Here is a 60948-nt window from a genome sequence, read left to right as displayed (position 1 = left end):
TAAAAATCTCTAAAAAGAAACGTTGTTTATTGTTTGTAATCATTTAAAAAGTTTAAAAGTAATGTTTGGATGTCTAGTTATTTACACTGATACATGATACAAATTCAAATTCAAAATGGTACAGTATGCAATGACTGCACTTGTTGCTCTGAAAAAAAAAAAAAAAGTACTAAATGTTAATAAATTTTTAGTTTCGCTTTCCGGGTCTGACTGATAGGCTGTCGTTATTGTGGCTGTTGTACTGAAAAGAAGTCTTGAATTGAACTTTCAGTCAATCAATATTTTTGGTGTTGTGAAAGCATGATTTATACATTCAACTTTATTTAACAAAATGAAAATCAACTTCCAAGGTGACATTTAAATAAAATTAGATATCTGGTATCCGATTGGTTGTAAATAAAACAAAAAATAAAAAATAAACATTTTTGCGCAGAAATTCACAGTATTAATACCCAAGAAAATAATTATTCTGTGACAACATCTCCCTTCAAAGTTTGTCAAACGTGTACATCAGAAACAATGCTGAAGGTTTTTGAATGGTAAAAATAAATATAAAAGTATAGCTATAAATGAAATTAAAATAGATGTTTTGATCCAACTTGAAGAGATCAATTGCTCGTCACAGCTGAAAAGAAGTGCCTCTGATGAATATATACTCCAAGACCTCTTGTGTTGCATCCTGATTGTCATCACCATTCTGTCTGTGGATTGGCCTTGAACTTTTCATAGTCTGCCATTTTGAAGAAGGCAAGTTCTGTCTCATTGGCTGTGAGGAGAGGAAAGGTGTTGAAATACAGAGATTTCAGCAGGTACAGGTTCAGTTTTGGTTAAATTTGCACACGGGCAAAATTAATTACATATAAAAAAAAATAAAATATTTATTTTATCATTCTATGAAAATGTACAAATTTAATCTGCATTGAATCTCAAAGATCTAAATATTGCTTTTACTTACCAACACCACATGCTCTTAACCTGCAGCCATCACGAAGAATCAATGTTTCATCGTCCTCTAAACTCATTACCAGCTCATTCGTCTGAAATCATCAAAAACAAACCTCATTATTAATATTAATTATAATAGATTTACTCATTTTGTTAAACAAACACAAATAAAAAACTATTCATCATGAAATTTGATTGTTTATAACCATCAAGTGGACATTTCTAAACTTTCGTGGAATAAAAATGAACATGAAAGGAGTACAGCTGAAAAACATTTTTTAAACATGTCAATATTAGAAGGTTTACGCCACAAGTTGTTGATCTGAGTTAAAGTTACCTTTGCTCCATGTGGCTGGTGTATGATTTTCATTGTATCTGCAACAGCACATCGACATCACAGGATATTAATGTAATAACTGTTAATCTTATTTATTTGTTTGTTTGAAAAATAAGTGTATAGTTACCATAGTCAAACTTCTTAAAGGGTGGAGGCAATCCAGCTCTTGTTGAAACATCTAAAAGTATTTTAGTTTAGATACCATTGTTTATTGTTCAGCAAATATCTGATTTACACGATAAACATGAATCATGTGAACTGTGGTGACAATGTATCTGTCGTCATCGTGTCTTACCTTGCGTAACAAATGTAATAAACTCCTCCACCGTCTGATCTAAATTAACGTCTTTGTAAACCACCGGTTTAAAGTTGCGATGCTCAAAAGACCGAACCAGACGCACTGTCAGAACCGCCAGATCACACATCTCGAGCCCGGTCACATTACAAACTACACGCGTTACAGAGATAAAAGTAAGCCTTGAAGTAACAGGCCTAAGAAAAATTAATGATAGCAAAGCAGACGCGACCACTTCACTTTTTTAGCGTAGGCTACTTCTGTAATTATAGCAACGTACTGATTTCGAAGCGTTTCTTCTTCTGTGGGTTTATTTCGAAGCGTTTACTTCCAGCATGTTCTGAGAAAGAATGCAATTCTAGACCGAAATAGCCGCTGTGTCGATCAGGTAACGTCAACAGCATCGGGCAAAAGCAATGGAGCTGCAGAACAACAGATATTCAGCACGTGACTCATTCAACGCGGAAACAAAGTGGTAAAGAAAAATAAATCCACAAAGTCTCCACACTTCAGAACAAACCGTTATGTTTATATTCTATGGCTTGACTTGCCTATGTTTTCCGACTTTGTAAGCACTATATTAGTGTTAATGTATAGCCTGTATCTATTTATCCGTGTCAAAATTGGAATGCAAATGAAATATATATTATCATTTGGACACTATCCAATGGGATAAATTACAATACTCTAAGAATGAAATACAGTTGAAAATTCATGATCTTTTGCAAGAGTGGAAGTTGATAAATGTCCCAGTGGACTAACAGAAAGTTGCATGGTAGCAAACAAATCAGATTGGATCTATTTCAGCTATTTCAATGCCCTTGCAATGGACACATTGGTGGCATGACACAGACTGTTAGTAAGTAGTTAACTATGCAAAAAAAAAAAAAAAAAAAAAAAAAACCTGTTAAATCTGATTATAACTGTGTGTGTGCGTAAACATAAGGCTCTTTATAAGGGATCAGGGCCAGCATGCACAACATGCTCACTTTTTAAGGCTGCTGCTGAACCATGAAAATTCAATTCAAGTCAATTCAAGTTTATTTGTATAGCACTTTTTACGATACAAATCATTGCAAAGCAACTTTACAGAAATTAAGTTTCTACAATGTTTAGGAGTAGCTTATCAGTGATGACTCAGTTTATGTGCATATGGCAGAAATGTTCAGAAAAATCAATAAAAGATGTAAACAAACAGACGATTAACACTATTAACAGCAATTATGCAATCAAACTTATAGCAAAATGTGGGTAGTTCTGTATGTTGTCTCTGGGTTAGCATCATCTGAGGTCCTCTGAGGGGTTGGCATCATCTCTTCTCAGGTGTTCTGGATCCAGACTGGAGCTTGTGTACATCCTAGTTACCCAGGATGTAAATCAATATCTTATTGATTCAACATATTGAATCACAAGACAGCGCCATGTGAAAATGTCATTTATGACTGAGACATCATATAGTAAAGTTTATAAACAGAATATCTGAAGGTCATTTGCATATGTAGATCAGTGTACTGTAGTTAATTACTGAAAAGCTTTATATATAAAAATTTTTGCGTTTCCAAACATGTCTAAATTGAATAGGCACAAATGCTTCAGGTTCCACAAGCCTGTATTTTAGTGTGTTTATTTTTTATATACGTTAACAGTAGATCACCTTAGCTAAGGATCAGCTGTTTTGTCCAAACACCTAAATGCAAAATCACTGTTAAAAATCATGCAGGTCAGTGTAAAGCACTTCTGTTGCAATGAGTGTCTTTTGTTTGACTAACTTAGGACATCTCTATATTTGCACAATACTCTCAATCTGGCATCCCTGAAGTGACCCTGTGGCCCAGTTACAAGAAGCTACAGTTTCGTGAATTTGATTGGACATATTGCTCAGTACATGCTCCGGCAGCCAATGGGGTGCGAGGGGGCGTGGCAGCCGAAGCTACAGTAATCTTCTGAGAGTCGCGCTGCCATCACAACGGGCTTCAAGCACTTCGTTATACAGTAACAGACTGAAACATCTACAACCATGTCTGAGGTCAGTATGAACAGACAACACGCCTTTGTTTGATATGAGAGTATCTGAGGATTGCAGTGTATGATTAATGTGCTGTAATTAGAATTACTGGTAAAGAAAACTACATGGTGCCCTTTGTATGAGCACACGTGATGTTTAATATTTCCTAAGTCTTGATAATTAATAACGGTTTAGTTACCTCGATCGAGAGAGGTAATAAAAAAGGCCAACTTTACATGCAGTAAATAGCACTGGATGGCATAACATACATTTAGAGCTCAAGAGAGCGTCTGTGTGGGTGCGCGTGAGTGTAAAGTGCATTTATAATATAGCGCTACTGAGCGAGCCTTTGTGTTAGTTTGAGCTGTTTCTTAAACGTTTTGCACGCGCTACAGACTATTTTGATCGCTGCGCCGCGTTTTTACGATACCTTATATGAATGGTTACCTTCATAAATCGTGTCGTAAGATAATTGAATTACTTTCTTTCGCGAAACACAAAACAAGATGTTGATAGCCTTACTGTTCATTTTTAATTTATGCAAAGCGGTAAAAAAAATGAAAGGTGATATTTGCTTACCGCCTCCTGTGTTGTTTGCACTGACGAATGTCATATATACTTTAGAGTGACATGAAGGTCAGTAAATTATGACAGATTATACAGTTTGAAGTGAAAGATTTAGATGAAAAACCGCCGCGTTCTGTTCAGTTCCGTTACCGTCTATTCTTATACTATTGCTCAATAACAGGACGTTTTGGGAAGTTATTGAATCAACTGAAATGATCTTTAATATTTAATGTTCTTAGATCGTTACAAGAGCTTTGTAACGTTGTAAGTACATTTATTTTAGTATTACAGCATGCGGAACTGACTGCAACACGTTAAAAAAATTATAATAACGCGAAAAATATTAGTTGACGTTAACAGTTCTTCTCCAAAAATACGTGTCAGTTAAAGGTGTGAGAAGTGGGTCTGTATTTAGTCTTTATGCACTGAAATCTGATAACATGTTGCCATGATAAGACAGAGGTTTTCTCGAGCACGTTGTGTGGTTGCTGTAACAGGAAGATGGATAACAGAAGCTGGTCGATGATGAGGAGCCTTAGTGCGCATGTCACGTAATTAGGTCAAAGAATCACAGGCATAGTAAAGTGTGTGTGTGAGAGAGAGAGAGAGAGGGATGGAGTTTGACCCCCGTGATTAGAGATCCGCTAAAACCCTTTTTATTGAGTGCTGTCCATTGTGCATGGTTACGTAATCAGTTCATGTCATCTGCCAGCATCATGGAGCAAGACCAAGAATGTAAAATAGCCACGACTAAAATCTTTTCAGTCCTTTTTGTTAGAAATAAGAATGAGACATGAATGCATATGGATGGAGAGGGGTTTACCCTTTTTTGGGGGGGGGGGGGGGGGGTGGGTGTCACTAAAAGTGATTAATATTCTGTTCTGGTTTAAAGCTGTTTCACACCAAGGAAATTACCTAAATAAAAGTAATTGCAAAGTAAATGCATTCATGCCACTTCTGAGCAGATCTATACCGCTGAATCCATAGCAGCACAGCAAAATAGTTGTGAGTTGTGAATTTGGTGAGATGAACGGCTCACCCTAGATGCAGTTATTTTAATGAATCGTTTAAAACTCTCACACACTCCTGAGTTACAGGATTGAATCAGTCTGATGAACTCACTCACTGAACTGCAAATTTGTCCATCACTGCATGTATTTGTAGAGTGTTCTGTAAACTCATGTTGTTGGTTTTTTCACAGGCTGAGTTTCAGAAAGCAGCAGAGGAGGTCAAACAGCTGAAAGCGAAACCAACGGACGCTGAGATGCTGGAAATTTACAGTCTGTACAAACAGGCCACCGTAGGAGATGTTAACACAGGTGAGCGTTTCCTTATCAAAATGAAAGTGACTAATAAATGTGGCCTACGTTTATCTCTAAATCAAAATTGCAGCTCTTTAAAACAAATGTGTGTTTTTCCAGCTCGACCGGGCATGTTAGATTTCACTGGCAAGGCCAAATGGGATGCTTGGGAGGGCAAGAAAGGTCAGTTTCTCCTCCCTACCAGCAGAGGGCAGTGAAATATCATTTTAAGTTTGTGTTTTTTCAGCATCTTAACTTGCAACACTGTAAATGAACTCCAAAAGCAGCTCACTCTGTGTGTGTTTTTCTTCTCCTGCACTTTTCAGGTATGAGTAAGGATGATGCTATGAAAGCATACATCGCTAAGGTGGAAGAGCTGAAGGGAAAATACGGAATCTAATAGACGGAACCTATCATGGCCAGCCTGTCTTTACCTGTACTGTTCTCCAATAAAGTGCCTTCAGGCCTCAAGTGTGGCCCCTAACAAGGGTGTTACAGTTATGCTGAAGCATGCAGACTCCGTTCCTGAAGGAGAGAATAGGCACATTCCTTGCAGGCCAAAAGAAATTGTCCACCACTAACCACATGTAGTGAAAGCCCTAATGAATTCAGATCTATGCAATGCCATAAAATCACTTTTTTCAAAAACCATGTTTGCTTTGTGTTTTCTTACAAACACTGACTAAGAAAAACATGTTGGATTTCCCTTAAAAAGTTTGATATGCTTTTTTTTTGAGACCCTGTGAATGATTTTATGATTAAAAAAATGATCAAACGCATTTACTGTATGAGTGTTGAATTTATTTGTTTCAAGATGTAGTAGTGCATTTCTGTAAAATAGCAATATTCTATACTATAATTGAGTTGTTTTCCTTAGACGGACTTGATAATGTGTCTGGCTGTAACTAATATCAAGTTGAATGATTTTACTTGTCCATTATTCCTAATACATAAGATCTACCTTAATTGTTACATAGCCAGTACTTGATATTATCAACTTCCTATCAGTCATTTGATTGCAGTTAAGAGGTATAGGCTGACGTCACCTGAACAGACATTTACAAACACACAAGGGCTTTTAAATATTTCACTCTAGTTCATTGGGTTTATGTGGTGGATGAGTGAGTAAACATCAACATAAGGTTTTAATTGACCTATGTCCCCATTTTCAAAGTTTTCCTCGATTTCTATTCCACCTAATGTCTTCACCTCAGTCTGGAAAGGGCTCAAAGTCTTTTCGAGACTATAAATTGCATAATTATGTTTTGGGTCACAGTCACCCAAAAGGGACTTTGGTCCGTCAATAGTTATGATAATCAGCAGTTTACTAAAAATGTGACAATGGGATACTATACTGTTAAGAATATTTATACATATTTTTGATTTTGTTTTTGCATACATGCATGAAATTTGACTCAAGTTTAGGCTTCATACAGTATTTTTGTTTTTTCATATATTTATTTATTTAACCCCTTACCTTTATAGCAAACATAAAGAAAATTAGTTGTCAAAAAAAAAAAAAAAAAAAAAACCTAGGACAAAATGCCCAAATTTGAAGAAACTCCTTACAGATGCTGTTTCCAGCATAAAATCTGATTCCTAGTTACTGAAAACCCAGCACCCGTGATCTGCGTATCTAAGGAACAAGACAAGATGGGCGGGTTTGAAGACTGAACTACTTTTGCTGATCGACGTCAGTTAATGTTATACTAAAATTATACTGTACTTTCGACTGGAGTTGACTTGGCTTCTTCGTCTCGCTTCTCCTGGTCTGTGGGCTTTAAGGCACATTGAAATCAATATGACGGCAATAAAAATCAGGGTAATGACTTTTAAATGTATTTTTAATGTTTATTTGACATTACTGTTATTCTTTAGAGTGGAATCTTTCATTACAGGAAATAAAAAGGCAAGATAAGCTTCTTAATATTTAATAACGCAAGTTCGACAGTGCCAAGACTTGGACAAGAAAATATACAACAAAATGAGGCGTTGTTTACATGGTTGTGAGAAGAGAAAAGTTTGTTATTTACAGAAATGCTTTTCTTATAATAGGCTATTCTTATTAAACTGCATACTTTAAAGTTAAATAGATTTTAAACACTTGAATTTTCCAGCAGTCTGGCAGTTTTCAGTCTTCAGAAATGGCAAACCATAGGTGCCTGCAGCAGAATCGCACTTTGATACAGCTATGGATCAGATTTCTTCTGATACCTCTGTTTCTCTCTAGGTTGGGGCTGATCCACGTGGGAAGTCCACTCCTCTTTTTTTAGACTTATTTTGCCGCAGTCTTATTATCCTGTGTACATTTCTGTCTGTCATCCTCTCCTCAATTGCAGTGTGTGATGGTCACTGGCTGCTCACTGGCCGCCGTATGTTTGGCCTGTGGTATTTCTGCTCACTGGAGGAGCAGCAGGGCTCTGTGTTGGGGTCCCAGAGTTTTAAAGCATCCTCTAACTGCACTAGACATCTGGAGGAGGCAGGGGTGGATGGTCTGGGTTTGGGCTTGGCGGCGTGTCGTTCTGTGATTACTCTGGCTGTGGTCAGTGCCATATTTGGACTGGAGTTGCTTGTGATGTCACAGGCCAGCGAAGGGAGGGACTCCAGTCGACGCTGGACCTTCGGGGCATGGCTGGTGCTGCTGGCAGGGGTAATGGCTGCTGGAGGAATTGCAACTTTTGTACTCCTGTTAGGGGCATTTGCAACGCTCCTTGGGTTTACTCTCACCTTCTGGTGTCAGTTCACTGCCACCTTCCTGTTCTTCCTCAATGGAATGGCAGCACGGCACATCCAGCATATTGAACCACTGTTGCCCTTTAGTGGACCTCCTGACAAACTGTAGAAATAAGGCCAGCACTAACAATAAACTCTCTAAAACTTGGAGAAGCTACATTAGAAGCTGCTGTTGGTTCATCTGGAGCAGTTCTGTATCTGCATTCTTTTGCATCAAGTGATTTTGAAGATTTATAAATAATGATTTAGAAATAATGATTTATAAATAGTGGACTTTCTTAAAAGGTCCCAAAATGGCCCAATGTATCAATGTTAATATGAAGGAATTATCCATTTTCTTTTATCACAGGTGTTATTTTAAATAGCGCTTTGCATTGTGTTGTGTTTTAGGGTTGAAGGAAATGTTTGAAAACTTAATAGAAAATATCCTGGCATAAAATTACTGCAGGCCTGGTGTGCAAATAAATGTTTTTACTAGTTTGTTTGGTTGTATTTTATTTATTTTTCGATCATAATGCCTTTACAGCAGATTGTTTCATTCTATCATTTTTATTTTTGTCATTCATTTTTAATTTTAATTAATATTATTGATGACCAGCAGCTGACAACTGACTCCAGTTTCATCTGTGAACAATGCATCTTTACAGTTCATTTAATAAAGAATAACAGTTTATTTAATAAAGAATTCTCACTTTTACATCATTAAACAGACTTTCACAGTATTTTAAAACTTTCTTAACTATACACGGGGATCAGTTATTTTTATAACAAGATTTTTCTTTTCTTTACATTTTTGTGTTTTACAATTTAAGGCATCATCATCAATATTTACAGATATACCACGGTATGAAAAAATATAAAGGGGTCAAGATGTCTTTTAAAATATGTTTCACTTATGAAGGTAATTTATTTTTATTTTTTAAATTAGTAATTTATTTTTTATTTTTGCAAAACATGATATTTCTCACCTCCCAAAATGCTTGATTTTGATGCTCAGTTTCCTTTAAGGGTGTGTTTACACTTGGCAGGTTTGGTTTTATTAAAACAAACTCTGTTAGTGCAGTTCATTTGTATAAGTGTGAACACTGCCATCAAAACCTGGGTGCGCATCAAGTTTCCACATTTCCAGGGCCCTTGTTCCACTTCGAAACAAAGGAAACTTACAAATACCCACACTTGTGGTCTTGGCCACTTGAGGGCACATGCACACAACAGAAAGTTAATGCTCAAGGCTGTCCCAGACACATGGTGCATCCCAAACGGGATATATCACCCTCCAAAGGGCACTTTGAAGTGAAAACAATCATGGCTGCCATATTGGAGGTTCGTTCCAAACCAAAGTGCTCAAAACTGGCCACTTCAAAATGGGCCTTCAGAATGAAGGATTTCGAAGGGTACAATTGATGGACACTTCGGGCTCCCATGATCCTTTGCGCTGATTCTTTTCATAATGACGGCGCCTCCGTGTGGGCACGGGATTATGAAGGGCACTTCAAGAAACAGTTGTTTGGTCCCCTACACCCTTCAACCCTTGGACGCTCTCACTCTGGAGGGTAAACCCTTTGAATGGATTAGGGCACAGAGATAAGCCCTTCCAAATGGAAAGCAGGGACAGATATGACTAGATGCCCTATTAGCGGCTGTTTCTATGGGACGCTTATTTTAAGCTGTCTGCCATATTGGAATAGTCAAAGCAGGTCCATCAACACTTGAGATCAAATTTCCTGTGTGTCTGCAAATGCAAAGTTCTGTCATGAAACTCTAGTTGGAGCAGGCTGGTGGGTCGTTAACCCAAATGCATTCACAGCGTTAAACTACTTGGCACAAGCTGATTGGTTTATGTTGCATACACAGCCAGTGAGCTTGCTGCTTTACATTTAAATGGCTGGTTAGCATCCACTAGAGCATTTCACAGTGTGCTTTCAGAGTTCCTCTAAAAGCCTCCAACTTCCCCAGCACCACCTGTATAGATCTGCTATGGGTTATTACCTATATATTATATTTGTGCAGCAGCAGTATGTCTTAAATACTCACAGCACCATATCTGCGTATTTAATGGCAGTAGCAAGTTCCTGTACTTGTTTTGCAGCAGCAGCAGCAATAACCAACAGCAGCAGCACAGCAGATCTATTCTGCCAAGACCAAATACATTAACACATATCCATTACCATGCTAAAATCTTCTGAGAAGTGTCATTGACAGAACTGTAGTTATACCCATGCATGTATATGTTTATCTGCAGTAGACTTCAGCAGATGCTTTTTCTAAACTAACACAATTACTAAATTGTTCCATCTGTTATAGAGACTGAACAGACATTTAGAAGTTTATTTTAAAATGCTAAATATTGAAAATCAAAATAAGGCAATGTAGACACTTGCATTTTTACTGCATCTGAAACCACATATTACCGTACTATATTGTAGGCAAAAAGCAGTATGTGACAAAAGAATTATGTCTGAATTCACAGTACTCATAAAAGAGTAAGCAAAAAGTACCCAGATGACCTACTACTTCTGGTGTGATTCTGAAGTGTGCATCCGATGGACACTTTACTATCCCATGAGGCCACGGGAGAGGATTTATGAATTGCAGTGAAACGATGCAACTGGCACTGGTAGGTCACTTTTTGCAGTCACAAAGTAGTTACTTTCTCAAAAAAGGTAGCCACTCAACAGAGTTTAGGCGATTTCAGATCCAGTCAAAAATTCTACACATGCTTGTGATCTTCACACCCATTTAAACACTTTGGTCAAATACAGGAAATATGTCATGTAAGTAGACAAGTGGTCAAGTGAAAAGACTGCAAGTGTGGGAACACAAACAAACGAACTAAAAACAGGATGAGATGTCATGAGATGTGACAAGGTACAGTAACTGGTTCTTTTTATAATATGAGCAATGTTGCCTTTTGTTCCACAGTAACTGGTTCCATAGCTCTTTGTCCAGGTTACCACCATACGTACACATAATATGAGCAATTTGCCAGTAAACCTTTTATAGTTTTCTTTTATAGTCCAAAAGAACATGAAACAGCTGAAACAGCCAGGTCCTTATTAGCAGATCATTACTCCATGTGTTCAGTTCTTAGGAAGTGATCACGCCACTAGCTTGTGCCGCGTCACCTCTTTACACATTCCATAAGCTCTTTGTGAGTGTGGATGCAAATGTCTATAACCAGGTAAAAATAACCAACCATACGTACACATGTAAAATGAGCACATTTTATGCCAAAAGATAAAAGCAGCTGTTTTAGATGTTCAGTAAGTTCATTTTGTTTCACTAGTCTGGACCAAAGAACCAAACTACAAGTGTATACACACCATAAGACTTTTCAGACAAATCAGCCATTTAAATTTTGATTAGCCAACGTCATTTTTTTTCTTGCTGACATCTCTATTCCTCGGGTGCTTCTCATTTCTTAAACCTAGTGCGCAGGAAACGATTTGACCCGTGACAATGATATACATTTTTAGATTACCTGATAAAACTTACTGAATATATATTTCACAAATAATACTGAAATATTATTGAGATTGCCTTTTCAGCATCGTCACCTCCTTCAGAAATCATTCTAATATGCTGATTTATTCTCACCGCTTCTGGGGGGGTGACATGTGATGGCTATGTTAAAAGAAAATAGAAATTTGGTAAATTCGGTGTCAGTAATTTTTTTTCTTTTTTAAAGAAATTAATACTGTTATTCAGCAAGAATGTACTATAAGGGAGGAGGAATTTTTGCGGTCTGAAAAGTATTTTACATAAGCTCTTATGACAAAAGATCAAAGAAAATGTCATTCTTCAAGTCATGACCTCTTTAAATAGTACTATATAAATTCAGCAGGGAGGAGAAATTGCAATAATGTTTTCACATATTACTGTTTTTTCTTCTGTATTTTTGATGCTGTCTTAAAAAAAACAAGTATTTTACATATAGCTCTTATGACAAAACAAACTCATTAAGAAAATAGAATAGACATTCTAGAATCAAGTCATGACCTCTTTAATAGTTTAAACTATATATTGTGCTGAAGCAATTTAAAACTGATAAATCACTAGAAATGAAGTATTTCTAAGAATATTGAAACTGTTTAAAACTGATAGAATAGAATACAATAGAAATATATATATATAAGAAAAACTGTTTAAACTGACTTTCAGTGCAAAAAAAAAAAAGTATTTGTTTAAACTAATGTGTGTGACTGTAAATATAACACCATCAAGAACTTAATCAGGCAGATACAAGACCTTTTCTAAATCCACCGCCGTCTAGATTTATCATAAAACTCTTTTATCCGTTTGTTTCGCATATCTTTAAGATTGTTTTAGTTAATCTGAGGGATTGTGTAGTTTTAATGGACTGTGCATGATTTAAGATGTTGGATTGTGGTGGCGTTGGGTGCTTGTGGTCAGGTGATCTGTGTGCTGGGACGTGTCAGAAGTGAGACCTGTGTCAGCGGCAGGCCACTGTTACTCAGGGAGCCGTGATGCACCCTGGGGTCACCATGGAAACGCTGCTTCAGGCGCCACCGTCTCCATCGTCTTTGGACTTCATATTGTACCTGTGGAAAGTTTAAGGTCAATAGTTGTTAAGATTGACCCGTGAAACATAAAACAGAACCGTCCTGCTTCTTATGCCTCGAGCAGGATCCAATAATGACAAGTGAGTCTAAAATGTGCAGGAAATGTGTGATGTATTAAACTCAGAATGTCCCTGGAAAGCATAATCTAAGATAATTTGATTCGAATTTCTATTTTTTTTGACTCACTCACCTCTCCATTCAAAAAACAGTACAGCAGTGCCACAATAAAGCCCTGTAATATCAAACGCAACATGAAACAGAAGCAAAAGGCAAAGTGGATAATTTTATAAAGCCAGAGAGAGTATAAATAACAAAAACAATGTCCAATAAATGTAATATACAATGTTAAGACTTCAGTATTGTATATTTTTTTCCTGTTCAATCTGCTGTACCTGCAAACATACAGTACACCCACATAAAGCTGTATATATATATATATAGCAAACCTCGGCTGCCTGATTGTTTATCATTGCAAAAATGTAAACTGTATTATCACATAGATTTATAAAGTAGGGTATATATTAAATCTAAATTCATTCACATACATAAAGGGATATACATTAAATAACAAAACTCTGTTTTTTATTATTTTGTTGCAAAAAACAGAAAACATCAACAGAAAATATCAACAGCCAGATTTTTTTTACCCAAAATGTATATACCTAAAGTATAAATGAATATGTGTATAAAATTTTTATCCACATACACAGTATATGCACGTAGGACAATGTAAATACTACATACTATAGCATATCTCAACTACTCGATTGCTTGTGTCATCGCAAAATGTAAATTGTACTATTGGTCAGATCTAATCTGCTAAATATGTGCCATTAGGCATGAAGATATTATAAACATTAACATCATTAACTTCTGTAAAGCTACTTTGAAACAATGTGTGTTGTGAGAAGTGCTATACAAATAAATTTGCTGTGACTGCTCCTGTGCGTATGTGTTTGTATAAAGAAGAGATGTTGAATTGTATATCATCACCTGTGTGGATGCTAATGCTAGCTCAATGACATTCCAGATTTTGAAGGTTAGCATGCTCACTCTATCAGGGAAAAAGGCGAAGAGCACATAGTGCAGGCCAAACAGCGACACTAAGAGAAATGTAGATTTCGCCAGCTTCCTACACCATAAAAAAAGAGGATGATGAGTAAGAGTTCTGCATCTGTTTTATGCACTCATAGATTTTTCAATCATACAAAGCTGTGTTTGTTCAACTGGAGTATGTCACTTCTGTGACCCAAGCCGTAGGCTACCCGACAAAAGAGCAAAAAATGATTTTCCATTAAAATTGCATATTATTTTTGTCACAGTCATTATTTTTGCAATTCTGCTAGTGTGACCTCAAATGTGTTATTGCCTCTCACCTGTGATGATTGATTTCATTTCCATGCATGTCAGGAGCTTTCAGTTTTGCCACTAATGTCCGAATAATACTCAGAAAAAACAGCATGTTTACCTGAAAAACAGTTCCCTTGAGATAATTAAAAAGACTGTTCATTGTTCCATAAACTGTTGGATATTATAAACATGGAACGACAGTGTTATTAATAATTCTTAAAAAAAAAAACATTGTAAGCAGAGCCATTTGAAAGTAAAAACAATGTTTAAATGTGAGAGAATAGGCCAGAAGCTGGCCGAATCAAACCTGAACTGGAAAGTTTGCTTACTGTGATAAAAATGATGACTGGAACTCGCAGTATCCACCATATCCAGCCATGATCTCTCGTCTCCCAGCATCTGAGAGCACACACACAACATACTGTGTGTTCTCATGCACAGCCATGCTGGTTTAAAATAGCCTCTCTTACATAATACAAATGTAATAAATAATCTTTTGTTGTTGTCCAAAGGAGGTTGGTATAAACAAAGAAAGTCCCTCGAGAGATCAGACTGAGCTTAAAAGAGTCCGACTCTCAACTTTAACCCACTCTGAAACTGATTTTTCATTGTTTGTCAACGTACCCTTCATCCTGATGCAGGTATTTGGCCAAACTCCAGCTAAAAATAATGAGCATCGGGATCCCTGTGGGAACAAAACTAAGCTTTAATTGTATATCTGGAATACTCCCTTCACTTCAATTCATGCTCATGCAAATTCTTTTGTTTTTTACTGTTCAAGTTTGGATCTAACCAAAAAAAAGAAATTCATGTTTTGGTAATTCAGTAGAAGTTTAGAAGAACATAAACTTAAATTGTTTCTGCTTATGTGTTGTTTATAATTTACTTGTTTTTAAATAATCAAAACAGACCCCTTGGACTATGACATCATAACCTGTTGCTCATCTTTATGCTCTGAATTAAATAATTACACATAGACCAACCAAAAATAAAATTTCTGTCCCTCTCATGTCTCATTTCTTCAGCAGAACACAAAATAAGATATTTTGAAGAACGTTGATAATGAACAGTTCCTGTTCCCATTGGCATCAGTTTTTTATTTTTGTCTCCATATGCAAATGTTATTTATGTACATATATTAAAATTCCATTTATGAAATACTTTCACACACACACAAAAAAAAAACAAAAAACATTGATATATATAAAAAATATATAAAAAATAAAAAACAAAAAACAATCAATTAATAAAATACAGTAAATTTTTTTTTACACAACATATAAATATAAAAATGTTTATGAAGATTTATTTTATATACATGTTGTTTTAATAAAGTTTTATATATAAATAAAATATATATGGTTGACAATTCTTTTCAATTTCGAAATTCTTTACAATTAATCTAGAACGCGGCAGCAACCGCCCAGCAACATTACCCCTTATCATTACCTTTATTTTCTTTTGTGGAACATAACAGAAAGAATTTTAAAGACTGTTGGACTGTTGGTAACCAAGCTGTTTAAATTAACAATAACTTTTACATAAACAAAAATACTGAGTTTCTCAAATCATCTTCTTTCATGTTCCATAGTTTATGTTAGGCTGTTGTAGTCTAAATGTTTGTATGTAATACATTTTTCGTTGAATCAAATAAAAACATTTCTTTCTAAAGTTACTTATTGTTTTGATACTTTTCTTATTTAATGCAATAATGGTTTTAAATTGTATTTTGTGGATAGTTTCACTGCCCGACTGATTTAGCAATTAATTAGATTAATTAATCGCCACATCATATAATTAATTCAAATTAAATTTTTGAATTGACAGCCATAATTTACATATACAAATTTTACTATGTTTATCTATCCAGAGAATGTACGTGTGTGGAAATTATATATCACTTTATACCAGTAACATATATGTCAATATCACTCTTTGATATAGGGCAATATATGTCATATATTACATTTCTGAATGGGGCCATACAGTGGAAATCAATGGGATCCTAAAGTAAACACTAGAATATTCAACCAAATAATCTACTTCATTCATCATTTTGGGAGCTCCTTGTTTAGCAAACAAAAATAAGGATTTTAAGTCACCTCAGTAAGTACTGGATCACTTAAACCCCAATAAAAAATGTCCTAATGTCACTGAATTACATGGCAAGTGTCATTTGTTCTAAACGGTACTAGAGCTTTTCTCAGAACTAAGTCAATGGCTTTTAATCTGGTGTTTTGGAGTTTTTTTATTGTATGTATGAAATCAGTTCTCCTTAAAGTGGTCATGAACAGCCTTTGTTTTTTATGTTGTACTGTTCTCTGAGGTCCACTTACAATGTCATCAAGATTTTTACATCAAAAAACATAATTCATAAGTAAAGGGCCATTTTCTGTCCTGTTTTTGACCCCCCTCATCAGAACGCTGTGTTTGAATAGGCATGGTGGTGGATTGTTGTAGACACAGACGTTAACAAAGTTGTACCATTTGTATAACTACAGTTTTACTACAAATACCATGGTTAAACTATGGCTAGTGTAGCAAGACCATGTTTAATTTGTGGTTACCATGGTATAGTAACCATGTTTTTTTTTAGTTTTATTTGTAGTAAAACCATGATTCATTTTGTTGTCTTCAGAGCCATCTTTATGGCGTTCGCCTCTTTATTAAACACTACATGCACAAATCAGTGGGCGGTGCTAAACACGCAGCGATGTAGAAGCAGGTGTTGACCTTCTTCTGTGGAGGCAGAGTTTAGCCACACTATTACATCATAGAGTAAAGCAATCCACAAGCTGTCGTTTTGGCAGACTGGATTCAATTTAAGCTGTTTTTAGACTAACGACAAAGTTTTGAGTTCTGAAACTAACAGGATGTTTTAACAGTATAATAACCTCTTATATGTCAAAAGATCAAGGGAATTTTGGTTTCATGACCTCTTTAAGTTCATACAGGTATTCTAGCAGAGGAACCACACACTCAAAAATAAAAGTTCCAAAAGGGGGTTTTGCTTTGAAGATGACACAGAATAAAAAATTTTGGTTCCCCAAAGAACCTTTCATTGAACAGTTCTTCAAAGAACCATTTTATTCTTAGCAAAAATAACATTTTATTTATCCAAAGAACCTTTTGTGCAATACAAAGGTTAAAGACAATTTAAAGGTTCTTCATGAAACCATAGATGCCAATAAAGAACCTTTATATTTAAAAGTGCAGGTGCAGAGAATGACATTAACAATCAAAATGATCAACCAACATTTGACAACCACAAAGTGTCACACTACTTTCAGAAGAAAGGACCCTACCCCAGCCAAGCAGGATGTACCAGTGCAGGCGTTTCTTCTGTGAACGCAGTGAGAGGTTAATGAGGCTGTGCAGATAATGTCCTTCCACCAGCAGCCAGCTGTAATTTGCCAGGATGCAGTAATTAGACAGGAACAGTGCCACTTTGCAGCCAGGCTAAGGGAAACCCCGGAAACACAACAACTCAGAGAGCTTATCTGTACATATCTTTATGATGTATATGTAGAATATAATGCATTTATGTGTGTGTGTTGTGTGGTTGTTTATGTGTACCGGATGAGAGTTGCAGTGGTAGTACTCCTGTGAGTAATACAGCGCAGCATCTCTGATGAAGATGAAGACGGCTCTCAGGATGAAGGACAAAAAAAGCTGCATGTGAATAAAATTACGAGTGCAGTGCAGCTTCCTGGAGGAGGGATGGGGGTTGGGATGGAGAGAAATTTAGAGAGAGGATAAGGCTTTTTAAACGGATAAAACACAATGTGTGTCAATTAAATGTGGCATGTGTTTTTTTTTTTTTTTTTTAACTAGACATTTTCTAAACTTATCTGAATGTAAACATCAAAATGTCAAACATCTTTATCATCATAAAGCCAGCCTGTACAAAGTAACTGCAGCGTGGAACTTGGAACACAAAAGGCAGAATTCTTTGGCTGATGTCACAGAGTTTAGCAGAGCGACGCTTTAGGCTTAGACAAATTCGCTACAATGTTGGGATACTTTCCATCTTCCATGTTCTTGCTCAGAATGACAGCTATTCTAATTCTAACTTCTTTTTAGATGATTTACAATAGTTGTCACTAACAGAACAAGCACTGGTGGACAGTTTCTCTGTGCTTCAGGACTTCTGTGAGAGCTGCAGAGTGTTGCTTTTTTTCCTATATTTTGTTGATGTGAAAGTTTGTGTAAGTGTAATATTCCTATTTGTTGTTTTTGTTCTTTATTAGTGGTGTTTCCTAAGGCGAGAATCCTTAGTATTGTACATATTTAAAGGTTCTCCACTATCCCAAAATGCATAACTCAACTCACACATCTATTAGCATGTATGATATCTCAAATCATGTAGCTTGTTACTTTTCTAAGAGACTATACTTATTTTTGTTCAGTAGCATAAAAACCAGGCAAAATAAGATATAAACTCAGAATTAGGACTTTTTTTCTCACAATTCTGGATTTACATCTCATAAATCTAAATATTTTCTCAGAATCTCAGAATTTGCATGTAGGCTTAAACTGTCATTGAGTGAAGTCGTTATTTTTTTTTCTTTGCACACAAAAAGTTTGTAGCTTGAACCACTGATGTCACATGGACTATTTTTATATTGTCCTTATTAGCTGAGTTGCTGTCTATGGAAGGTCAGAAAGCTATCGGATTTCATCAAAAATATCTTAATTTGTGTTCCAAGGATGAATGAAGGTCTTGACATGAACGACATGAGGGTGAGTAGGCTAATTAATGACAGAGTTTTTATTTTTGAGTGAACTATCCCTTTAAAATACTTTTTTATTTATTTATTCTTTTATTATCTTTGTTTTTTTTCTGTCGCTGTCATTCTGCTGCACTGTGGAAGCTTCTGTCATGAAAACAAATTGTGTAAACATAACTGTCAATAAAGCTCATTCTGATTCTGATTCTGAAGGAGGAACTTAAGCGAAATTTAAAGAAACGAATATCATAAGCTATGTTTCCATCCAAAGGTATGAATTTAACTTTGAATATCGGATAAAGCATTCGCAAATAAAACACCATTTTCATCAATTTAAAGGTGCAATGTGTAATATTTACAACTTTGACGAAATCTTTACCTGTGTCACCCATCGTAGCTTCTCTAAAGGGAGGGTTGAGCGGGGAACTGAGCCGTTGGTTGCAATTCGCTAGAATTTACACACCTATATTTCTCTCATTCTTCTTTCAAATATTTCCCACAAGAGGCTCCGGCATGATCGCTTAGACATGTCGCACAGATTTTTATTTGGTTTTGTTAATACAGTATGTTAATTATTTAAGTAAAATATATTTAGTTGAATACTATTTATTTTATTCCTTTAAATGTTTTTTTTTTTTCAGTTTTTCTCTCCTTTGTGCTGCTGTTTGCACCCCCCGCACTGTGTGCCCGTCCGCTACGCCAGTATGTTTTCATCCAAAGTTATGAAATAAAACTTAAAACATAAAGCATAAAACATTTGCAAACAAAGCACAGTTTCCATAGTGAGTTGAAGAGAACAAAATAGTCACTTCCTGATTAATTTGCACTAAATATCACAAAGAAAAAGAACATTTGCTGCAGTAGGAGAAGGCCAATATGATAATTTTTGTATAAAATAAATTACAAGCTTCAGAGTGCGTAAACGAAACACGTCATGTTATCTTATTTTCAGAGCCAGCTGTTTGGGAACACAAATCTGGGAGTTAATTATAATGAAGCACTTTGACGAGACATTGCTCAAGCACTTTACAATGATAAAACTAGCATTTTAGATGCTTTGAAATGAGAACAGTCCGTTGGTTGGTCCAGTTATGCTGTCCCATTAATGCGCATTAAGGAATTTATTTGGTAAAAGTGTTTCCATCATAGGTTATGCACATGTTTTCTTACCAGATAAGAATTTTAACCTGTAAGTTTTTTATGCGCATTTTTAGAATTTATGCGCATCTTGGCGTTTCCATCCAGCATTTTTTATGCAATATACCAAAATGTGCATAAAAATAGGTGCATGGAAACACTGAGTTATTAGCTTCCTGTTAATTTACCGTTGTAGATATGGTCCTTTGAGCTAAATTAAATTATTTGTTTGACAATATTTAACTCTAGATCAGTAGATTTTTTCATTCTCAATAGTAAGTTTGCCCGTGATCATGTGCAGGGGTGCCCGTCGAGTCATTTGGGGGGGCACTAACCCCCAATGCCCCCCCACCCTTGGCGATGGGCCTGTTTCGGAGGCAGATGCCTGCTTTTTGGGAACACAGTCATGAAAGACGGTTCTGGGAGGTTATTACACCAAAAAACTTTGATGATAGACTTTGGTTCAGGCATTTCAGAATTACCAAAACAACATTTCAGATGCTGTGCGATGAGATCGGTCTACATAATTTTTTTTTTTTTTTTGATGTGCATCGGTAAATGTGTTTCCATCATAGTTTATGTGCATGTTTTCAGTTGTGCACTTTTAGAATTTATGTGCATCTTGGTATTTCCATTCAGCGTTTTTTATGCAATGTCCCAAAATGCACAAAAATAGGTGGATGGAAACATAGCTTTTAAAACTTAGAGGCAGACACTCTTTTTACTTGGGCCCAGTAAGCAACCAACCTAGCAACCACCTAGAACACCTTAGCAACGTCATAGCAAGTTTTTTAGTTTGCTGCTCGGTGTTATTATTATACTTTATATGCTCATAATGTGAATAATCAAACATACACACACACACACACACACACACACAGAGTCTGTTACCTGAACACACACAACACTGTGAGGGCAATGCTGAGTGAGACAAGAGAGACGGCATATCCCGCAGAATACATAATCTTCACATAAAAGAAATACTCATGTGAGACCTCCTAAGAGAAGAGACAGATCAATTAACATTATTTAGCATTCACATTTTTCATATATTTATTATGTTTCTGTGTTATTGGTTCAGTGAAATGAAGATAGGAAGCTATTGTTGCGCTGTTGTCCCTTGTACATGCATGTACACTTTTTCTTGTAATCTGTCCTAACCGAAATTTCATGTTTGTTAGTTTTTCTGAAAGAAAACGAATATAGAAATAAAACATAATATGAGTTTTGATAGTACCAAGTCAATGGGAATTTGAAAGCTGTCATTGAGCCCATGGCCACAGGCGAGTTCGTACGGGGGAAAGACTTCAGACCAGCCATTCTCAGTGCAGCTTTTCATCACCGCTCCTGTGGAAAACAGACATGAGACAAACAACAGACAGCACAATTACAGCTCCGTCCAACAGTTTATCCCTGAGAACCACCCAGTGTACTCTTCACTTTTAAATACTTAATATATAAAATATAAGTCCACAATCATATACGGCTCCAATAATCAGTCATCTTGTTGTTCATTAACTCTATAAATAAAGCTGCTTTATCATATTTGACACATGAATATCTAATTATCAAAACTTTACTTGAAACGCCTGTTGCTCACAATCTACTCATGCCTTCTGTCATCAGATTGCTAGTTCAGAAAAGGACTTTTAGTATAATTGAAAAAACATTCCCCTTTAGGTTTTGGTTCATTTGCTGGGAAATCTTTACTGATTTTTATAAAGTAAACTTAAGGTTAACGTTCATATTATTTGTAATATTTCAAGATCAGCACTGAAGCAACTAAGGTTTACTTGATTATTCATGCATATGTTTTTATATCAAGATCCAAAAGCTTTTGAGGAATATTTATTTGTTCATCTCTAAATCGTCATTGTATTTTATTGCATTATTTTACCCCCACAAACACTATAGCATTTTGATAATAAAACTAGGCATTGAAATTTCATCTTACTAAGACATACTTTTGGAAGATATAGCATGACAGCTGATATTTAAATGCATTTTATGTAAGTAGTTTGTTATACTGTTAGAGATCTCATTGATTTACATTACAAGCTATCAGAATTTCATCTTACTTTTTGGGCATATAAATATCAGCAACTCCCCTAAATTACATACTTCTGTTCTTTATTTGCCATCAGATTTTTTTCCTTCCTTGAGTATGAGCTCAGTATTCTCACTTTATTACTATAGGAATCATAAAAGTCATTACACAAAACATAGAAGACACATGCAAATTTTTGTTTAGTTTTGAATTTTGTCTTAAAGGTTAAAAAAACTCTTCCATTTCAAAACAATTTATTCTTTAAAAGTTTTTTTTTTTTTACAGGTTTAATAATACTGAATTCAGGAATGCTTGTGAAAACCCAGGATGCACCTGACCTTTGACCCGAAGGAAACCAGGGCATGGCCGTGACACAGTCTCTCCCATTTCAGCATGAGGCCAGCAGTTCAGATCATCCCATAAAGCACTGCAACCTGGAGGGGGAGTACAGCAGAATTCAGAGCGAATCTGAACAGTGTGATAACTACAAGCATATCTAATTATTGATCTACTAAAGGACTTAAATGCAAAAAATCCTGAATATTTTGTGTGCACACTTGTGTATATGTGTGAGTAGAGTTTTGCATTTGTATTTTGTGAATTTAATTTCGTCATGCATTTGCAAATCATATTTTGTAAATATGAATTGGGTTATGAATGTATCAATTGCTTTTTGAGAATATATAAACTTTTTTGTGAAATGTGCATTATCTTACACATTTATGAATAGTATTTTGTAAATGCAATTATTTTAAAACTTTTCTGGTTCACTATTGGAAGAAGATTTACAGGCTACAATAGCAATGTGATAAAACAATGACTTTTTGGATGACTATTAACTTGGAATGTTAAATTGGATATTCCTTAAGGGGATACTCCATCCCAAAATGAAAATTTTGTCATTAATCACTTACCCCCATGTCGTTCCAAAACCGTAAATGCTTCATTCGTCTTCAGAACACAATTTAAGATATTTTGGATGAAAACCTGGAGGCTTGAGACTGTCCCATAGACTGCCAAATAAATAACAGTGTCAAGGTCCATAAAAGGTATGAAAGTCGTTGTCAGAATACTCCATCTGCCATCAAATGTGCAATCTGGGTTATATGAAGTGACGGGAACAATTTTTGTAAGCAAAAATTCCTTTGTCAACAGTCTCCTCTGTGTCTCTCCATGTCACCGTATGCTGTGTATGCTCTTCTGTATCATCCACGCGCCACAAGGATGTGCTGTTTTTACATGTATTTAGCTTTGATTTTAAATAAAACACCGCATCCTTGTGGCGCGGATGATACGGAAGAGCATACGGTGATATGGAGAGACACAGAGGAGACTGTTGACAAAGTAGTTGAATAAAGTAGTTATTTGTTTTCTTCGCTTACAAAAAGTGTTCCCGTTGCTTCATATAACCCAGATTGCACGTTTGATGGCAGATGGAGTATTCTGAAGACGACTTTCACACCTTTTATGGACCTTGACACTGCTATTTACTTGGCAGTTTATGGGACAGTCACGGGCCTCCAGGTTTTCATCCAAAATATCTTAAAGTGTGTTACGAAGATGAACGAAGCTTTTACAGGTTTGGAACGACATGGGGGTAAGTGATTAATGACAAAATTTTCATTTCGGGGTGGAGTATCCCTTTAACATTAACTTGTGCAGGCCAGTGTTGTTGTTTTTTCAGAGGGTACCATTTTACAAATTCCTAAGTTATACAATCATGTTTTTAATGCTTGCAATAAAACATTGTAACAGACACATTATGTACTATTCCAGCTTATCAAACCATACAGAGGCCTCTACCAAGTAGTTGTACTGGCAGTTGGTTGAACAAATGTCTAGTTGGTAATTAATAACACCACCTTCTAATTACATGCAAGTTTGGCTAGACCCCTGCATTTCTGTGATGACAAATCCTAATGCAACGACATACAACTCTAGAGAACTGTGCTGCCAACTTGTTCTATTCCAGCATAGCAATGACTCCATGCACAAAGCAAGGCCCATTAAAATGAGTTAAAACAACTTAAAATCAAATTATTTACATATGAAAACATGGATGAACGAGATGAGGTAGCATATATTTAAAACTGCTTAAAGTTTCTAGACCTGGAAAAGCCATGTAAATTTTTCATATTTATAATAAATACATATTTTTCCAGCTATGCCAACACTGAGAAAAAAATGAGGTTGTAAATAAAACAAAGATTATTGGAGTATGTTTTAAAATAAATCTTTCTACATTAAAATGTCATGTTCAGTTCAATGTGTTACATCCCGTTTCTTTGTTATTTGCAGAGGTGTCAAGTAACGAAGTACAAATACTTCGTTACATTACTTAAGTAGAAATTTTGGGTATCTATACTTTACTTGAGTAATTATTTTTCAGCCGACTTTTTACTTCTACTCCTTACATTTTCATCGCAATTATCTGTACTTTCTACTCCTTACATTTTAAAAATAGGTTCGTTACTCATTTCGGCTTGTTTTCATTCCGGCTTGTCATCATTCCAATAAAAAAAAAAAAACACCTATCCAGATAAATCGCGCCATCCGGATGAAGTGAAGTTGATTGTGGTTGGATGAGAAGTATAAACATATACCATTCCGACACCCTATTGGTTTGTACGCGATCCATCGCACCTGCACATGACACAAATCACATCACACTCCAGTAAGGGCATAGCCAGTGTTGGGTTTGTATATCAAAAAAATATATTTCTTAAAAGTAGGGTTGGGGTATGGAACCGGTATGCACCGAACCGAATAAGGACACAGATTTCGGTGCCTCTTAAATGCCTGAGCGATCGATTGAAATGTTTGTCCTGGTTTCTCCGAAATGTAGGCCTACACAAGAAGCATGGGCGTCGCTAGGCTTTTTTTATAGGGGCTATAGCATTTAGCTCCATAAACTGTACTCAAATTCGCGATCGCCTCAGAGTCAGTCCCCTTAAATTTCATATGAAAAAGGCGTCAGACCGGTGTTGTGCCGAATTCTTCACCCCTGCCAGATTCTGCCATCCCCTCGTTGAAGTCACTACCTGATTGCCTAATCCCAACCCCACCCCTAATCCTAACCCCTCCCCCACACCTACTCCTAAACCTACCAATACCAGGGGGTGCATAATCTGGCAGGGTGCAAATTTCGGCACTACACCGGTCTACTCTCCGTCTTTCAGCGCGCTCTTCAATCCACAGACGGCGGAGCAGCGCGAGCGCACTTAAACAGAAACAGAGGACAAAAGGTTTGTGTTTATCGATAGATTGTTAGAATATCTGTATCTGTGCAGTTCTTTGTCATAAATACAGTTTACAAAAGGTCATGAGGGAGCAGTCGGTTTCTGTAAAGTTTTCGCTTGTCACCGCTCATCACACCACAGCTGTTTCCTCCAGCGACAATCTAGCCCTTAACACATATAAACGAACGCATACTTCAATTGTACTTATTTAAATATACTCAATTAAATCATACGTACTACATAAATAAAAAACACACTAGAATACTTAGGCACGTTAGTGTTTTCACCCCAAAGAATGGTGTTCGGACAGTTATTTATATATTTTGCTGTAGTTGTGTCAGTAGAAAATCAGTTTACATTTCCAAACATTCATTTTGCCGTTGTCAGACTGCTTGTGCATTCAAAATCACACGAGATTATTATTAAAATTAATGGCAAACTGATATTTCCTACTGACACACTACAGCAAAAGATATAAATAAATGGCTTAAACCCCTTTTTGGGGTGAAAATACTAATGTGCCTAAGACTTTTGCAAACTTTACAAACGACATTGTTGCTACTTTATAAAGAATGACCATACAGTCATTCGCAGAACTGCTTAAAGACAGTGACAGACACCACTCATTTTAACTAAATATCAGAGTGATTGACAGAGATACAGTAGAAACATTATGTGTGCTTTTGTATTAAATAATGACCCAGATTGTGAAATACATTTATTAGCCTTAGAGTAAGGGAAGCACAACTTGGCAAATGAGAGCATCCAAGGTGAAAGCTATGGATTTATTTTAAATATTTGTAATGTTCTTTTTTGTTAATCCAGTTTTTTTTTTGTGGCTCTTTTTTTAAGTATCGTTTCAGGCACCGTTTAGGCACCGGTACCATTTTAAAAGGATCGAAATGGCACCGGACCCTACTTAAAAGTTATTATTTCTCAACTAATTTATCAAATGGGTGCTTTCTCTTCATCCTCCGCAAATTAAGCTACTGTAGGTAGTCCGGTAACTAGACGTTTGAATAAATTAGCGTTTGCGATTGACAATGTGAAAGTCGTGACATTTGCCAAGTATGGTAACCCATACTCGGAATTGGTGCTCTGCATTTAACCCATCCAAGTGCACACACACAGCAGTGAGAAGTGAACACACCCGTGAACACACACCCGGAGCAGTGGGCAGCTATATCCAGCGCCCGGGGAGCAACAGGGGTTCAGTGCCTTTCTCAAGGGCACTTCAGCCGTGGGTATTGAGGGTGGAAGAGAGCACTGTTCATTCACTCCCTCCCACCTACAACTCCTGCCGGCACCGAGACTCGAACCTGTGACCTTCAGGTTACAAGTCCAACTCTCTAACCATGTAGCGAATACAGGAAGCTATCGATCAAGAAGGTATAAGGATTATGAATTATTTTCATTTTTATTTTTTGATTAATCACTTGGATTAATCATTCATTTTGACAGCACTAATGTTTATTGTAAACAGACAACCATACAAGGGTAATTGTTACTAAGCCTGCCCTGGGTACACCAATTTTCTTGTTCATTGCCCTCGCAGATTCCTGCAGCTAAGCTTGGATGTACATTAAATACATTCCATTAAACGGTTATTGATGACATGCCTCTGAAGTTTGACTTTTTTGCACCATTACAATACTTATAGGCAACTAGTCATCATATCTCTAGTTCTTTAATGTATTTGCATTGTACTAAAGTGTGTTCATTTTCAATGGGCATATATGCGGCTGAAACAGGTAATCTAGTGCATCCCAAATTATGGTCATTATGGCCTATAGCCTTTAGAAAAATGTTTTTTGAGGAGGTGGGGTAGTGCACAATAGGCCCCTGTGGCGTGGCCTAAGCTTTTGTTCTTAATGGCATTTTTTTTCCTTACATTACTTTTTACTTTTATACTTTAAGTAGTTTTGAAACCAGTACTTTTACACTTTTACTTGAGTAAAAAGCTTGAGTTGATACTTCAACTTCTACAAAAGTCTTTTTAAACCCTAGTATCTATACTTCTACTTGAGTAAAGAATGTGAATACTTTTGACACCACTGGTTATTTGATGTAAATACTACACCAAATATTTCACAGTGATGGTCTAATACAGAAACTATTGTAAAGAAGAGTGGAAGCTATTAAAGTTGACTAAATATCAGTTACTTTTAATGTAGGTATCCATCCAGGTGTCCTTATATGTTATTGGATTAACTTTATGTCCCCAAATAAGATTCATAAACTAGAACAATATTATGTTATTAGCATTAATATACTATTATAGTTTTATTTTTATTTTGAAATAGTTTTTCATTTAATTTTAGCAATTGATTTTTTATTTCTCTCCCTCCGTCTCTCTCCTTTTGCTGTCTCTCTCTCTTAGTCTGATGAATGACAGGAAAAGTGTAGGGTTTGTAAATGTTTCTCTCTGTACTTTCTCTAATGAAATACGGAGAAGAGAGATTGTGAGGAGCAAAAGAGATCTGTACAGCGTTGTTATTGTGATGTGCCTGTGGTGACAGGCCTGTATTGACTGTTTCCTGTGCATGTAAAGGATGTACAATATTTTGAGGACAAATGGATTTCTGCTAACAGAGTGAGAAACCTCAAGGCCTGTTCACGCTGACAGTTTTAATGTTTTAATGACAGTTTAATGCCTAATGTTGGTCCTTCCTAATGATGGAGGGTATTCCACAAAGCATGTTATGGGAGAGTGAAGTTCACAGAAAAGGCTGTGTGTCCACCAAAGTGTTTTTTGCCAGTTGAAAACACCTAGCTGTGAGCATATGAGAGTGCTTCTGCTGCGCAGTGTTTTCAGTTGAGATGCTTTGGTTGCTATGATGTGGAATATCAGCTAAAGTAATATGACAGAAGCATCCCGAGTGAAAAGTTTCTCCAAGGATTATTTTTCATAAAAATACTGTGGTAGTCCGGGAATTCCATCTGGTGAAGACTTTGAGACAAGCAATATTAACTTCTCCATTGTTGTTCAGCTGTAGTATAAGCAGGTGTGATGATTGGTCGGTGTGGTTTTAGTCCCGCCTCTCTTCCACTGTGATTGGTTAGCTGACTAAAAAGTGACAGTGATGTGCATTGAGTTTTACCCAAAATTAAACATTCTTCAACTCTCGGAACCAAGAAAAACGCTGAGTTCTGTAAAAAAAAAATGCTCAATGACTTACACACTTCTCCAATTTTTAAAAACGCGGTGCTCCCATTGAAAAGCAACTGCAAAAATACGCTAGCATTAGGAAAAAATGCTTTGTTGGGCACACGGCCTACGTAAGCGAATAACCTAATGTTTCGTTTTGCAAACTGAGGTAACTGTTGGCGACTGTAAGCAGCTTTAGAAACTTATTCTCTGAATGTAACCACAACTGTTACATTCAAATCACAAATCGCAATTATACAAAAGAAGAAAGAAGTAATTGCCCTTTTCTTCTTAGTATCTGTTTCCATGGTGACTCTTGTGCTGTGTCCGAAACCGCTCCCTATCCACTATATAGTACACTATATCGGGTGTCAGCCATTTTGTAGTGCTGTCTGAATTCTGAGTGAACGACTTCATTCCCTACATTCGTCCACTACTTTTTACCCACAATTCATTCCGAGTTTGAATGAGAGATGGCATTTACATCTTTATTATTTCTGCTTTAACGTTTTTTCATACATTATTTATATTAAAATATGTTATGTAGGCAATAACTCAGTTTAATATTTTACTAATTTACTGAGGTGGCATCGTTGTTAACTTACAAAAAAGATGATAATTTGGTGGATAATTTAAAAATGTTTGTTAATCACAGTAGGTAGCGTATACATTCTGATGTAAAATTAACGGTCGCCTGAGGCTGCTCCACGACCATTATCTTATCTGAGCTCAAAACGCTGCTTGGGAGAGTTTCAAGATACTAAAAATAATAAATACATACGATTATGAACATGTGTTAATGTGTGTTTATATTTGTTCTCAGTATTTTAATAGCATTTAATGATTATGAACATAAAAGCATTACAAAACAAATTAATAATATACCATCGATGAAACCACAAAGCTGACACGGAGGTATGTATAATTACAATATAAAGTCATTTTGAGTATTATTGCTATTAACCTTATTTTCCAAAATAAGGTACATGTAATATAAAAGTACATTTACATTTGCATACAGCTCCAAGTCTCACGCACAGTGTATACATCACCGTCGGTATCTGTTCACTTATTTGTTCACTCCTTTCTGATATAGTCCTCTCAACTGCCATTCACTATATAGGGATTAGTGAATGAGTGAACGAGTGGGCGATTTCGGACACAGCTTTGGATTCAGTGCTCTGCTGAGAATCGGTCCTGTTCCAGTTTCCACACATGATCTTTGCACTCAACCACTTATCTACTTACTGGATGTGTTTCTTGTATTTGGCCAAAGTGTTCAAGTGTGCATTAAGACCACACATGTGATTACAACTTTTGATTACCTGATGGGACACACTCGAAACATTACTCTAAAAATGCAAGTAATGTTTTTACTGAGCTAGCCAAAAAAAAAAAAAAAGATTTTACTTAGCTTTACTTATACATTTTTGCAATACTTTGCACTTTAAAATAAATTTCTAAATGTCTGTCCAGTAGACCCTGTGAAAAATGACACATTTTAGTATTGGTGGTGCTTCTAACTATGTTATAAAAGCAGCTGCAAACAATTTCCAAAATACACTTATCTCTTCACCAATAAAATGTGTAACACTTTACATTTTAGTACCAAATTATGTGTAAGACAGTTCATTTGACTTACACTAGAAAGGTTCCTTTGAATTCTCATGATTTGTGGCACATGAGTTTGTATTTTTTTAAAACTTGGGACAGTCTTACTCTGTGGATAAAAAAAGTGTGGGTACTGGGACAAGTCTTAAAGTAAGTGTTTTGTGTGTGTGTGTGTGTGTGTGTGTGTGTGTGTGTGTGTGTGTGTGTGTGTGTGTGTGTGTGTGTGTGTGTGTGTGTGTGTGTGTGTGTGAGTGCGTTTTAATGGGCTTTTGGTTAAATACCTCAGAAAAGGTCTGTGTTTAATACAAGCTCAAGCTATTTTCACATCTTAATCTATGATATAAAATACATCAGTAATAACACCTTGTGATTTTTTTTAAGTTTTTACTTGGTTTGAAAAATAATGTAGCTAATAAGTGTCTAAATGGGACTACAAAGGTTGTCAAGGACTTTAAACATCATCATGTTAAAATAGTTCATTTATAGCCTACATTTAGCTTTTTACTTCTACCGATTGTATTTAGGCTTCAAAATTCATAAAGAATCAAAAAACCTGTGAAGATTACCATGATAAACAAAAAGTGCAAGAATCACAAACTTGTGTTGATCACAGAGCTTATTTTCTGCAATAATGCAATGAAAAAAATCCTGTTGGGATGTGAACTACTGGGTTTGACTACAAAAATACGCCCTTACTCTACCGTGCTGCTGCTTATATGCATAAAGATAAATTCTTCTCAACTTTGACACATTGCTGGACATGCCCACATTACGCCAATGGTCACTGTTGCTCATGTCACTGTAAATCACCAACTGTCATTGAATCTGGTCGCGTTGTCATTCCAAAGCACTGTACGTGTAAACAGGGCATTAGAGTTTATGATACTGTCACTTGAACGCACACAGACCCTCTAAACCGAAACAAAAGATGATCACACTCGCATCACATTTTATCCTGAGTAGGCAATAGCTGTGCCCAGCAATTGTGTGTATTCACTGCGCTGGAGGGCGTTATATATCTATAATCTGATAAGGGTGTGATTTATGGAATATGGATTATGGAGGCCATTCTCTAAACTTCCCTCCTGATATCACATTACACCTCTTAGGAACACACAAAAACACTTATCATTTTGTTTGTCCACATAAATGACAAGTATAAAAGGGCATTAGGTGTCTTGATGTGTATGAAGAAGGCTTGTGGAAAACACTCTAGGTATATCAAAAATAGCTGCCCTCTATATGAACTCAATCTTCTCATTAGGTGTGTGTGTATGAGAGATAGAGTGACTGTAATGGCTCGCCTGTGCGTGTGGACCCGGTCTCTGTCAGGTTCTCTTGATAGATGATGTTGTAGCAGTTTTCCTCCTCTCTGAGTAGCATGACGTCTAGATCACATTCTGGAGGAATGGCACACACTTCACCGGCGCACACACACACACACACACACACACACACACACACACACACACACACACACACACTTATATACTGGTGTCAAACACAAAACCTGTACAGCAGACAAAGAACTCAGAAAGCAAGGCTTCAAATGAAGAAATTAAATATATGCACTACTAGTCAAACATCTGGAATAATTATGTTTTTTAAGAGGCTGCATTTATTTGGTCAAAAATACAGTAAAAACAGCAATATTTCTGAAGTCAATTTTTAAATCATTTCCAAAGTTTTAAAATTGCTTGTTTTATTTTTGTTATTATTTTTCGTCATTATTATTTTACTTTCTTTTATGTAAAGCACTTTGAATTACCACTGTGTACGAAATGTGCAATATAAATAAACTTGCCTTGCCTTGCCTTGCCTTGAAGGATCATGCGACACAGAAGACTAGAGTAATGATGCTGAAAATTCAGCTTTGCATTACAGGAATGATTTACATTTTCAAATATATTCAAATAGAAAACTGTTCTTTTAAATTAGAACAATATTCCACAATATTACTGGTTTTACTACATGTTTGATCAAATAAATGCAGCCTTGGTGTGCAGAAGAGACTTCCAAAAACATATTTAAAATGTTCTTAATTATTTCAAACTTTTCACCAGTAGTATATATATATATATATATATATATATATATATATATATATATCTATATATAATATATATATACAGTATAATGCAACACAATAATATCATATAATATAGATTATCATTTTAGATTTACTAACGAACACGTAGCAAACGTTAATTTTGTAATGGCAATCACTCTAACATACATTTGGACAAGTCAACTATATAATGGAGGCAGATTTTAATTTTAAACCTGACGATTTTAATAAGATATTAATTAAAGCCTCTGTGGTCATGACAGAGGGATTGTGTAAATTTAAAGCCAGTTGTCACTCGTTTTGTTGCAATTGTCAACAATTTCTCAACAAATATATCTTGATCAGAACAACAGTTTGAGATTTATATTAGTATATTATTTCATTAACAAAAATCAATAAAAAAAAAAACGTCCCCCTACGTGACAACATGCCCCTCTGTTAACTTTATAAATGAACATTAAATAACCTTTGCGTCATATAAGTACCTGTACAACAAATTCAACATTCTGCTCTAAACTCACGTGAGAACAAGCGTGAAGTAAAGCCGCGAGAGCAACCAGATGTAAACCGGCAGAAATCTTCATTTACAAAACTTCTGACGGCAGAGCTCGATAACAAGCCAATAATCTCGGTCTTCTGATGGGAAGATCTCCTGGCACTCAGTCCGTCTGAGGGAAAGTTTCATCTCCTCACGCGCATTCCCTGACGCTCGAGCGATGAACAGACGTGAATGTCCGGTCAGCCCACGAGCGACTGGTGAGACATTTCCTCCAAACATCTACCTGACCTGACTGACTGTTAACTGCCCTCAGATGCTTGCGTCTCTCAGCGCAGCCTCTGATTTACCCGTAACCATCTGCTGCACTCATTTACTGCGCACAAAGAAAATGTGACCATGCATGCGGGCTTGCTGTGAACCTTCTTGCACGTGCACTTGATACAGATAAAACAAGATATGAGCCACTTTCTCACGTGTAATTGTATAATAGTGATTAATAGCTAGATTTGTACATTTTTAAAAGAGACAGAGCTGCTTTCCCTCCACAATTAAGGCGTTATATGTGAAGGTTGCTGCATGTTTTTTGAGTCAATTTTCTAATGTTGCTAAGGTGTTCTTATGAATTTTCACACTTTGACATCAGCTTTTCAAGATTTTTATTTGTCACATACACGATTATATAGAGCATATATAACCAGCATTGAAATGTGAGTCAGGTCCGCTCCATGGACAGTGCAATTATTAAAGAATACAACACAGATGAAAAATATACATAAATATAGCTATGAAAGAATGAAATAAAAGTAAACAATAAAAATATAAGAATAAAATAATATAAGAAGATGTTACTGTGGAATTAAATATAGAATAGAACATAATGTGCATGAAAGTATACTGTAGTCTTAAATATTAATACACACAGAAATTAAAAAAACGCGAATGTGCAAACAGGTAGTGACACTTTGAGTATGTCAGTGTGAGGTAGAGAATGATGAATATATTACTGATTAAGTGAATATTAAGTGGAGACATGTAGATGTTAAGAGACTGGTTTTTGAAGGTACTTGAAGCTACTCACCCTCTCTACAGGGGTCCCGCTGATCATAAGAGTATAGGGCTGCTGCTGTCTCTTCCTGAAGTCAACAATCAGCTCTTTAGTTTTGCTCACATTCAGAGAGAGACAATTGTCCTGGCACCATGATGTAAATTTCTCTACCTCGTCCAGGTCAATTATTGTTGGAAATGAGGCCCAGAACCACAGTATCATCAGCAAATTAGACTATAGATGTGGAGCTGTGGGAAGACACAGTCATGTGTATAGAGAGAGTAGAGCAGGGGACTCATGACACAGCCCTGTGGGGCTCCTATGTTCAGGGTGATGGAGCTGGAGATGAACTGGCCTACTTTCACCACTTGAGGTCTGCCGGTGAGGAAGTCTTGAATCCAGTCGCTGAGTGAAGAGTTTAGACCGAGGTCTATGAGTTTAAAAACAAGCTTGATGGGGACTAAAGTATTGAAAGCTGAGCTATAATCGATAAATAGCAGCCTTACATAGTTCCCGTTATTGCTGTCATTTAGCTGTAAATGCGACTCTATTTGTTCCCTGTATCGGTGTTTGGTGGCTCTTACTGTGCGTCGGGAGAGCATAGCATGATGCTTTGTACTCGTTCATATTACCTGACAAAAGACTGGCGATGTATGCAGCAGTGCGTTTGTTTACTGCTGCACGATTGTTCTGTCCACCCATGGTTTTTAACTGATTAGAGAAGTCCTTATAGTTATGTTTCAGTTGCTTGCTCGGCTAAGCGTGGTTACAGCGCAGAACTGTTTCACAACTTTGAAATGAATCATCATATTAGAATGATTTTAAAGGATCATGGATATGATCCTAAAAAATTCAGTTTGCATCAGAGAAATAACATGATAATTAAGTATAAATTTTTAAACAATATTTTAAGTTGTAATAATATATCACAATATTAAATTTTTTTTTCTTGTATGTTTGATCAAATAAATGCAGGCTTTATGCGCAGAAGAAACTTTTTTCAAAAATATTAAAAATGTAATGTTTCCAAACTTTTGGGTTCTGGACTGTATATAGCAGTTTTATTAAGTTGGCCTGAGGAAAGCCAACTATGATCTACTATTTAACACTTATATTATGGTTGGTTGCAGGCACAAGCCAACTACTGTTATGATATTTACAACTTCCTATTATATTTTTCTGAGACTACATTATAAACGATACTCCTCCTGGGGCTTTAAAGCCACAAGCCCCAAACTCGGCAGAGACCTGGGCTATAAATAAATGAATTTATTTCACTCTGACAAGCTAAACCAACATATTTGAGTATTACAGGGGTCAGGGCTTATTAAAAATGTATATCTGGCCACAGAACAGAGAGAAAGACGAGAGAGAATTCACCGCTCCGTTCAGCGAGTGGTCTCACAGCGGGCTCACAACAAACGAATTTATTCCTGTTTAAGACCTTTTAAAAATAAAATATTACAGCGATTGCACACAATCCACCCATTAGAACAAACCAAGAGCTAAAAGTGGGTGTTTTTCAGCTGTTGAAGTTTGAAAATGAACGATTTGCGTCAGCTCTTTTGACAGCGCGAGCCCGCGCGGCTTCTCCTGCACTCGCACTACGAGCTCACAAGAAACGAATTTATTCTTGTTTAAGACCTTTTTAAAATAAAATATTACAGCGATTGCACACAATCCACCCATTAGAACAAACCAAGAGCTAAAAGTGTGTGTTTTTTCAGCTGTTGAAGATTGAAAATGAAACGATTTGCGTCAGCTATTTTGACAGCGCGAGACCGCGCGGCTTCTCGTGCAGTGACACAACGAGCTCACAAGAAACAAATTTATTCTTGTTTAAGACCTTTTAAAAATAAAATATTACAGCGATTGCACACAATCCACCCATTAGAACAAACCAAGAGCTAAAAGAGGGTGTTTTTCAGCTGCTGAAGTGTGGAAAATGAAGGATTTGCGTCAGCTCTTTTGACAGCGCGAGACGGCGCGGCTTCTCGTGCAGTCGCACAGCGAGCTCACAACAAACGAATTTATTCTTGTTTAAGACCTTTTAAAAATAAAATATTACAGCGATTGCACACAATCCACCCATTAGAACAAACCAAGAGCTAAAAGTGGGTGTTTTTTTCAGCTGTTGAAGTGTGGAAAATGAAGGATTTGCGTCAGCTCTTTTGACAGCGCGAGACGGCGCGGCTTCTCGTGCAGTCGACACAACGAGCTCACAACAAACGAATTTATTCTTGTTTAAGACCTTTTAAAAATAAAATATTACAGCGATTGCACACAATCCACCCATTAGAACAAACCAAGAGCTAAAAGTGGGTGTTTTTTTTCAGCTGTTGAAGTGTGGAAAATGAAGGATTTGCGTCATCTATTTTGACAACGCGAGACCGCGGGGCTTCACAACGACCTCACAACAAACGACTTTATTCCTGTTTAAGACCTTTTAAAAATAAAATATTATAGCGATTGCACACAATCCACCCATTAGAACACACCAACGGCTAAATTCAGATTTTTGTGAGCTGGTGAAGTAAATTGGAGACTTCAACACTATCATCAGCAGACTCTCTGACGGCTCGAGACTTCAACACTGGCATGGGGAAAAAAATATAAATCTACATACTAAAACTACAGCCTTTTTACATTAAAACACTCCAGCGAATCAGTACACAACAATTAGAAGAAATATATAGAGATTAAGAGAAAAATGAGTGCTTGTGAGATATTTTTTTGTCTTAGGCCAGGAAAAGACATTGCATCGATCTCTCGAGTTACAGAGGACGCTGATTCTGGCTTTTCGCTGCAAGAACGGACAAATCATTCGTCTTGGCAGCTTTCTTTTTTTTGTATGTCTATATTTTGTATTGTCAATAGTAAATATTATGAAAACAATAACTGTTGTAATTTTGTCATCATTATATAGTTTATGTATTATTATTGCAAAATACAATTTAGCAACTCACATAGTTATCATTCATCACTGCTTAAAAAATGTAAGTTGAAAAATAAACTCTTAAAGCATGAAATAAGATACAGAATCAGTAAATTCGATTTTAATGTGGGTATATTATCAGTGAACTAATCATTAAATATTTGTAATCATTCATAAAATATTGGCCCCTTTCATAATGATGTTGTTCAGAAATAAAGGCCACAATGCTAATGTTGTCCACACGATGGCGCCACAGGATAGAAAATACTTCAATATATGTTCAAAGATTTTAAAATGTTCCATTTATGTTCATAAGTATAAAATGCACATACATGCATTCTATTTTCATAAACTTTAATAAAGCCCAATATAGTATTTATGCAAAAACTGTAATCCCCTAAGTACCATTACGTTTTTTTATTATTTTAATAGTATTGACAACATATTTCTCAAGTTATCACACATAAAGTGAAGAAAAGAAACTATATTACTTATCTATTTTTCATATCGATTTTCACCTTGACTTAAACCACATTGTTCCTTTAACCTTCTGTGTTGTTGCCTACAACACTTCAGTTAGAGGACTGGGAAATAGCAAACAGGGGAAAAAGGCATGACTTATTTTGCATACAGCTAGCCAAACCTGTTGAAACTGTTGTCATAGCCAAGGCTTTTTATTGGAACAGAAAACAGCAAGGGTCCATAGAAAAATACTGTTGGAAGTTTTTTTTTTCCACCAAGGCAGCTCAAGAAGGTTGGACACACAAGTACAGTGGCTCTTTTGGCCCAAGGCCAAGCCAACATCAAAGTTAGTTCACTAACTTTACATTCTAGTTATTATTATTATTTTTGGCACAAGCCAACATACTTTATGCAAACGCTACTCCTCCTAGGGCTTTAAAGCCACAATTTATAAAATTCCAAACTCGGCTTTTAAGCCACAAGCCCCAAACTCGGCAGAGACCTGGCCCCGGGGTGTGTAGTTTTATGCTATATCTTTTTAGACTGATCAGACTTACAGTTTATTTATTATTAATTTTTTTAAGTCAGAAATCTCACATAGACTCCCATTATCTGAGAAAAATTGCGCCTCTACAGGAGCAATTCCCGGGACTGAGGGAGGAGTCTGCCTTAGTTTCACTTTTAAATCGGTTAAAAATACATATAAATACATGAATTTATTTCACTCTGACAAGCTAAACCAACATATTTGAATATTACAGGGGTCAGGGCTTATTAAAAATGTATATCTGGCCACAGAACAGAGAGAAAGACGAGAGAGAATTCACCGCTCCGTTCAGCGAGTGGTCTCACAGCGGGCTCACAACAAACGAATTTATTCTTGTTTAAGACCTTTTAAAAATAAAATATTACAGCGATTGCACACAATCCACCCATTAGAACACACCAAGAGCTAAAAGCGGGTGTTTTTTTTCAGCTGTTGAAGTTTGAAAATGAACGATTTGCGTCAGCTCTTTTGACAGCGCGAGACGCGCGGCTTCTCCTGCACTCGCACTACGAGCTCACAAGAAACGAATTTATTCCTTGTTTAAGACCTTTTAAAAATAAAAATATTACAGCGATTGCACACAATCCACCCATTAGAACAAACCAAGAGCTAAAAGTGGGTGTTTTTTTGAGCTGTTGAAGTTTGAAAATTAACGATTTGCGTCAGCTCTTTTGACAGCGCGAGACGGCGCGGCTTCTCGTGCAATGACACACACGACGCTCACTCACAAGAAACGAATTTATTCTTGTTTAAGACCTTTTAAAAATAAAATATTACAGCGATTGCACACAATCCACCCATTAGAACAAACCAAGAGCTAAAAGTGGAAAATAAAACAGCTGTTGAAGTGTGGAAAATGAACGATTTGCGTCAGCTATTTTGACAGCTCGAGACCGCGCGGCTTCTCGTGCAGTCGCACAAAGAGCTCACAAGAAACTAATTTATTCTTGTTTAAGACCTTTTAAAAATAAAATATTACAGCGATTGCACACAATCCACCCATTAGAACAAACCAAGAGCTAAAAGTAGGGTGTTTTTTCAGCTGTTGAAGTGTGGAAAATGAAGGATTTGCGTCAGCTATTTTGACAGCGCGAGACGGCGCGGCTTCTCGTGCAGTGACACAAAGAGCTCACAACAACCGAATTTATTCTTGTTTAAGACCATTTAAAAATAAAATATTACAGCGATTGCACACAATCCACCCATTAGAACAAACCAAGAGCTAAAAGTGGGTGTTTTTCAGTTGTTGAAGTGTGGAAAATGAAGGATTTGAGTCAGCTCTTTTGACAGCGCGAGACGGCGCGGCTTCTCGTGCAGTCGCACAAACGAGCTCACAAACAAACGAATTTATTCTTGTTTAAGACCTTTTAAAAATAAAATATTACAGCGATTGCACACAATCAACCCATTAGAACAAACCAAGAGCTAAAAGTGGGTGTTTTTCAGCTGTTGAAGTGTGGAAAATGAAGGATTTGCGTCATCTATTTTGACAACGCGAGACCGCGGGGCTTCACAACGACCTCACAACAAACGAATTTATTCCTGTTTAAGACCTTTTAAAAATAAAATATTACAGCGATTGCACACAATCCACCCATTAGAACACACCAACGGCTAAATTCAGATTTTTGTGAGATGGAAAATGTCAAAATGAAAGATTTGCAGCAGACTCTCTGACGGCTCGAGACTTCAACACTGGCATGGGGAAAAAGGTCTACATACTGAAACTACAGCATTCTACATTAAAACACTCCAGCGAATCATTACAAAACAATTAGAAGAATATATTATAGAGATTAAAATGAGTGCTGGTGAGATATTTTTTTTGTCTTAGGCCAGAAAAAGACATTGCATCGATCTCTCGAGTTACAGAGGACGCTGATTCTGGCTTTTCGCTGCAAGAACGGACAAATCATTCGTCTTGGCAGCTTTCTTTTTTTTGTATGTCTATATTTTGTATTGTCAATAGTAAATATTATGAAAACAATAACTGTTGTAATTTTGTCATCATTATATAGTTTATGTATTATAATTGCAAAATACAATTTAGCAACTAACATAGTTATCATTCATCACTGCTTAAAAATGTAAGTTGAAAAATAAACTCTTAAAGCATGAAATAAGATACAGAATCAGTAAATTCGATTTTAATGTGGGTATATTATCAGTGAACTAATCATTAAATATTTGTAATCATTCATAAAATATTGGCCCCTTTCATAATGATGTTGTTCAGAAATGAAGGCCACAATGCTAATGTTGTCCACACGATGGCGCCACAGGATAGAAAATACTTCAATATATGTTCACAGATTTTAAAACGTTCCATTTATGTGCATAAATATAAAATGCATATACATGCATTCTATTTTCATAAACTTTAATAAAGCCCAATATAGTATTTATGCAAAAACTGTAATCCCCTAAGTACCATTACGTTTTTTCTTATTTTAATAGTATTGACAACATATTTCTCAAGTTATCACACATAAAGTGAAGAAAAGAAACAAACTATATTACTTATCTATTTTTCATATCTATTTTCACCTTGACTTAAACCACATTGTTTCTTTTTTACCTTCTGTGTTGTTGCCTACAACACTTCAGTTAGAGGACTGGGAAATAGCAAACAGGGGAAAAAGGCATGACTTATTTTACATACAGCTAGCCAAACCTGTTGAAACTGTTGTCATAGCCAAGGCTTTTTATTGGAACAGAAAACAGCAAGGGTCCATAGAAAAATACTGTTGGAAATTTTTTTTTTTTTCATTTCCAAGGCAGCTCAAGAAGGTTGGACACACAAGTACAGTGGCTCTTTTGGCAGAAGGCCAAGCCAACATCAAAGTTAGTTCAAACTTACATTCTAGTTATGTTGGCTTGGCACAAGCCAACATAACTTTATTATTATTATTGGCTTGGCACAAGCCAACATACTGTTTATTATTTTATTATTATTATTATTTTTATTATTATTATTCTTCTGATCCAAAAATTCCAAACGCTACTCCTCCTAGGGCTTTAAAGCCACAAGCCCCAAACTCGGCAGAGACCTGGGCCCCGGGGTGTAGTTTTATGCTATATCTTTTTAAGACTGATCAGACTTACAGTTTATTTATTATTAATTTTTATAAATCAGAAATCTCCCATAGACTCCCATTATCTAAGAAAAATTGCGCCTCTACAGGAGCAATTCCCGGGACTGAGGGAGGAGTCTGCCTTACTTTCACTTTTAAATCGGTTAAAAATACATATAAATACATGAATTTATTTCACTCTGACAAGCTAAACCAACATATTTGAATATTACAGGGGTCAGGGCTTATTAAAAATGTATATCTGGGTCACAGAACAGAGAGAAAGACGAGAGAGAATTCACCGCTCCGTTCAGCGAGTGGTCTCACAGCGTGCTCACAACAAACGAATTTATTCTTGTTTAAGACCTTTTAAAAATAAAAATATTACAGCGATTGCACACAATCCACCCATTAAAACAAACCAAGAGCTAAAAGTGGGTGTTTTTCAGCTGTTGAAGTTTGAAAATGAACGATTTGCATCAGCTCTTTTGACAGCGCGAGACGGCGCGGCTTCTCCTGCACTCGCACTCGCACTACGAGCTCACAAGAAACGAATTTATTCTTGTTTAAGACCTTTTAAAAATAAAATATTACAGCGATTGCACACAATCCACCCATTAGAACAAAACAAGAGCTAAAAGTGGGTGTTTTTCAGCTGTTGAAGTTTGAAAATGAACGATTTGCGTCAGCTCTTTTGACAGCGCGAGACGGCGCGGCTTCTCGTGCAGTGACACAAAGAGCTCACAAGGAACGAATTTATTCTTGTTTAAGACCTTTTAAAAATAAAATATTACAGCGATTGCACACAATCCACCCATTAGAACAAACCAAGAGCTAAAAGTGGGTGTCTTTTCAGCTGTTGAAGTGTGGAAAATGAAGGATTTGCGTCAGCTCTTTTGACAGCGCGAGACGGCGCGGCGTTCTTCTCGTGCAGTCGCACAACGAGCTCACAAGAAAACGAATTTATTCTTGTTTAAGACCTTTTAAAAATAAAATATTACAGCGATTGCACACAATCCACCCATTAGAACAAACCAAGAGCTAAAAGTGGGTGTTTTTTTTACAAACGAATTTAAACTTTTTAAAAACAAGTATTTGCGTCAGCTCTTTTGACAGCGCGAGACGGCGCGGCTTCTCGTGCAGTCGCACAGCGAGCTCACAACAAACGAATTTATTCTTGTTTAAGACCTTTTAAAAATAAAATATTACAGCGATTGCACACAATCCACCCATTAGAACAAACCAAGAGCTAAAAGTGGGTGTTTTTTCAGCTGTTGAAGTGTGGAAAATGAAGGATTTGCGTCAGCTCTTTTGACAGCGCGAGACGGCGCGGCTTCTCGTGCAGACACAACGACGCTCACAACAAACGAAACGAAGAAACGAATATTCTTGTTTAAGACCTTTTAAAAATAAAATATTACAGCGATTGCACACAATCCACCCATTAGAACAAACTAAGAGCTAAAAGTGGGTGTTTTTCAGCTGCTGAAGTGTGGAAAATGAAGGATTTGCGTCATCTATTTTGACAACGCGAGACCGCGGGGCTCGCGGGGCACACACGACCTCACAACAAACGACTTTATTCCTGTTTAAGACCTTATAAAAATAAAATATTACAGCGATTGCACACAATCCACCCATTAGAACACAACAACGGCTAAATTCAGATTTTTGTGAGCTGGTAAATTGTGAAATTGAATGATTTGCAGCGGACTCTCTGACGGCTCGAGACTTCAACACTGGCATGGGGAAAAAAAAAATATTCTACATACTGAAACTACAGCCTTTTACATTAAAAACACTCCAGCGAATCAGTACAAAACAATTAGAAGAATATATTAGAGAGATTAAAATGAGTGCTTGTGAGATATTTTTTTTTGTCTTAGGTCAGAAAAAGACATTGCATCGATCTCTCTCGAGTTACAGAGGACGCTGATTCTGGCTTTTCGCTGCAAGAACGGACAAATCATTCGTCTTGGCAGCTTTTCTTTTTTTGTATGTCTATATTTTGTATTGTCAATAGTAAATATTATGAAAACAATAACTGTTGTAATTTTGTCATCATTATATAGTTTATGTATTATTATTGCAAAATACAATTTAGCAACTCACATAGTTATCATTCATCACTGCTTAAAAATGTAAGTTGAAAAATAAACTCTTAAAGCATGAAATAAGATACAGAATCAGTAAATTCGATTTTAATGTGGGTATATTATCAGTGAACTAATCATTAAATATTTGTAATCATTCATAAAATATTTGCCCCTTTCATAATTATGTTGTTCAGAAATGAAGGCCACAATGCTAATGTTGTCCACACGATGGCGCCACAGGATAGAAAATACTTCAATATATGTTCACAGATTTTAAAATGTTCCATTTATGTGCATAAATATAAAATGCATATACATGCATTCTATTTTCATAAACTTTAATAAAGCCCAATATAGTATTTATGCAAAAACTGTAATCCCCTAAGTACCATTACATTTTTTTTTCTTATTTTAATAGTATTGACAACATATTTCTCAAATTATCACACATAAAGTGAAGAAAAGAAACTATATTACTTATCTATTTTTCATATCTATTTTCACCTTGACTTAAACCACATTGTTTCTTTTACCTTCTGTGTTGTTGCCTACAACACTTCAGTTAGAGGACTGGGAAATAGCAAACAGGGGAAAAAAAGGCATGACTTATTTTGCATACAGCTAGCCAAACCTGTTGAAAACCTGTTGTCATAGCCAAGGCATTTTATTGGAACAGAAAACAGCAAGGGTCCATAAAAAAATACTGTTGGAAGTTTTTTTTTTTTTTTTTTCCACCAAGGCAGCTCAAGAAGGTTGGACACACAAGTACAGTGGCTCTTTTGGCCCAAGGCCAAGCCAACTTAGTTCACTAACTTTACATTCTAGTTAAGTTGGTAGTTACAAGCCAACATACTTTATTATTTTAAACTTATTATTATTATTTATTTTTTTAATTATTTTTTTAAACGCTACTCCTCCTAGGACTTTAAAGCCACAAGCCCCAAACTCGGCAGAGACCTGGGCCCCGGGGTGTAGTTTGTTGCTATATATCTTTTTTTTTAGACTGATCAGACTTACAGTTTATTTATTATTAATTTTTATAAATCAGAAATCTCCCATAGACTCCCATTATCTGAGAAAAATTGCGCCTCTACAGGAGCAATTCACTTCCCGGACTGAGGGAGGAGTCTGCCTTAGTTTCACTTTTAAATCGGTTTAAAAATACATATAAATACATGAATTTATTTCACTCTGACAAGCTAAACCAACATATTTGAATATTACAGGGGTCAGGGCTTATTAAAAATGTATATCTGGCCACAGAACAGAGAGAAAGACGAGAGAGAATTCACCGCTCCGTTCAGCGAGTGGTCTCACAGCGGGCTCACAACAAACAAATTTATTCTTGTTTAAGACCTTTTAAAAATAAAATATTACAGCGATTGCACACAATCCACCCATTAGAACAAACCAAGAGCTAAAAGAGGGTGGTTTTTCAGCTGTTGAAGTTTGAAAATGAACGATTTGCGTCAGCTCTTTTGACAGCGCGAGACGGCGCGCCTTCTCCTGCACTCGCACTACGAGCTCACAAGAAACGAATTTATTCTTGTTTAAGACCTTATAAAAAAATAAAATATTACAGCGATTGCACACAATCCACCCATTAGAACAAACCAAGAGCTAAAAGTGGGTGTTTTTCTTCAGCTGTTGAAGTTTGAAAATGAACGATTTGCGTCAGCTCTTTTGACAGCGCGAGACCGCGCGGCTTCTCGTGCACTCGCACTACGAGCTCACAAGAAACGAATTTATTCTTGTTTAAGACCTTTTAAAAATAAAATATTACAGCGATTGCACACAATCCACCCATTAGAACAAACCAAGAGCTAAAATTGGGTTTTTTTCAGCTGTTGAAGTTTGAAAATGAACGATTTGCGTCAGCTCTTTTGACAGCGCGAGACGGCGCGGCTTCTCTTGCAGTCGCACAAAGAGCTCACAAGAAACGAATTTATTATTGTTTAACACCTTTTAAAAATAAAATATTCCAGCGATTGCACACAATCCACCCATTAGAACAAACCAAGAGCTAAAAGTGGGTGTTTTTTTCAGCTGTTGAAGTGTGGAAAATGAAGAATTTGCGTCAGCTCTTTTGACAGCGCGAGACGGCGCGGCTTCTCGTGCAGTCGCACACAACGAGCTCACAACAAACGAATTTTATTCTTGTTTAAGACCTTTTAAAAATAAAATATTACAGCGATTGCACACAATCCACCCATTAGAACAAACCAAGAGCTAAAAGTGGGTGTTTTTCAGCTGTTGAAGTGTGGAAAATGAAGGATTTGCGTCAGCTATTTTGACACAGCGCGAGACGGCGCGGCTTCTCGTGCAGTGCACAACGAGCTCAAGAAACGAATTTATTCCTGTTTAAGACCTTTTAAAAATTCTATTACAGCGATTGCACACAATCCACCTTTTAAAAATAAATAAAGTATTACAGCGATTGCACACAATCCACCCATTAGAACAAACCAAGAGCTAAAAGTGGGTGTTTTTGAGCTGTTGAACTGTGGAAAATGAAGGATTTGCGTCGATCTATTTTGACAACGCGAGACCGCGGGGCTTCATAACGACCTCACAACAAACGACTTTATTCCTGTTTAAGACCTTATAAAAATAAAATATTACAGCGATTGCACATAATCCACACATTAAAACAAACCAACGGCTAAATTCAGATTTTTGAGAGCTGGTAAATTGTGAAATTGAATGATTTGCAGCAGACTCTCTGACGGCTCGAGACTTCAACACTGGCATGGGGAAAAAAGGTCTACATACTGAAACTACAGCCTTTTACATTAAAACTCTCCAGCGAATCAGTACAAAACAATTAGAAGAATATATTATAGAGATTAAAATGAGTGCTTGTGAGATATTTTTTTTTGTCTTAGGCCAGAAAAAGACATTGCATCGATCTCTCGAGTTACAGAGGACGCTGATTCTGGCTTTTCGCTGCAAGAACGGACAAATCATTCGTCTTGGCAGCTTTTTTTTTTGTATGTCTATATTTTGTATTGTCAATAGTAAATATTATGAAAACAATAACTGTTGTAATTTTGTCATCATTATATAGTTTATGTATTATTATTGCAAAATACAATTTAGCAACTCACATAGTTATCATTCATCACTGCTTAAAAATGTAAGTTGAAAAATAAACTCTTAAAGCATGAAATAAGATACAGAATCAGTAAATTCGATTTTAATGTGGGTATATTATCAGTGAACTAATCATTAAATATTTGTAATCATTCATAAAATATTGGCCCCCTTCATAATGATGTTGTTCAGAAATGAAGGCCACAATGCTAATGTTGTCCACACGATGGCGCCACAGGATAGAAAATACTTCAATATATGTTCACAGATTTTAAAATGTTCCATTTATGTGCATAAATATAAAATGCATATACATGCATTCTATTTTCATAAACTTTAATAAAGCCCAATATAGTATTTATGCAAAAACTGTAATCCCCTAAGTACCATTACATTTTTTTTCTTATTTTAATAGTATTGACAACATATTTCTCAAGTTATCACACATAAAGTGAAGAAAATAAACTATATTACTTATCTATTTTTCATATCTATTTTCACCTTGACTTAAACCACATTGTTTCTTTTACCTTCTGTGTTGTTGCCTACAACACTTCAGTTAGAGGAATGGGAAATAGCAAACAGGGGAAAAAAGCATGACTTATTTTGCATACAGCTAGCCAAACCTGTTGAAACTGTTGTCATAGCCAATGCTTTTTATTGGAACAGAAAACAGCAAGGGTCCACAGAAAAATACTGTTGGAAGTTTTATTTTTTTCCACCAAGGCAGCTCAAGAAGGTTGGACACACAAGTACAGTGGCTCTTTTGGCCCAAGGCCAAGCCAACATCAAAGTTAGTTCACTAACTTTACATTCTAGTTATTATTATTATTATTCTTCTGAGACTAAAATTTAAACTGCTATCTCCTCCTAGAGCTTTCACTCTAGAAGACTCCAACTCAGCCCAGACCTTCAGACTGATCTGACTCGGGTTGCTATATCTTTTCTAACTGATCATGCTATGGTTTTCATAAAAATGACTACCAAAATCATAAAAATATCATAAACTTTCATTGATAAACTTTCACAAAACGCTAGACTTCAATATTGCCAAAACTATCCAAGCTGTCAAAAACTCAAATCTAAAAAACTGAAGCCCATTAGACTCAATCAAGCTTATATCCCAAGTGTACTATTTCTAATGTCACTGGTCTTATCTAAACTCTATCTATCTAAATCAAATCTATCTCTATCTAATCTATCTATCTATCTATCTACTATGCTATCTATCATCTATCTATATCTATCTATCTATCATCTATCAATCTGCTATCTATCTATCATATCTATCTATATCTATCTATCTTGCTATCTATCTATCTATCTATCTAGCTATCTAGTCATGCTATCACATCTATCTATATCTATCTATCAACATGCTAATCATGCTATCATCTAGCTACTATCTAGTCTATCTAGTCATCTAGTGTACTTGCTAATCATGCTAATCATGCTAGCTACATGCTATCTACTAGCTAATCATGCTAAAACATGCTATCTATGCTAGTAACTATCTAATCATGCTATCATGCTAGTCTACTTGTTATCATGCTAGTACATGCTATTATAATCTATGCTAGTATCATGCTAGTGACATGCTAGTCACTTGCTAATCTATGCTATCTATCATGCTAGAGCTGGTATGCTAGCTACTTGCTAATCATGCTAGAAACATGCTAGTCAACATGCTAGCTACATGCTAGTCACTTGCTAAACATGCTATCTACATGCTAGTCACATGCTTAGTCATCTAATCATGCTAGAAACATGCTAGCGACATGCTAGTCAAACATGCTAAAACATGCTAGTGACATGCTAGTCACATGCTAATCATGCTAGGAAACATGCTAGTAACATGCTAGTCACTAGCTAATCATGCTAGTGACATGCTAGCTATGCTAGAAACATGCTAGTCACTTGCTAATCATGCTAGAAACATGCTAGTCACATGCTAATCACATGCTAACAAATGCTAATCATGCTAGCTAACATGCTAGCGACATGCTAGTCACTTGCTAATCATGCTAGGGAACATGCTAGCGACATGCTAGTCCCTTGCTAGTCATGCTAGCAACATGCTATTCACTTGCTAATCATGCTAGTCACATGCTAGCTACATGCTAAAACATGCTAGCGACATGCTAGTACATGCTAGTCATGCTAATCATGCTAGAAACATGCTAGTCATGCTAGAGACATGCATGCTATCATGCTAAACATGCTAGTGACATGTTAGTACTTGCTAATCATGCTAGCAACATGCTAGTTACTTGCAAATCATGCTAGCAACATGCTAGCAACATGCTAGTAACATTCTAATCATGCTAGAAACACTATAGACACACTATAAAAATGCTAATAATGCTAGCTGCTAATCATGCTAGAAACATGCTAGGCAACATGCTAATCATGCTAAAAACATGCTAGCGAATGCATGCTAGTCCACTTGCTAGAAACATGCAATAATCATGTTAGCGACATGCTAGTCACATGCAAATCATGCTAGCAAAATGTTAGTCACTAGCTAATCATGCTAGTCAACATGCTAATCATGCTAATCAACATGCTAGCGAACATGCTAGTCACATGCTAGTCACTTGCTATTATGCTAGCAAAATGCTAGCGACATGCTAGCAACATGCTACTAATCATGCTAAAAACATGCTAGCAACATGCTAATCATGCTAGGAACATGCTAGTAAATGCTAGCGACATGCTAGTCACTTGCTAATCATGCTACAAAAACATGCTAGTGACATGCTAGATACCTTGCTAATCATGTGAAGCGACATGCTAGTCACTTTTGCTAATCATGCTAGCAACATGCTAGCAACTTTGCTAATCATGCTAATGACATGGTAGTCACTTGCTTTCAATGCTAGCAATGCGTTAATCACTTTCTTTTTTAAACTTCTTAACTTTTCAAATTTTAAATCTTTTTAAACTTTTTAAACTTTTCAAACTTTCTAAATTTTTCAAACTTTCTGGTCAGGCTTTTTCAAGCCAACTTAAAGTTTGACCACAAACTTTACTATCTAGTTACTTATTGCAATTAGTGGCAATTATTTTCACCTCAGCATTGTAATACATTACAAAACAGTATGCAATAACTTATTGAGTGTAAATTTAAATTTTAATTCAAATTATTAAATGGACCTGCAAAAGGCCTCCCTACATCTACCCTAACCCTAACCGATACTTTATTTTAAACTTTTTGATTTTTGCCTTTATTTTTATTAAAAATAAATGCTTTTCTGATGTGATTTGAAATTTGAAAAGGGAGAAAAAAAGTCAGCCAAAAGGTAGATACAAACCCGGGTCGATCGCGTCAAAAGTAGTATGATACACACTTTATAATCTGCACCACTGAATCTGATGTCTGTCAAAAGTCTTTTGTAATCACACGTTGGTGGGTGGAGTTCATGTAAATAGCCTAAATAGACACTCCGATTTTTTTTTTATTCCCAACAGTTAAACAGTTGGCCACAGAAAAAAAAACAGTGGGTGCTGCAGCACCCTCAGCACCCCCGCTTCCCGTGCCTATGGGCCACCAATAGGACCGTCTTGAGAGCCAGAGGCTTACGCAGTGCTGATGGTCTCAAACCGATGGCCTGCCAAACCTACCAGGACAATTGATAAATCCCAAGAAGTGATTCGTACAGAGTGGAGAGACCTAAGCTGTCTCCCTGTAAAAACAAGGAAACCAGGATACCAACGAGGCTAAATCCTCAAACCCTTGATCCACTGGGACAGCCTTATGTGAAGATATTGCTGCCATAAGACCCAATCTACAGCATAAACCTGTGTGAACTAGTTTCTCTGGTTTGAACTGACTCTAACAGTCCTGAAGTGTAGAAACACATGTGTCCACATGGTGCGAGACTCTAAATCCACTCCTAGAAGAGTCGTCTGCTGACTCGACAACAATACACTCTTCTTCTGCTCGTACTCCAAGACTCCTCAAATGATCGAGAAGCACGACTCAGTGAGAATCTGGATGCCCCTTATATACAAGACAAATATCATTTGTTTAACCTGACTTCCAGACACAGCCTTAGATGAAATCAACTGAAGATTAAAGATATTAAATCTCTCAAGATCTGTTTAAACATCTCCACAAACATCTTCACCAGCTTCACTCATTACTGACCAGACTGACTTTATTTCTGTCAGATGAAGCTCTAATTGAGAATTACAGAAGTTCTTCTTCTGCTCGTACTCCAAGACTCCTCAAATGATCGAGAAGCACATCTCAGTGAGAATTTGGACGCCTTGGAGTTGCAACAAGGCCAGAACCATGTCAAAGTCAAATACCTGTAATTATTGCAATAATGATTTTCATGTGCAAAAATTTAATTTTAACCTGAGATGTTGATATTTTTTTTTCCAGAGTTGAAAAATATATGCTTTGTTCTTACAGACAAAATACAGCAAAATCTAACACCCATATCACATTTTTATAAAATTACATTTATAAAACTGATTCCACAAAAAAGAAGAAACTATTATGTTAAAAAATGGCCTTGTTCCTTATATACAAGACAAATATCATTTGTTTTTAGACACAGTCTCAGCTGAAATCAACTGAAGATAAAAGACATTAAATCTCTCAAGATCTGATTAAACATCTCCACAAACAGCTTCACCAGCTTCACTCATTACTGACCAGACTGACTTTATTTCTGTCAGATGTAGCTCTTATTGAGAACTACAGAGGTTTAGATGTTGATGATTTATTGGAAATAATATTTGTTCTTACAATATTGAGATTGTAAAGTAATGAATTAATGATAGCAGTCGTAGTGTTTTCAGAGCGGAGATCTCACTGTTGAAGTTTGGAAACATGTTTCTGCTGTGTATGGGATTCTCATAATATTCTCAACTCAACTCAACTTTATTTATAAAGCACTTTCAACACCACAAGTGGAACCAAAGTGCTGTACAGAAAGTATAAAAGAGGAACATAAAAAACAAAATGTCAGTTCCTTTTTTCTTCTGCTGCACGCCACTAAACTTGATCTTTCAGTTAACAGAGGGATAAGTTCAGCCGGTTTAATAAACTCAATTAAAATTTTATATCCAATTTTAATTACATCAGCCAAACAACTTACAGTTTCTAGCCTTCCCTTGAATTCAGTTCAATTCAAATTTCCATGAAATGAATCTGCAGTATGTGAGCACATTAGTGGAGATAAGAGCAGAGACTAACACCTGCTTAGTTGAAACACACAGTTTAAAAGTTTCCACACAGACTATCCTGACCAAACTATATTTACTGGTCACCATATCAGCACTATTTAGAGGAGAGAAATGTTTTGTATTAATATTATATAATATTTGACCATTTTATGCAGCAGAAGAAAAGAAGAAGTGACATCTGAATGTGTGAGAGTTCATCATCAGTCTATTCTGGGTTCAGAGATGATCTCTGCTCTACTGAATCCCACACACAGCAGAAACAAATATCCAAACAACAAAAATTATATCCAATAAATCAAAACAATACAACTGATATCATTAATTCACTACTTTACTAATGAAGGTCTAGAATGGCTGTCAAGTATCTCAATATTGTAAAAACAAATATTATTTCCAATAAATCATCAACATCTAAACCTCTGTAATTCTCAATAAGAGCTTCACCTGACAGAAATAAAGTCAGTCTGGTCAGTAATGAGTGAAGCTGGTGAAGCTGTTTGTGGAGATGTTTAATCAGATCTTGAGAGATTTAATATCTTTTATCTTCAGCTGATTTCATCTAAGGCTGTGTCTGGAAGTCAGGTTAAACAAATGATAATTGTCTTGTATATAAGGGGCGTCCAGATTCTCACTGAGTCGTGCTTCTCGATCATTTGAGGAGTCTTGGAGTACGAGCAGAAGAAGAGTGTATTGTTGTCAAGTCAGCAGACGACTCTTCTAGGAGTAGATTTAGAGTCTCGCACCATGTGGACACATCTGTGTTTCTACACTTCAGGACTGTTAGAGTCAGTTCAAACCAGAGAAACTAGTTCACACAGGTTTATGCTGTAGATTGGGTCTCATGGCAGCAATGTCTTCACATAAGGCTGTCACAGTGGATCGAGGGTTTAGGATTTAGCCTCGTTGGCTTCCTGGTTTTTACAGGGAGACAGCTTTGGGCTTCCAAAAGAGGATGATATTTGCTTCATCATGCCTGGAGCTGATCCGTGCTGGTCGCTTAGGAAATACATCAACTCCACGCTGTGGAATCGCTGGATCAGCTTTCACTGTGGACGAAGCGGAGTCCAGCCCGGGGTCATCATGTGTGGTTACCCGCCGGCCGCGCCGTTCCCAAGCTGGCTTCCACTCACTTTAGTCCACCGTGTGTGACGCTGTGTTTTGTTGTGAAAGTGAAACTACTTTGTTTGCTCTTCCAAAAGAGGGCACAACTTACTACACTGTTCCAGAATAGTTCAAACCAAATATTCAGATGTGTGCTGTGCATTTTATGAAGAACAAGGACTGTTTTCTGATCTGCCGGCTGTTCTGACTCACAGACTGTAAGTTTTTTATATTTAAAGAATTTGTCACTGACGATTTTATCATGAGTTTTGAGCAGTGTAGAGTAGATATGGTTTTATGTTTATGCAGCACGATGCAACGCAACGCGTAAAAAGACAGTATAAGTCATTATAATCAGTAACTATGTCCACACTGGATGGAACAGATGCTTCATTTGTAATGGGTTTTAGCGTAACATTTCCGTCACACACTTGAGGTATTCGGTCAATCACAATGCACTGGATAGCTGGCCAGTCAGAGCACACCTCGCTTGCGCAAAAGGTTGTGGGTTCAATTCCCAGGGAACACACATACTGGTAAAACAAATTATATCCTGAATGCACTGGAAGTTGCTTTGGATAAAAGCATCTGCTAAATGCTAAACTGTTTTTTAACCTTAAACCACATAAACACATTGCATTACACCAAATACACAAAATAATGTTTTTTATAGCAACGTCATATGACCCCTTCAATTATTTTAGTTTGCCTACCCCATCTGATGATAAGTGGTTCTTTGAGGGTTCTGTGAGCAACAAAACAATCATATTCATCTTTTTCATCCTCATTTATCTCCACACTCTTCTTCATCTGGAAGGTCCCATCATGGTTTGGTCTGATTCCTGTGGATTCAAGCTCATATTCAGGAAGAGGTGAGCGATATTTCCTGATGGTCAACATCATGTCTTTGGGGTGGAAGCCAGTGGCCAGACAGGTGAGTCTCCGCTTGGTTTTGTCTCTGATAGACCTTTTTGCAAACACATGAACATCTGGAGGAGCTGAAAACACAGTGATCAGTTTATTAGCCAGCTGCATCTGCAGCAGATCATCAAACAAATAGAAATACATTTACTCACAGCCGTTTCTGAACTCCTCGTCTGCATATTCTCTGAATTTGTTGAGCCAGTCCACACACTCTTTCTCCAGGTATCCTTTGGTGTATTGGTTTAGGATCGGCACATTGTCCCATTTTCTCTTGGTTGGTAGAGCTGCGTCAACTGAGGCGACCCACTGAGACTCTTTATCATCAAAAGACAGAAAGTTTTCTCCATCATAGCTGTACTCATCAATGCCTTTTGAAAACTTCACTTCATCTCCTTGTTTTTCAACTTCACAACCATGTCTCCACTGAAGAACATGAACATCTGAAATGGACACAAAATGTCTGTGAGATGAAAATATAAATGGATTGATCATGTGTATATGCAGGTTAAACTGTATGAATGTTTCTCACCTGATTCATTGTGTCTCATGCGTTTCATCAGAATATCAACATTCACATTAAACCACTGTTCTTTGCTCTTTCTGGACTGGGTGCCTTTTTCCCAGTAATCCTCCTGCATTTTCTCTTTCATCCAGCGCTGTCTGGGAATCTTCTTCTGTTCCTTACTATTGTAATAGTCGATTTCTCTGTCATCTAGCAGACCCATAGCAGTGAACTGATAGATGCCCGGCAGATCCACAGGTTTGGACAAAGCCGTGTAAATGTAATACAGCGAGTGTTTCTCTGCAAGGAAAAGCAATACAGCTGAACTAAACTACTTTCACGAGTCATGATCTTCACAAATAAAAAAGAACTAAATCAACACAGATTTACCTCGTTTGAACAATGACACTGCTGTTTTTTAATCTGAAAAGCACTATGAACTATAAATAATGTGACTTGATGAAAACCAAAAACAACTTTTAAGATTTGTTTTGGAAATGGTTTCTTTACAAAAAGTTTCTTTTTTTTCTTTCTTTCTTTCTTTCTTTCTTTCTTTCTTTCTTTCTTTCTTTCTTTTTTTTTTTTTAGGTTTGAACATTGCCCTAACTTTCAGCTAATGTTTTCTTCAACGTTCCCCATAACCTCTTAGATGTTTAATAAATATTTACTCTACATTATGCACTATGGTGTAACCACTACATGGCTGTATAGCAGGTAGTTGCTGTGAACATTGTTATTAAACATAATTACTAACTTGTATTAGATTCTGCATTTGGTTATATACAGTATTTAGATTATAAAGACTGCTTTTTGTAAAAGTTGACATTTAAAGGTTAATTTGAAGTGTCAGTTTTTGCATTATTATTGCGGTCAAATCTGAACACAGGGAACACATTTTGTAACTCATAGGCCTACTAGTGACATATTATAACTTGATTAGTAACATGAAAGTAATCAGAATAAATATTGACTCAGCGCGACCAGGGTGATATTCCTAAATATATTACTGAGTGTTTATCTAGCTAACATATCTAAACAGAGATGTGGTCTGTGGTCGAGTAGTTTAAAAAACTTCACATCGCTGTCAGCTATTGATAGATTCATATTCTAGTAGCTTTAATTGCATGATAAAAATGATTTACATTACCATAGCAATGGTAGCGCTCTGACCCAGTACTGTTGAGCATTATCAAATTAATAGTCGACACAGAATCAGACAGTGTTTAAACAGGCGAGAGCGAGGCTTTGTGTGGAAGGCGCGTGCTGGAGAAGCGCGTACAGAGGCGCGCAGAAGGAGGACAGACAAACCCACAATAATTTATGATTCCTGTTTTCGTTTTATATTACACTTAACCCTGGCTTAACGGTCTTTTTTCAGCTATGAAGTAGGAATTAACTGATAATTCTACATTTTATTAAATGCTGTAGGCTTCAACTAATTTCAGAGCTCTGTATAGATCATTACACACACACACACACACACACACACACAAAAACATCTGCAATGTTTTAATTGAAAGATTCGTTAATAAAATCTTAAAACAGCCTGTAGAGAAAGTCCAGCAACTTTAAATCATTTACCTGCTTGAAGTGAAGGTGGAGCCCCATAAAGCAGAAAAACACAAAGCAGAGCAAAGATCTTCATCGTCATACTCGTTTCCATGACTGAAAGGCTTTAAGCCTGTGTAATCTTTTTCCAATTTTTATATCGTTGAAAGCAAGAGCTCACAGCAACAGAAAACTAGTTACGGAGAATAGCGGTAGATGTTTTAACCAATAAGAAAACAGAACGATGACATCATGCGTTTCTGGGGAGAAGTGGAGAGGTTTAACCAACAAAGTGTTTTATTCAGTCAGGCATTAACTGAATAAATACATTTATTATATATACACACACACTTAAACAATTCTTTCACAAGATTATAATATGTTAGATGCCAGTTTTATAATTTTCTCAAAATGTTCTCAAAGGGTTTAGTGTATTCATCAGATAATCATTAGTACAAATAAATCAATATTAGCAGATATTCATAATAATTCATGAGAAATTAAACCAAGCACTTGAGTAATATGATTTTTTTTAAACAGCCTGTCTTGACAGTAAATACTCATATTTATTTATTTATTTATTGCTTGTAAACCTGCTTTTCCTGTAAAAAAAAAAAAACAATAAAAAAATAAAATAAAAGTCAATATATACTGGAGAGGTCACTTAACTAAAAATAAAAACAAAATGGTTACTTCAGATGAAATAAATGTAAGATAAAATAAACAATAAGACAAGTTATTTATTTTACTATCTTACTATCACTCTGTGTTGTTTAAAGTGATAAAATATAACTTAATTCCCACCATATTTCTGATATTATACTATCAAGCTAATCCGATTAATTGGATCGTTTGCTTTTATCCTAAAACTACTAGTACAGCGCGTTAGCTTTTGTCAGCCGGTTAGCTTGTCATTCACGTTTCCATTCGCATCTGTTGCTGTTTTCTCCATTCACATCGGTGGCTGATTTTTTTTTTTTTTTTTTTCATTTGGTTTCTTTTCATTCTCGCTCTGTTTTTTACTATATACGTGATTGGCTAGCGTCTGTGCTAGGGTATTTGCATAAGGTGATGTGATTAGCTGGCGCCTGCACTGGCGCTTGAAATGTTAAAAGGTTTTCAACTTCACCCGAGAGCAACAGACCCAATGTGACGTGACGGCCCCACAATTCCTTTCGCCATCGCTTAACATTACTCCATTCAAAGTAAACGAGAACCTTTAAAACATACACACTTTTACAATAGGGCGTCAGACACTGTAATATGCTCTGGTCCCCTCCCTGCTTACCGTAGTGATGAGATACTTAGCAGATCTCAGTATTTGAACGAGCTCTTGTTACATTATAATCCTCCACGTCCACTGCATTCTCAGAACTCTGGCAATTGAGTAATACCTAGAAAATCAAAATCAACTGCAGGCGGCAGATCCTTTTCCTATTTAGCGCCCACACTCTGGAAAAACCTACCTAACATTTTTTGGGAGGCAGACACAATCTGTAAATTTAAATCTAGATTAAAGACCCATCTCTTTAACCTGGCTTACACATAACACACTAACACATTTCTAATATTCAAATCCGTTAAAGGATTTTTAGGCTGCATTAATTAGGTAAACTGGAACCGGGAACACTTCCCATAACACCCGATGTACTTCCTACATCTTTAGAAGAATGGCATCTATGCTAATATAAGTCTGTTTCCTTCTTATTCCGAGGTCACCGTAGCCACCAGATCCAGTCTGTATCCAGATCAGATGGTGGATCAGCACCTAGAAAGGACCTCTACAGCCCTGAAAGACAGCAGAGACCGGGACTAGAACTAGATGAGCCCCAGATACAGATCCCCTGTAAAGACCTTGTCTCAGACGACCACCGGGACAAAACCACAGGAACCAGTTGAATCCTCGGCACAATGTGGTTTTACTGCAGCCTGAAATTGAACTGCTTATTTTGTCTGGCCAGAGGAGAACTGCCCCCACCCCCAACTGAGCTAGGTTTTTTCTCCATTCTGTCATTCTGAGTTTTGGTTTCTTGACGTCTTTGCCTCTGGCTTGCTTAGTTGTGGAAATTTAATTTCCAGCAATATGGTCAACTTGATTGCACAGATACTGCACAGGCACAAATGCCTAGTATTGTAAAACTTTAAAACAACATTACTGTTGTTTCTTTCACAGCCCGTCTTCAAAGCGCTTGCACCACGATGCAACAACCGCTATTTCAACAATATACTTTTAAAATCACTCCCTAACCCTTATCTTGATTACTTTCTTTTCTCTTTTTCCACTTCTTTGCAGTCTGCAACAGTTTTAGAGCTGCACCTCTTCATGTTCAAACATTAACAAACCCGACTGAAACTTTATCAAAGTTATTATACCAAGCATTACTTGTCTGAACCCTGACATGGGGCCCCTTGGTGGTCATGGGGCCCTTTCCAACCGCTTATATCGCTTATTAGGTCAGGCAGGCACTGCTGATAGCTCTCATTCCTCCATGACATGAAAGTAGCTCTGCCAGATGAGCACCCAATGGCAACAGTTTAAAAGTAGACCAATTCCATGGAAAAACACGGAGACTTGACAACCCTGCATCCAACACGAGCTGTAGGTGTCAGATTTCACTGATCACGAGTTGAGAGGAGAGATGGCTAACAGATCATGCTGGAGGATTTGCTGCTCAACAGATCCTGAGCTCATTGATTGCAAAATCAAAAGTGAACAGTGAGCACTCATTCAAAAGAGATTTAAATACTCTGCATATTGATAGCAGTCCCTGAGGCACAAAAATAATATGCAATAGGGCTGGGTCAATAAATCGATGCATAGTGTTTTGTGGGTTGATTCTGAGATTATCAGAATGCATCGTGATTCTCTCTCTCAGTTCAGTTCATTTATTTCTATAGCACTATTCAAACAACAAAGAGTTGCACCAAAGTGCTGTACAGACATTAATAAAACATTTTAGTAAAGGAAAGATCACATCATAAAACAACGACACAAAACCATAAAAAACTCAACCCTCTTCACTTGCAAAGGCTATAGAAAGGAAGTGCATTTTTAAACGACTTTTAAAAAAGCCTAATGTAGGAGCAGATCTGATATGAAGTGGTAGGTTGTTCCATAACTTAGGGGCAGCTACAGCAAAGGCCCTTTAAGTTTCGTCCCCGGAACAAGCAGAGCCCCTTTGTCTGCAGATCTTAAAGACCTAAGGGGCTTATAGACCTGAAGGACTTCAGATAGATACAGCATGATGGAGCTAATCCATTTAGGCTCTTATAAGCAAAAATTAAAAGTTTAAAATAAACTTTGAGTTGAATGGGTAACCAACCCAAAGAGGCCAAAATGGGAGAGATGTGAACATATTTGCGGGTCCCAGATAAAAGTCTGGCTGCAGCATTTTGTACTACGGTACTTGCAGCCGACTCAAAGATGTTTGGGAGACGCTAATATAGAGTGAGTTACAGTAGTCGAGTCTTGAGAACACAAAAGCATGGATCAACATCTCCAGATCTTTACAAGATACAAATGGTTTCACCTTAGCCAGAAGTCTTAAATGAAAAAAAAAAAAATGCAGATTTCACCACAGAGTTTATCTGTTTATCAAACTTTAAGGAGGAATCCAACATTACCCCAAGATCTCTAACCACCGGTTTACAGTAGGAGGACAGATAAATTTGTGTCATCTGCAAAAAAATGAAAGGAAATCCCATACTTGCGAAAGATAGACCATAATGGTAGTATATATAGGGCAAATAACATTGGAGCAAGTATAGATCCCTGTGGAACTCCACAGGTCAATGGAGCAGATGAAGAAAAGGTCTGGCCTAGGTTAACAGAAAAACCTTTATTTGCTAAAAATGATCTAAACCAGTTTAGAGAAGTACCATGGATGCCTATCACATTCTCAAGGCGTGAAATTAAAACCTCATGATCTATAGTGTTAATTAGATCTAATAACAAAAGGACAACAGAATGGCCAGAATCACTAAATAAAAATAAAAAAAATAATTTAAAACTCTTTAAAAAAATAATTTAAAACTCAGAGTGCAGACTCTGTACTATGATTGGCTTTAAACAGCTGAGGGCGGTCTAGGCTAGTTTTTAACCACACACTCAAATGCTCACAAAGAAAAGCACTTGTGTGTTCGGCTGGGTAATGCAAGTGGTTAAATGTACTTGCACCTTGGCTTTTATGATGTGAGATTAATGTAAACACATCCCACTGTGAACATCCTTGTAATTCACTTCAACCTTTTTAAACTAAATGAATGATTAGTTTAGGTTCAAATGTTGCGTGTGTAAAGGTGTGTTCACACCAGACGTGAATGAAGCATTAAGCGCGAGTGATTTATATGTTAAGTCAATGCAAAGACGCAATAGACATCCTCCGGCGTGATTCGCGTGTAACGCTCAAGTTGAAAAATCTGAACTTCGGTGAAAATTCGCACCGCATTAACCAATCAGGAGCTTGCTCTAGTAGTAACGTGATTATGACGTAGTGAGCGGAGGCAGAAATCTGAAACAACAATGAAGGACAAAATCATCGTCGATGTATGTGGAAACACGGATCTGTATGATACATCTTCATACTTTTATAGTAACAGTGGCTCCATTTATCATTTGAAAACTATAACAATCTAATCTTGAACAAAAAACACCACTGCCTCCTTTCGTTTTCATTTAAACATATTAATAAACACAGAAATGTAGTTCAGGGAAATGTATAGGCCTATAATAGCCTACATTACAATAAAACAAAATATTATATCAAACAGTATTGACTCTTTTTATTTTCATTTTAACATAGTAATAGATTAATTGAATAAAGAACAAAGATTAACTTTTAGATTTACCCAAAACGAATTATATTTTATGTTTAACCACTAAAGAGACATCAGAGCCAGCGGCAAATGTCAGAAGGACTAGCCGAGTCTAGACTGTTCTCGTCGGTAAACACAGAAGCACTGAGCTCCCGCTGATCGCGTGGAGCTGATCATCTCCGAAATGGGCAAAACACATTTTTAAATAGGCGCTGTCTTTATAAATAAACTGCATATTTGAGTTTAAAACAACTACATTCTCGCCTGAAATACTTTTAAAACTACATTTCATGACACGATAACAGTAATATTTTTAAAATTATCTGAATAAATGGTGGTTGAAATCACAATGCTGTGTGAACCCATGACGCAAATTCGCGTCTGTTAGCTTGCTCTCATTTTTGTAAACGAACCAGTTCCAGGTGGAATATGTATGAGGTCAGCGTGTTGCATGCGCCGCTCAGAAGTGACAAAAGGGGAAATGCAGCGGAGAGGTCAAAAACAAAACAACGGTCACTAATTAGAAGTACAAAACGAGGATTTGTAAAGAAGAATGTCAGAGGATTTCAATATAAGCCAATAGGAGACTGGTTTTTCTTTGCTAAAGTAAGGAAACTTTGCTCCTGTTAACAAACGTTGGTTTTCACGAGACTCACCGGCGCAGCGCTGACCTCCATTCGTCATTCCCCCAGAACTGCTTCCGTCTTACAACAGTGAGCGCAAGCTAGATTAAAGTCATTATTATGTTTACAAAAGCACATCGATTTGCTACAGAAGGCCTTTGTTCACCCCCCGGAGCCGTGTGAGACACTTTTTTTCAGTGGATGAGTTTTATATTAAACTTCTCATGGACAGATGGAGTGAATCACCCACTAAGTGGCATCAAACTGCTTGAAAGATCAAAGACAATTTTTTAAATAATGCTGACTGGATTCGTCTGAAAGAAGAAAGTCATATACACCTAGGATGCTATTTATCACGTTTCTGATAATTTAATCTTCAAAATTTAAAA

The 60948-nt window shown here is 36.5% G+C and overlaps 5 protein-coding genes across 5 annotated transcripts; 2 read left to right on the top strand and 3 right to left on the bottom strand.

Annotated features, from left to right (window-relative positions):
• Positions 1-281: 281 nt before the first annotated feature.
• Positions 282-1984, bottom strand: LOC109063173 (UPF0538 protein C2orf76 homolog). Its single transcript, XM_019080244.2, has 5 exons — positions 1578-1984; positions 1410-1460; positions 1283-1320; positions 956-1037; positions 282-766 (listed from the first exon to the last, which is right to left on the bottom strand). Exons 1-5 carry the CDS (start codon positions 1705-1707, stop codon positions 690-692), a joined length of 378 nt encoding a protein of 125 aa, XP_018935789.2. The 5' UTR covers positions 1708-1984; the 3' UTR covers positions 282-689.
• Positions 1985-3449: 1465 nt separating this feature from the next.
• On the top strand, positions 3450-6229 carry LOC109063174 (acyl-CoA-binding protein). Its single transcript, XM_042733992.1, has 4 exons — positions 3450-3603; positions 5351-5468; positions 5571-5633; positions 5777-6229. Exons 1-4 carry the CDS (start codon positions 3595-3597, stop codon positions 5848-5850), a joined length of 264 nt encoding a protein of 87 aa, XP_042589926.1. The 5' UTR covers positions 3450-3594; the 3' UTR covers positions 5851-6229.
• Positions 6230-7140: 911 nt separating this feature from the next.
• LOC109063169 (voltage-dependent calcium channel gamma-like subunit) lies at positions 7141-8663 on the top strand. The gene is made up of 2 exons (XM_019080239.2): positions 7141-7272; positions 7681-8663. The coding sequence occupies exons 1-2, from the start codon at positions 7252-7254 to the stop codon at positions 8290-8292; spliced, it is 633 nt and encodes a 210-aa protein (XP_018935784.1). The 5' UTR covers positions 7141-7251; the 3' UTR covers positions 8293-8663.
• A 3846-nt stretch (positions 8664-12509) lies between these two features.
• On the bottom strand, positions 12510-33160 carry LOC109108535 (secretin receptor-like). The gene is made up of 13 exons (XM_042733618.1): positions 32618-33160; positions 31333-31447; positions 22369-22464; positions 21221-21330; positions 20875-20981; positions 17693-17825; positions 17422-17575; positions 14741-14801; positions 14446-14515; positions 14143-14234; positions 13760-13898; positions 12957-12998; positions 12510-12745 (listed from the first exon to the last, which is right to left on the bottom strand). The coding sequence occupies exons 1-13, from the start codon at positions 32678-32680 to the stop codon at positions 12593-12595; spliced, it is 1335 nt and encodes a 444-aa protein (XP_042589552.1). The 5' UTR covers positions 32681-33160; the 3' UTR covers positions 12510-12592.
• Positions 33161-52825: 19665 nt separating this feature from the next.
• On the bottom strand, positions 52826-55308 carry LOC109082781 (H-2 class I histocompatibility antigen, Q10 alpha chain-like). The gene is made up of 4 exons (XM_042715340.1): positions 55155-55308; positions 53601-53873; positions 53224-53511; positions 52826-53145 (listed from the first exon to the last, which is right to left on the bottom strand). Exons 1-4 carry the CDS (start codon positions 55234-55236, stop codon positions 52826-52828), a joined length of 963 nt encoding a protein of 320 aa, XP_042571274.1. The 5' UTR covers positions 55237-55308.
• Positions 55309-60948: the final 5640 nt, after the last annotated feature.

The sequence above is a fragment of the Cyprinus carpio genome, chromosome A3 (genome assembly GCF_018340385.1).
Source record: "Cyprinus carpio isolate SPL01 chromosome A3, ASM1834038v1, whole genome shotgun sequence".
NCBI lineage: Eukaryota > Metazoa > Chordata > Actinopteri > Cypriniformes > Cyprinidae > Cyprinus > Cyprinus carpio.
This window is presented reverse-complemented; position numbering and strand designations above follow the sequence as displayed.

Bases quoted from the DNA above. Each gene is read 5' to 3' on its own strand.
- LOC109063174 (XM_042733992.1), top strand. The intron at 5,469-5,570 runs GTGAGCGTTTCC...GTGTTTTTCCAG, and splicing joins CGTAGGAGATGTTAACACAG to CTCGACCGGGCATGTTAGAT. The intron at 5,634-5,776 runs GTCAGTTTCTCC...TGCACTTTTCAG, and splicing joins TGCTTGGGAGGGCAAGAAAG to GTATGAGTAAGGATGATGCT.
- LOC109063169 (XM_019080239.2), top strand. From the start codon at position 7,252: ATGACGGCAATAAAAATCAGG. The intron at 7,273-7,680 runs GTAATGACTTTT...GTTTCTCTCTAG, and splicing joins TGACGGCAATAAAAATCAGG to GTTGGGGCTGATCCACGTGG.
- LOC109108535 (XM_042733618.1), bottom strand. From the start codon at position 32,680: ATGAAGATTTCTGCCGGTTTACATCTGGTTGCTCTCGCGGCTTTACTT. The intron at 20,982-21,220 runs GTACTATCAAAA...CTCTTCTCTTAG, and splicing joins TTCAAATTCCCATTGACTTG to GAGGTCTCACATGAGTATTT. The intron at 14,235-14,445 runs GTAAGCAAACTT...ACTGTTTTTCAG, and splicing joins CAGTCATCATTTTTATCACA to GTAAACATGCTGTTTTTTCT.
- LOC109082781 (XM_042715340.1), bottom strand. From the start codon at position 55,236: ATGGAAACGAGTATGACGATGAAGATCTTTGCTCTGCTTTGTGTTTTT. The intron at 53,874-55,154 runs GTAAATGATTTA...TTTTCCTTGCAG, and splicing joins TCCACCTTCACTTCAAGCAG to AGAAACACTCGCTGTATTAC. The intron at 53,512-53,600 runs GTGAGAAACATT...TGTCCATTTCAG, and splicing joins CATGAGACACAATGAATCAG to ATGTTCATGTTCTTCAGTGG.
- LOC109063173 (XM_019080244.2), bottom strand. From the start codon at position 1,707: ATGTGTGATCTGGCGGTTCTGACAGTGCGTCTGGTTCGGTCTTTTGAG. The intron at 1,321-1,409 runs GTAACTATACAC...GTGCTGTTGCAG, and splicing joins CTTTAAGAAGTTTGACTATG to ATACAATGAAAATCATACAC. The intron at 767-955 runs GTAAGTAAAAGC...CTCTCCTCACAG, and splicing joins GTTAAGAGCATGTGGTGTTG to CCAATGAGACAGAACTTGCC.